The sequence below is a fragment of the Nymphaea colorata genome, chromosome 11 (assembly GCF_008831285.2).
Source record: "Nymphaea colorata isolate Beijing-Zhang1983 chromosome 11, ASM883128v2, whole genome shotgun sequence".
In the NCBI taxonomy this organism is placed as follows: Eukaryota; Viridiplantae; Streptophyta; class Magnoliopsida; order Nymphaeales; family Nymphaeaceae; genus Nymphaea; species Nymphaea colorata.
The window spans coordinates 18,678,176-18,749,302 of record NC_045148.1 but is presented as its reverse complement, the minus strand read 5'-3'; the positions used below and the strand labels follow the sequence as shown (position 1 = coordinate 18,749,302).

The following is a 71,127-nucleotide window of genomic DNA, read 5'->3' as shown; positions in this document are numbered from 1 at the left end:
CTAATAGTACCTTGTAAGAAGAAAAAGTAGTGTATTCTGCCTTATGATATCTTTTGGTAATTCACATTCTTATTTGTAATTAATTGTCCTATGCATCTAACACTAGATTTGAATTCTTATTTTTTTATTAGCTTATTGTATTTACCTTGTCAATAAGTTTAATCACTTTAAATACATCACAAGGCTCAATTTTTTTATATCTTAATTAGATTTTCCAAAGGTTAACAACTTTTTTTTTCTATTTTTAAAGGGTGAGTGGTTCATTCCACCGCCCCTAAAAGTAGCCACTGCTCTCCCCCTCCTACCCCCTTTTTACGGTCCAGAGGTAGAATGTATTGGAACGTGACATTGACTACTCTAAGATTCATACACGAGTCCTTAGTGAAGCTAGACCACATTACCACCCAGTATGCTACCACCCATGACTAATATAAAGCCATTTGAAGATTCAACACATTCTGTATCGAACGGCCAATGTCAAACAATGAAGACTCTTTCCTATCTCAAGGCAACACATTTTGTTGCGAAACAAGGAAATCTGAATCTCTCCACTGGAATATGAAACCTATGTTGCTTCAACTACTACTTAACCATATCATATTATGTAGAGATGAATTGCAAAAAATTCGTATATTATATTTTTTTTCCTCAGACATGTCTCAATGCTCAAAACATGCACATCACTGTGCTAACCCACACCAGCCCTACAAAATATATGCTTATTTTCATATTACTGCCACGAAATATTTGATTGTTTATTTATATGAGTGCCTCTAAAAGGCATTGAACTTTTTGAATTAGTGCCCCTCCAGCCAAAATTTCTGGCTTCACCAGTGCGGTGCTTCAAACAAGCAAACACATAAAGGCATTTGGGTGAAGCGTGGATGACTTGAGGCATACGCCTTATGCCGATGTGTTGCCACAGAGACAACAAAATGCTGGCACATATATTTTTTGTTGTTTGTGGCAAAACAAGAGTGGTGTTTTGTTAATATGTTTACAAACAATTAAGGATGTCAACAGATCGGATTCGAATCAGATATACCTTTAATTATATCTTTTCTTTTGAATATTCACATATATTCGGAATGTAAAACAAAGTAATATATGAATCTGAATCCGAAACCCGATTTTACAATATGAATTCGATCTGAATTCGATTTTTAGATTCATATCTGAATCCGAATTTGAATTTTGAACCAAATTTTGTCAATTTTTAAAATGTAAGAGCATTAGCAGTAGGATATTTGTCTAAAAATAAATTCGATCTGAATCTGTATTCAAATCCAATTGAATATTTATATATATCTGAGTTCAAATATGATCAGATGTCATTTCTTAAGTCTGAATCTGATTCAATTTCTTAATCGAATATTCATTTTTTTCCATATTCGATTTTTTCAAACCAGTTCTGCCAAATATCTGATTCAAATCGAATATATTTACATCCCTAAAAGCCATCTTACGAGGGTGAAGATGAAAATTTGGAATGACTTTGAAGTTTGAACACATCGCAGTGATAGCACCATAGATGTGAAGCAGAGGGATGAGCTATCTCTTGCGAGTGTGACCTGATCCTTCACTTTGCCTGTAGTTGGGAATATTATAAGTAGCATGTACATGTAGTTTACATTCGAAAAATGAAAGGGAGAGACAGACAAAATGTTTCCAAGGGTCATGTTGTTCCTTTCCTTCCAATTCACCATGGAAACCACCCGCGTCGAGAGACTTTGTTGCTCATCTAGGGCATAAAACCCCAAGGTCATTTTCGTCGGCCCCTGGTAATGGCTTGAACCATAGACTATATGCCTCCTACCCTTAATTAACCAAGAGAATCAAATGTACTATCAAATCAAAGAATGAACAGAGGGCAAACATGTATATAAACTAACTGCTCTTGAGAAAAGCAGACGAATCAAAAATTCCAGTCCAAAAGTTAGAACATCATCTCATTGCTGAGGAAGAAGCATGCCAGAAACCTCCCTAGAACAGTGGCGGAGCCATGTATGGGCTGGTCTCAATGTTTGTTTATTTTAACATTAACAAACTTCAAGTATTGGATCTGTTATATACATGAGTGTCTCTCCAGATATGAAAATTTATGAATGAGTGCTCATCTAAAAAAATTTTCTGGCTCGGCCACTGTCCTACTACGGAGCTCTCTTTTATTGACCTTACACAGGTGCATTAGTTTTAGATCAGAAGCAAACTCTTTGTGCAACCTTTTAAGCGTCTCCTTTAAAATCTCCAAGTTTACATCCTTTGCATTTTTATATTAGAAAAATTGAAAACAATGAGATGCCCAACTGCCAATGAGCACTTGACTTTTCAGACATATACAAAGTGCCTTAACTTTTGCAAGAAATTCAAAATAGCCGCTTTTTTAGAAAATATATTAGAATAAAAAATATATACAAAGTTTTTTTATTTAAACTGTTGTCTTTTTTAAATAAAAATGCAAAAGGAGTCGCTAGCGCTAGTCAATTCGCTGTTTAACCATGGTAACACCGCGTTTTATGAATATGCTTCAATCACTGAGGGCAGATTCATGCGACAGTAACAGCTTGTTACTGTTGTCAAATGAGCCATTAAGGAACCGCTAATTGTGAATTTCCTGAAAAGGCTAGGTGCATGTTTGATGTCGTTGAAAACTCGTGGCCCTCATTTGTTGTTTACTCTTTTGTTTGAGCTTATAATTTTTCGTAAAAGAATTTAATAAAAAAAATCCTTTAATCTACTCCACAACTATTTTGAAAAAAGAATATCTTTATAGAAACCAGCAAAACCTAAAACATGTCAAACACCTGTGCCTTGCATCCTCATATAGCACCAAGCATGATCTTGGTGTGTTGGATTGCCGCCCCTAATATACTTCAACTTTTGCATTAATTGCTTACTCCCTTTTTGCAGTACAGAGGTTGACACTTTCAAAAGGGGTCCGTACTTGGATACCACTTTACTAATGAGTCTAAATTTGAGTAGCTCCACTCTTTTTCTATACTTTAAATGTAGACCAAGCCTTTTGTTGTCAATTTTCTAGCTTATGAAGCCCACTTAAGTATTAATTGAACGCCCAAAAAGAATAATCCATCCACTAGGCCTACCCGCTTTTTGCATTGATTTCTTGATGTTTTTCTTGGTTTTTCTTTCTTTAAGTTTAGCTGAAATATATATATATATATATATATATATATAGAAATATTTTATGCTTTTAAAATTTCCTTTGCCCTTAATTAATTTTTTTTATGTGGACTTTTTGTCGCTTTTGTAATTTTGTATGACGATGGAGGGCTGAGCATTATTTCTATCATGTTTTGGAATGGTATGGAACAAAGATATGGTTTGTGTGGGGTTCAAGGAAATCGGAGAACCGGAAAGATAATTCAGATTCACACACAGTCAATTCGATCTTTTGGGTCCAACTGTCATGTCCAAAGCATTTTCGGGGAAGGGATGTGGATTTAATCTTTAAAATAGAATGACATTCATTTGACTCATCGTGTGGATACGATTGAATTTCTCACTTTCATTTCTTATTCGGCGGTTGTATTTGTGGACAACGGTTCTTCTCTTTCTATTTTTTTTTTTATACAATTAGGGAGCGATGATTTTTCTTTGAAGAAAAGCCGTTGCATAATTTTTAAAATTTTGATTAAGGCCATGTGAAAACTTTTATAAATTTAATGATATGATTTATTTTTCAAAATTCAGTGAAGAGCATGGCCCCTACCCGTGCCCTTGACTCTGGTCAAAGTCTACCATTGAAACTTTATCGGAACTGAAAGTAAGATTTTTGGTGGAAAAAATAGTTAGAAAGCCATGTTTTGTTATCTGTTGTACGCTTTTCTTTCAAGTACGGCGAAAGGTGTGAAAACGAAGGGTACCACGATTTTCACTCCAATCAACGAAGAAGCCACATGGAGGTTGGTGTGGGCAACTGTCCACAGTAACCTCACAAAGTCTATTTATTTTTATGTTAATAATTTGATATATTTGATTGTTTTATATATATGTACTTCCGAAAGCATTTAAGTTATTGAATTAGTGTTCCCACCAACCAAATTTCAAGGTCCGCTGGTGGTTCCAACTTTGTTTAGGGTCAATTGATAATGCTTGCCGCCTTTCAAACACACCCATAACTTTGAAAGAAATTAACAAGACAGTGACCAAGATAATTAAAAAAAAAAATTCAGTAAATCTTTTTTTTATACAGTAAACATGTGAGGCATTGTCCAAATGAAATCTTTATGGAAGTTCGGAAAATGACCAATAATAAATACCCGTGTAACCTTAAAGCAAATCACGTCACGGCCGTTGTTTGACTGTTCTAAGTTTCACCACTTCACCAGGAACAACGAAACGAAGATTTTTACTTGCCTTTCAATTTATAGCTATTTGTAAAGTCATGCCACTCTTTACGATTTTGTTTTAAATAAATTGTTGTTAATAAAGTGTAGAAGACATAAAGAGGTTCATCCAAGAACCCCACCATTGGGGCTTCTCATTCATAATAATAGATGGATTTTACTTTTTTAAAACCAAAAACTTTCATCGTTTATTTTTTTCTCTGTTGGTTGCGGGTAGAGGGGCGGGCTAAAACTTTCCCTGTAATTGGAGAAAAAATTTTTGCATGTTATAGTTTATAAATATTTTTATTCGGTCCCTTTTAAAAGTTATGAAAATATAGTTCGATCCCAATAAAAATTTAAAAAAGCGTAGTTGGGCAACATTGTTTTTGTGTCTTTTGTTGTTTCCAATCACACCATCATCGTTGTGCTTGGTTTTTGGAATCATCGAGCCAGCCAAGGTAGGGCTGGCTGGCTTGCTCCCTGGCTCCATCTTAACACTTTTTTTAAAAAAAATTATATGTAAATTTTAAAAATTTTACTTGTTTTATATAAAAATTTGAAAAAATGATACTTGGTGCTAGTTAAAATTTAAAAATTGTTTTATATAAAAGTTTTGAAAAATAATATTTCAATGCTAATTAAAATTTAGAAATTCGGTCACCCTTATCAAAAATTTCTAACTCCTACATTACATCGATTGGCAACAACGACGAGTATGTGAGTTTTTTCCAACAAATTAAAGGGGGGTTTTTGAAATATACAAGTTTGTAGGAATCAGGAAAGAAAAGTTGGTGAGACATCTGCCCCGTGACAGTTATGGCCCCACAACTGATGTCTTGGTTTCAACGCAACTCGCCCATTTATTTTACCGTTGCTCTTGGCCTCCACAGACTCGGAGAACCGTAAGTCATTTTTTACCATCAAATCAATGCCATCAATATCGGTGTTGAAGGGTACCCCAATCAAGTTGGATTCAGGATAATTTATTTTAAATTAATTTATATATATAATTATAATATTTTATTATAATTAATTATATTAATATATATTTTATATTAAAATATATTTTTAAATTTAGCTTTGAGTTTTCTGAGTCGGCCGAACCGACCAGCCCAAGGTTTAATCGTTCGAAGAAAATGTTTAAAAAATCGTTTTTCCAAAAAGTAAAAACGTTTTAAAATCATTAAAAAAATAAAACTGTCTTCAATTTGCTAAAAAATTGGTACGTACGACTCTCGAATTAGTCATAGTTCGATTATTAATTTACAAAATATAATATTTATGTCTATTATTATTTTATAAGCAACCTATTATAATTTTATAAGCAAGGTGCAGATAAGATGAGTACCGACTCATGTCAGGCTGGCGTTGAATGAAACCCTAAATAGAAAAGTGAAGAAGAAAACGAAAACTAAAAGCAACTCTTTAAAATATCAATTAGGAACTCATAAAAAGTTTTTGGCAACGTCATTTTGTTTTATGCCTATGGGTCAATAAAGATACAAGTAACAAATTTTCAATTGACTTTAGGGCTATGAACCGGTGGGGCTGGTCCATATGATTGGACTCAAATCTACCTAAATCCAATTATTAAAAACAAGAGAAAACAAAATTTATTTTCTCTTGATATGAAATAAACTAACAATGATTTAAATAACTAAAAAAAAAAATAGAACATAAATGGATTTGTGTCAACCTACTACATAATTAGCGAAAGGTCAAAGCATTGCATATTAGGCAATTAAGGCTAATATTACCAATTATATTTGTTAATGGAGATTACAATGTCTAGAAAAGAGTAATGAGCAAGAAGGTTAAGAGGCATGCTTGCATTTATTTTTATTTAGTTGCAAAAGCATCACCACTTGACGTGACATTAATCGCCAGTTTATGCAGCTGTCACTTTTTTGCTCCTAAGTCAACCAAGAGGGTTCAAACTACCAATGCTGTAATCTCGGGAGCCTACTCTTATAAGATATGACAGCCCAGTGAAGGTTGTTGTGATTGATGGACAATTAAGGTTGTTGCAGGGATTGAACTATAGTTTTAAAATTCTAATAGGGGTCGAAATTGAATTTTTCAAAATTTTTATATAAGTTGAATTTTTTTTTTTTAAATTTACATGCAAATATTTAAATTTTTAAAAAGCTGAGTGGGCCTCTGCCCCTGATTAGTGGAGTGTCACATCTAATTTCTCCTTGACGATGATGCCAAGCACAAAGAGGTAATTTGCTTTATTGGTTTTCTCTCTTTTGTTATGTGCTAGAGATTCGATTGTTGCCCCCCTTTACTTTTTATTCTTTTATTCTTTTCTAGTTTTTTTTTTCTTTCTAGTGAGTGATATCAAGTGTTGGTTGATATCATCAATATTAGACATATGAGCCTTTACCGAGTCGAGTTGAGCTCCAAGTTGTATTATTAAGTCAAGCTTCAACCCAATTTGTTGATCTCGACTTAAGCACGAGACGAGCTTGAGCTGAGTATTTTAGATGTCGAGCCGAGCTCGAGCTGGCCCAACTCTATCTTGACTCGGCTCATGTTCAGGGCTATAGGCAAGGTTATTACTAGTACTTATAGTGACTAGTACCATAATGATGGGCTTGGTAGGTTGCAGTATTAATGAAGGTTAAAAACTGCCATTGAAGATGGTGAAGGCCATCACCCATTTTTAATTTTGTTTAGAAGAGACATTCAATTGCTTTCCTTAACACAAGATTGTGTATTAGATAAGTCACATGGAATTTGATTCATTGGGTATCATACATTTAAGTCCAATCAACTGATAGTAGTAACAAATGATATGTATGTTTGCCTCAAGGGACATAGCGTAGCTGGTCGGGATAGAGGCATGTATAAGGCAGGTCTTTAGTTTGATTCTCGTGGGTGCTATGTTCCTGTGTCTTAAGGTGGTAGGGCACGACATTCAAGTTGAAGGGTCTCTCGTTCTACCACTGACACCGACGCAGCTCAAGACACCGAAGGCACAGAGAATGGGGGGGCCTTCGGACTTCGCTTCGGGTGGTGGAATTGACCCTCTCGCTCACCCGAACAAAGGATATGTATGCGTACCACTCGATTACATTAGCAGATAATGGCAATAAGAGATATGCATCTTTCCCGTATCATATGCTCTTCACTCTTTCCTCCAACTTAAACTTTTTGCCACTAGCTTAAGCCATTACATATCTTGCATTAATTATAGTTACATATCTGGCAGTTGTTATAGTTGGCAATTATTAACAGTTTTAATTTTACTACCACTAAATATGCTTGTATTTTATTTTTCCTTTTTCATTTAGATGAGACTCCAAATACTTTCACTTTATGGTAGAGAAGGCAGGCAATTGAGGCCAATGAGCCGACAATAGCAACAAATGATATGTATGCATACCATATTAGATTTTGATTACACATGTTGATATTAGCTGATACATTGACATTTATCATTGTTACATACCTGACAAATCATTGTGGCTGGCAAATGTTAACAATATCAATCTTACTAGCAAAAAGGATATGCTCGTATTTGATATTTCCTTTCTCATACTCCATATATTTCCACTTCACGGTAGGAAAAGCACGCAGAACCCAATGCATTAGGTGTCACGCAATTAAGTTCCAATCAGTCAATACTAGCAACAAAAGATACATATGTTTACTATTTCACATGTTGGTCAGCTTAGTTAATATTGGAAACAAGAGATATGTTTGTTGAGGACTTTAGCTATAAAAATGCAGGTTGCCCTTTCCTACTAGCACTTCATCTCTCTCTCTCTCTTTGTGAGGACTTTAACAGGGAGGAACAATGTAACTCATAGGCGCCAATTGTTTATTTGCGCCGATGGTCAGCCATATACCATCCACCAAAATTCTTAAGGTAATATTTCTCTCTCATTCTTACATTCAGCAAGTAATGAGGCATTTGGTAACCCTCAACTAAGGCCATACAACGCGTCAACCCAACTCGAGCTCAATTCAAACTTGCTCTTTAAAACTCAACTTGTTTATAAATGAGTTGAACTTGAGTTCGAATGTATCCTCAAAATGTTGAACGTGTCGAATTCTAGTTGTAAGAACTCGGCTCATTTAAACTCGACTCGACTCAACTACACAACGAATCTTGAATTATAATGAGAAGATAATTAAATGAGTAGCAGCTAAACGAGTTAATCGAATTAAACGAGTTAAAAGAAATGAGACATGCTCAACATAAACCAATTAAATAAATTGAGTTCAAGCTTGACGTTGTATCATCCAGTTGAGCTCAAGCTTGTTTGATTGAACTCGACTCGAGTTACCTGATTTGAGTCAAGCTCGAGCTGGCCCAACTCAAGCTTGACTCGGCTCATATGCAGCCCTACCCCACCGCTGTCAAGAACAACCATATGGGTCCCTAATGACCCCTACAATATCGGGGAGTCCCTAAACCTGATCTCTAAACTACAAAGCTCTACACTACATAAGATTGACTATAATTGATGGCTCTAAATAAGTTTGCCATGAAGTAGCAAAATACTGAGCGGAAAGTAGACAATGTTTTTATTATGCCATTGTGATCCATATAATTGGTTTTAGATCATGCATTAAAGATGCGTTTGAGTTGTTAGTTATCACTATTTAATTATTGTGATTTTTGTATTGGTATCATATTTTCTTTCCAGGCTTTCTTGGTTATGATTTGTTGGTTTTATTGTTATAAATTTCTAGTTGTTGGTTTTTATCCCTAGTTATTGTTGATATTCGAGCAGTTTTAGTTCTTAATAACCATTCATTTGGTGCTATAACTTTTCCTGCATTATATTAGGCTTTTTATCGTTGTTTATACTATAACAATACCCTACAAAATTTATTTACGACTTGACCTAGTCGAGTCGAGTCATTGAGACCACTTGATAACCCAATGACCCGGCCATCAGCTGATCCGAGTACGAGTCACACGTGTCTGCCAACTATTGCAGCGGGCAATTATCGCAATATCAATCTTACCAACAACAATGGAAACCATAAGCCAATGAATTAAGTACAACACAACTAAGGTCAAGTCAATACCCAGTAGCAACAATGCACACGTATGTTTATTGGTACCACATTTTGGTACAAATAGTATGCATTTTTACCATATCATATTTAAGCATAAGTTCACTTACTTCTACTCCACACTCAATATAAGAGACTCTCAAATGCTTTCACATTCTGGGACACAGGGCACATCCGAATCAATGCAATTTCACATGTCAAGCAATTAAGGCCAATAACAGCCGATACTCGGTCGTACATGTTCTCCCAGAACCATTTTCTTTTACTGAGAGTCTCGAAAATTTGGACGGTGTTATTATTGTTGAAAAGATGTGATTGGTTTAGTCATCATGTTTTTTTTTCCATGATTGTCACGTCAACTGCAGGTAATGATTCATGTAAAAGTCACGTCGATACCGTTAAATGAATTAAAAAGACTTAATTTTAAAAGCATTTATTTATACTTTCGAGTGAGTGAGAGGCTTAATCCATGTTGATATCCGAGATTTTTATTTTTATTTTTTTAACTTGTTTGCACGTAAAATCATAATATTTATATAATATATATATATACATATATATAATTTTTTTTTAAAAAAAATAATTTCTTTTTCATTTGCTGGATATTATGCCGTATATCAACTTTTTCTTCATCCCTTTTATTTCATTTTACTTTGATTCTTTTATTTTTGAAATTTTGTCATCAATTTTTATTTTATCTTTTTACTCATCTCTCTTCTTCTCTCTCCCAATAATGCTGAAACAGCAGAAGCAGCAAACAAAGGAAAAAAAGAAGGTGCCCGAGTAATGGCAGCGACTGTGGAGTGTGCCACTTCTGCTTACGGGGATTAAGGACAAACTGGATGGATATAATTACCCTCTAAAGTTTGGATCCGCATTTAACTCTCTCTCTAATGACTCTTATCATGGCAGCAAATCTAGTTGTCCAACAACAAATCCCCCATTTAATCCCCATATCTCCTGCTAATCTCTGGTTTCTGTGTCACCCATCTACCATATTTAGAGAGTGAGACTTATTGCTGCCATGAATGAAGGACCCAGCTGCGGGATCTACTCTTTTTGAGAGAGAGAGAGCAGTGTTGTTAGAATCGCCTGACTTTGCCTTGAGAAAATCGGCAACTGACGTGAGGCAGCCGGTCGTGGGTTTCATTTTTCAACTCCTGCTTTTCAGTCTCGAGATTCAACCGAGTCTTCCCTGTCGTTCGCAGCCGTCAGCAGTTGCTGGTCGTCGATCGGCGCCGGACGACCCATCGCCGGTACGTTGATGCGCCCTCTCTTTGCTGGAAAATCGGGTTTTCCTCCCATGGCTGTGCCTGTGAGTCGTGATCTCTTGTCCACCGATGGAAAATCTCGGTATGATTGTGTTTGTTTTCTCCTCCACCGCTAGAGAATCTGTTTTTTCTCCAGAAACGTTCTCCTTTAAGTTTCGTCTTCCGTAATGCTCGGTGTCGGGTCCACGGCGTCGACTCCACGATGCTGAGGTTTCAACTCTCTGAAAATTCTTATGATCGAGACAAAAACGAAGATGGGTCGTTGCCTTTTCCTTTTGTTTTTTTATTTCGAAGGATGAAAACGAGTTTTATCGAACAAGACTGAAAATGTGTTTTTGGTAAAAATTTTGATATATTTTCCATAATATTGAAACTATTTTTCAGTGCATTTCTGAAACTTTCGTTTTGCTATCTTCTAGAATTTATTTCACATTTTCTTCAAAATTTATCTTCTAGGCACATTTTTCTTTTTTATTGGCATGTTAAAGTCAAGGAATTCCTACAATAGCATTCGGATCACGAAGGGTAGAAAGCTGAAATTTATGAAAAGTAAATATGGCACCTAGGTTTTGGCACAGCTCAAAACTTGATATTGAGCGTTTGCATGAAACGTGGTTTTATCTTTCCTAATGAAGTTAGGTCCTGAAAGAGAAACGTCATTCATAATTGAGTTATAGATCGGTTTCTGAACCAAGTTGGATTTTTCCTCACATAATTTCTGGGACAGTTTTTGGAGTTGGATTACGATTTCAAAACTCCAAAGAGCATTTGAAGATGAATGATTTCTAGAATGCATTTTGAGGCGATCAATTTTGTTTTGTTTTTTTTATCTGAATTTGAAAAAACTGCCATTTTCTGGTGTGGCATACCTTGCTGGTCACCTAATGATTGAATGTGAACTTTTATTATTTTTAAATGTTAAATATTTTGTATTACTCTTTATTTTTTTTCTTTATTATTATTTTTGATATTGTCGATTTTTATTTGGTTTCCTGTATTAAACCATGGTTTTCGATTCGAAAAACGATTAGAGGGAGATTTATTTATTACAGGTGAGCTGGGGTGTTTGACTGGCATTTACGACCGGTAGCTAATGGCGTGCCCAGTGTGAAGAGACATGTGGAAGTCAATGGAACCAAGAGGGGCAGCTGGTGCTGCCTTCTTTCTCTGGAGCTCAGAGGTCTGCAAGAGGCTGTCTCTCTCAGACCTTGGTTTTAATGGGTGTGGTTAACCTATAAAACTATGTTCGAATTGTCCGTTGAGCAAGATGGTGAAGGTTTAAAAGAAAAAAAAAATTACAGCGTCCCACGTCAAAGGGTAGTAGCTACTGTGACTTCAACGCCTCTCTCTCTCTCTCTCTCTCTCTCTCTCTCTCTCTCAGAAGAAGAGGACGACGACTCTGGTGAGTCTTCCTACCTCCGACCATGAAGCCGTCCCAAATTTCTCCTCCTGCATTGCCTCCGAGAGGTATGCGCAGCACGCAATAATTCAGCTTTCTCTCTCTCTGGCAATTGTGTTGGTTTCTGTGATTCCGGAAAAAGACTCTACCTTCCTCCCCCTTCCGCTCCCCCTCTCTCTCTTAGAATGGTCTTTAAGTTTTTCTGTTTGACTGAAATCCACTTCAAAAATTTAGTTGCTTTTGCTGTTACTTCCCACTATTCCTGCAGAAGTTGAGATTTTTCCTTTTCTCCGTTTGTTTGGTAGGAGGAATAGATTACTTGGATCCGCTTTTTTGGATTTTAATTTTGCGGCCTTTTCTTTTTATCTGGTTTCTTGGCAGAGATCTGTTGGTTAGAGGGCTCGACGGTCAAGGCCTGAGTGTGATATCTCGCCTTTTATCTCTCCCCTCCCGGATGCTATTTCACATTGGCCACCGGAAAAGAAGGGAGGGAGAATAATGGTGGTTTTCTGAGAAACCAGGTTGAGGATTTCCAGGTGAGAACTGTAAAGAAAAGGGGTTGGAAGATGAAGGAGAATTGGGAGAAAATTTGTGATCTTGAAAGAAGAAAAAAATAATTTCGAGGATCTACCACTGATATTTGATGCTGGAGAAAGTGAGATCTTGCCTTCAGCGATGGACCTTAGAGAGCTCTTTCCCTGTTCAGAAGAGAATGGGACCAGTGGGTTCCCAGCTGCAAATTTTCAGGGCAGCTGGATTCCAGAAACGCCGCTGAGACCTATCCCGGCAAGGCGGCAGATGGATGAAGGTGATGGCCAACTTCTCTGGCTCAGAAGATTGGGAATTTCTGCTACCCTTCACAATCAGAGAGTCTTTGAGCAGAATGCTGGTTCTGCAGAGCCTTCTTCTTCAGTGTCTACAATAACAAGCCACTGGGACGGAGTTCAAGCTCTCAGTCTTCCAGCCGAGGATGGTGCCAATTGGCAGAGGCAGGTTTATGGAAATGCAGCCGCAGTAGGGCTTGGATGGGGCTCTCATGGAGCCAGTGATGCTTATAGCTTCACTAACTCAGGGTCCATTCCGGGGAATGTCTTGCAGTCTTCATTTCCTGCAGTGTACCACCCTCAAAATAGCAATGGTTGGCACCAGAATGATTTCCAGCATCTGTTTCTCAACGCGCCCCCTTCACCGACCAGTGGTTTGGGCCAGCATACATACGGCCTTGAGACCAGTGGGAGGAGCAATGTCGAGACATCGCAGATAAACCAATGTGGGTTTTCAATCTATGAAATCCCTGTTTCTCTTTCTTCTTAACGTCTACTTCAGTATGAAGTGAATTTTTTCTTTGTTCCTCTGCAGATGGGTTTCCTTTTCCTTACAGAGCAACAACATATAGCATCCAATCACCTCCGTTCAAGGTGGCTCCTAATTCAAGCACAAGCGAAGCATTTTCTGGTCCTGTAGCCCCTGTGACACCGGAGAAGACTATAGAGAAAGAGAAGGTAGTCGACAGCAGCAAAGTGGCACCTGCTGATATATCTAAATACAGTGATCTTTTTACAGATGAGAGGGTTCATCAGGAAAGGCAGAAGGATAGTCCAATACCACCACCAAAGGTTTGCAATGACAACCAAAATGAAAGTGCTGTCATTGAAAGTCTCAAGTCTCATGTTGATTCCCAAGAAAGCGTCACCCATTCACCTGTGAGGGAGAGCATTGAGTATGGGAAGGCTGATGCTGATGGCATAGACCTGAATAAGACACCAAGGCAGAAACCCAAGAGAAAGAAGATAAGACCTAAGGTGGTCAGGGAGGGCAAGCCCAAGAGGACGCCAAAGAAAGTGGAAGTGAAGCAGACGCCAGAGGGAACACCAGTAGAAAGCAAAGGGCGCTTGTCTACAGGTGGAAGGACAAGAAAGCCCCGAACTTCCAACTCCACAGATGCAAGAGAATCTGATAGTTTGCAAATTGATGCTACCAGAATTGCGTCCTGCAAAAGATCACTGAATTTTGATTTTGTTGCTCAAACACTTAACGGTCAAGCCTGCCTGCAGCCAGAAGCCGGTAAATTTGGTCCATTGCATCAACATCCTGTAGAAGAAGAAAAAGTGACTGCAGAGGAGTTCACAGAACCTGCCACTTTTGATCTCAACCATTCCTTGAATCATGTACCAGAATCACAACCTACACAACCCGAGAACCCTTGCACACCTGCTCTAAAGAGAAAAGCCTCATCAATAGGCTGTGTGGATAACATAGCTCAAAAGAAAAACAATACGGTGAATCTAGGGATTAAGGAAAATCATCAAGAGATTTTGTCAACTATGATGCACAATCACATCCCTACAAGCATGACGGGGTACAATCTCTTTCATGTCTACAATGCCGTTCAGATGAATGAAAGAATGACGTCAACCACATCAGAGAACAGCAGATGCTCTGCTAATGTGGAGACTAACCTCCAAGGACCACTAGCGGATGTTGGACCTGAAGCTAGCCACAGGTCGTCCACAGGCCTAATTCAGACACATCTCAAGCATGGAGGTGCTCTTCTGGAGTTCCTTCGGCAGCATATGAGGCAGACTCATGCAAATTTTGACAGTACTAGGAACCAGAACATAGAAATGAGGTCTCATGAGCTCCATCCATATTGGTCATCTACCAGCATCGTCCAAGAGCCTTGTGGTAGAAAAGCAGAAGGATATAGAGTTGTGAACACAAATCATCCGACAGTAAGCAACTGCGAGCAAGCGTTGGTCTCGCAAGATAGTAATAAAGAGGAAAAGCAAAAGGTAACAGAAGCAAACAAATGCATCCATGATGAGAACTCTTCCCCGGGAAGCATGAAGCAGCAAAATGATGCAAAACAGAACCATCATGTTCAAAATGTGTTGGAATGCAATAATGTGTTTGGCCAGGTTGAAGGGAAGAGAGAACAAAGTTTGAAGAAAGAACCCAATCACATCCGTCCACATTGCACTCTTTACTTTTCCAGCGCAACACCAAGCGGTTGCACACTAGAATACAATGATTGCAGGCCCAACGCCTACCCAGAAGACCTGCTAGCAGCAAGCACTCCTGCCGAAAAGCCAAGAAACAAGCGTATAAGGAAACGGTCTTCTCCTGCCATGACGTCTGCACCTTCCATTACTCTGGGTGAACATGAAACTTGCACTCATCATGGTCAAGGTTCCCAAGCAGTATCAACCAGTCATCACATCAGTAAACCTGGGAATTTGGCAATGTTTACAACGCAATTTGTTAATGACTGCCACAGTAGCAGTAACTTGCAAGACAAATTGCTTAAAAGTTCTCCACCACAAGCAATCCCCAGTACAGATCCTTTAGATCAAATTACTCAGAGGTTGAAACGCCTTGATATTAGCAAAAAAGATGCGAACTGGTCAGCAACGGTTCGAGATGCAAGAGATCAGAATGCAATTGTGCCCTACGTTGATGGAACCATGGTCCCCTACGTTGGAAGCTTTGAACCTGTAAGGAGACGGCGTTCACGACCAAAAGTAGACCTGGACTTAGAAACAAATAGAGTATGGAACCTTCTGATGGGAAGTGCAACCAGTGGAGGAATAGATGGAACAGATGCTGAAAAAGCAAAATGGTGGGAGGAAGAAAGGAAAGTGTTTCGTGGACGGGTAGATTCATTTATAGCTCGAATGCATCTCATACAAGGTACTAAATATTATCGCGTTACTTTGCTACTTGGCATATATGTAAGTGCATAACTGATGTAGAACAAGCTTTAGTTCTCAGAGTTGCTTTTAATGCACAGAAACGTGATTTTTAGGAAGTGGAATTCGATCGAGCCTATGCATGGGAACCCCAGTTCCTATGATATGGGAATCCATATTGCCATGATTTTAACATTAACGGTAACATGTCAAGATTTAAAAAAGCAGTATCCTACCCACTTCGCTCAAAAGACAGTTATTTGATATTTCCCCAGCAGATATTTTTACTTTGTCTTAATCTCTGTGTTATTGATAAAAATATTCTAGAAAAATTCTTTATACTTGCACTAAATGTTACCACAACATGATTTTTTATTTATCTTCGTATGTTTTTAGATTGATAATACTTTTCTAAATTTTCCAACATTGCAGTATCGTGTTCTCCTCTCCATATTAAACAAATTCTAGTTTCTGACATGCATATTATGCAGAGTCCTTTAATTTCCCAATCTCAAAATCATTCTGCCAGCATTTCTTGTGAAGTAGGATAATTGTTACTCAAGTGCATCTTTTGAACCAAACAACCAAAAAAAATTTTAGCTATGATAACCAACAGACAAACTCGCTTTTACAGTAGGTGCTAGTTCTAACAAGCTCCTGTAAACTGGACTAAGTTTTGTTAGTTGAGGGAAAGGTACAACGTACAAGTACTGGCTTTATCCCAAAGCCAGTTTAAGGTACAGGACCTTGTGAGTAGTCTGTAATGCATATCCACGTCGCAGATGCTTCAGATTTTGCGTGCTAAGTGAACAATGAAGGTGATTGTATGCTTTTCCAGGTGACAGGCGTTTTTCCCAGTGGAAAGGATCAGTAGTGGACTCAGTTGTTGGCGTCTTTCTGACTCAAAATGTCTCTGATCATCTCTCAAGGTGCACTGGCCACTTCACGAACTTTTCCTGAAAGCCCATGTGATAAATGCTAATCCTTGATCCGCCCATTTTTGCAGCTCTGCCTTCATGGCAATGGCAGCACACTTCCCAAAGAAGGAAGCGACTAACTGTGCAACTCTCGACAGAAAAGATATTACAGTGCCTGCTTGTGTGGAAGACCTTTTCCCCAGAGATTTGCATGACATAAACACATGCATGGATAAACCTCCCTCCATAGAGAATGTTGAACCTGGTTCCACTTCCCTGATGATCCAAGACTCTAAATATAAAGGATCAACTTCTCCGGCGAATGTTGAACCTGATTCCACTTCGTTGATGATCCGAGACTCTAAATGTAAAGGATCAACTTCTCTGGATACAAGCAATAAAAGTGAATCTTGTGGAAGTACTGCACCATACAAAAAAGAAGTGGACACCAACATCATAAATCTTACTAGTGGAAAAGTACTTCAGGGTTCATATAACAATGCAAAGTTTCGTCAATCTGTTTCAGAAAGTAGGGGAAGAACAATAGGACATGAAGATGGGAATTTACAATCTTTCTCTGCAATTTCCTCTCACAACTCAACTGACTTTACTATCCAGGCTACTGACCAGATCTCATCAAGTCCAGAGTCTATTGCTTTTTCTGAGGAGTTTATCAACAAAGGTCAACAAGTTGCTTTTCACCAGCCATCCTTCTCGGAGCTTTTAAGCATGGCTGAATCGCCTATGTTCAAGGATTTGTATTCAACAGGGGGTTTTAACTTGTTGCGTGAAGATAACATTGGTAAAGCATGTGACCATCTGCAGCAAGAAAACTGGAGAACTGATGTTGGCAAGGTAAGCAGATGGTATTATTTCCAATCAATTATTGTCTGCTGTGCGAAATGTAAGCACATCAATTTGCTTCCATGGAATTTTCTGGGGGTTGCATCATGAAGTTGGTCTTTCTTGCACCTAGAGGTCCAAGGTAGACCAGATATACTCTAGCATACTGTATGGAGAAACTAAGTATTCCTGAATGTGGTTGCACTTGAAAGTCCAAGGATAGTGTTTTGAGTCTTGACCATGTGAAAAAAGAATAAGGTCCCAGGAATAATGCATTCTACTGGTCAATATTGTGTCAAACTTGGTGTCCATCAGCCTGTATCAGCTTATACATACTCAATTTTATTTGATTTTGAAATATTTTGTTTTGTTTATTTTTTATTTTTAACAAAGAAAATAAACAAACTCATTCATACCAATTTGATATTAAGCATTAATATTCCCTGTATCTTTTTTTACAGAATTATCCAACCCCCAGTATTTTACGGACAACATTGGCATTAACACCGGAAAATGCTACACTTGATGTCCTTACTGGAGATTGTATTTATGCCTTGCAGGGTGCAAGTTCAGGTTCTTCTGTTGAAACAGGCAATAACCCTGTCGTACATAAAATTGCCAACAGTTTGTTGCCAGAAGCGACATCCTGCATCACAACACTAGGCACCAGAATGCTCCCGCATGGAAGCAAAACAGATTTTCCAGTTGAAAGATGTCATGCTCTGGAGCCAACTAAACCAAATGAATTATGGGAATCAAACTGCATAGCAGAACTTTCAAGTTTGAATTCCTCAAGCAAAGCAAAAGAAGCAGCAGATACGCATTCCTTAGAGCACAAAGTACCAGCGAATAGCCAAAGACCAATGGGTAAACAGGTGGAGGTGAGTTATCAGGGCAAGACCATCGGAAATGGAAACAAGTCTACAACAAAACCTTTGAGATCAAACAAAGGAAAGGGTGAAGCACTCGGGAGAAAGGAGAAATGGGAACCATTACGGCAGCAGGTACTGAAGGAACTTGGTACTCAAGAGAGAAGCCCCAACAGAAATGATTCACTGGACTGGGAAGCAGTGAGGCGGGCTGATGTGAATGAAATAGCTCAAACAATTAAGGAACGAGGAATGAACAACATGCTGGCGAAACGAATACGGGTACTTATTTGTCTTCTTTAGTCAAGCTTAGGTTGTAAAAAAGGAGTTTTTTTTTTGGTTAACAGCTTTAAACGTTGTCTGCATGAAATTCTGTAGCTTTTATAGTTGACCAACTCTTATAGTTTGCTACAACCATAAAGATTAGAGCCTCAGAATACGTGAAACTGCAAGGATATTGAAGAAAGAAATGGAAAAAGAAAGTTTTTTCTTCAATTAATTATAAGTCTTCCATTGAAAAATGCTCAATGCAGGCCCAGAAAGAATCTGAAGTGCCTTTCAGTGCCACAGGGATAACCATCATAAATCCACATTGAGGAGTGCAAGCACCCAAGTCAAGCTGGCATCAGCATGAACTGACAAAAGCTTTTCATTAGAGCAATGATCAATCTACCTAAGCTGATCAACTTCATTTTTTTCTGCTTGACAAATTGTCTGAAAGCCCTCTTTTTGGGCATGTCAAGTCTATTGTACAGGGTATTTGCATCAAAGCTTCAATTTCAAGCTCAAATAGACAGAGTCTTATCTTAAGTTATAGAACAAAAATCTATACAGCAGCAGAATTAGCATCACCAGCACATTTAAATAATCTAAAAGGAGACCACAAATATGTAATGCAGGAACAATACCCAAATGGATGCTGCTTCCTGGACATTAGAATGTTTAGCCTCCAATGATGATGTATAAATCATCTTGAAAAGCTTGAGTTGGCAATAGATGGTAGAACACAACTCCATCTGGAGAAAAAAAAACTTGCCTGAGTTGATAATAGATGAAAGAGAATGCCTCCATGTGGGAGAAAGGAAGCAAACTTACTTTTGTGATAAATGTGTAGGCCTTTCTGGATAGATTGGTTGAAGATCATGGCAGCATAGACCTCGAATGGCTCAGAAATGTTCCTCCTGATAAATCAAAGTAAGCAAGTTAATGTAATTCATCCTTTTCCTGGAATGTGGTAAAGTTTAACTCATTTTCTGCCCTTACATTGCAGGGATTTCTTGCTGAGCATAAATGGCTTAGGACTCAAAAGTGTTGAGTGTGTGCGCCTGCTGACGCTTCACCATCTTGCATTCCCTGTAAAACACAATTCATGTGCTTTAATTGATTATAGGAAATTACAAGTTCTACAGAAATTCATTTGGCATAATTTATTGACTTTGACAAGGTTGACACAAATGTTGGTCGAATAAGCGTGCGACTTGGATGGGTACCACTACAACCACTACCAGAGTCACTTCAGCTGCATCTTTTGGAACTGTAAGAAGCTGTTGTTTGCCTTCATATATTCCTGACAAGTGAACCTTCTTAAAATATTCATTTAACACCCTGGATATCATTTTAACTTATTTTTGACATATGCAAGGTATCCCATCCTGGAAACCATTCAGAAATATCTCTGGCCAAGGCTGTGCAAGCTGGATCAGCGAACATTGTAATTGCCAAACAAAACTGATAGTAATCTCTTATTTATGTCTACATAGAAATAGAAGCATATGCAACTCCTAAATAGCAATTCCATTCACTATGCACCAGTTGCTCCCTGATTTTTATATCTTAATGCAGGTATGAACTCCATTATCAGCTAATAACATTTGGAAAGGTAAGGTTGCATAATCGTGATGTCTGCTTTTTCATCCAACTAGATTGAAAGCCACTGTTTAATGGTCTGACTGGGAGTGCTGATGCAGGTCTTTTGTACAAAAAGCAGACCAAACTGTAATGCTTGCCCTATGAGAGGAGAGTGCAAACATTTTGCAAGTGCATTTGCAAGGTCAGTAACTGTGCAGCACCCTATCAATTATTGTGCAAAATGCAAGTCACTCAATTGCATACCAAATTTACTTGCACCAATTAAAGTCAAGAAGATATACCAAAGATATCCTTTCAAGAACAAGAGACAACTACCACCCTTTAAAAGAAGTTCAAGCAATAACTCAGTATGGTACAATAATTAACCACGCAAAGAAATGCATGCCATGATGGCATAGTTTCCTTCATGGACAAGTGGGTGAATAGGATAACACTTGAAGAAACATTTTCCAAATTTGAAGTTCCAAAGAGTTTTAGTTCCATAAGTAGATGTTGCAATGTAACTATCTTGAACCCCAATCTGGCATGACAAAGACACTGGTATAGTTCACCATCTGCCTGAAACTATTCAGATCTTATTGAATCTAAAATGCCTTACCATAACAAAAACCTATTAATTTTGTTAGTTCCAGTCCCAAACCATTTTTTCTGCAGGATTTCCTTGCGCACATATGACTTGGTTCGCCATCTGAGAAAATCAGTCTGGCCTTTTACATCAAAAGTATCTCCTTGGAAACAAGACCTGAAACTGCGTAACAGGTCTTTGTTCTAATTTCCAAAGAAAAGCTTACAAAGACTCCTAGTTTGTAAATTAATCAAGTCTCCAAAAGTTACATTTACCTCGTAGAGAAGCTCGTGGGCAGAAATGATGCTGAAAAGTGAACAACATGATTAGTCTCAATGGTTTTTGAGAGATTTCTAAATTTATACAGGAAATAGGAAAAAGGAAACTTACAGACAGGCTCTCAAAATAAGCTCCCAGCTATGTCACACAGACTCTTCAAAAAAGGGGCCGCACCTGTGTCGAGATGATGCTGGTGCTGGTGCTGCTCCACACGCACCCCAACCACGTCTTTTCTTGTACAAGTTTCAAAATATTTTCCTTTTTTTTTTCTTCCCCCTGCTCCTTTCTTTCTTTATGTATAGTAATAAAAGTAAAAAGAAAGGACATATTAAGCTAAGAAACAAGCTAAATTATAAATATTATGAATACATACATTTATATATATATATAATAAATATATTATATATATACACCCTCGCCACATTCTCGCACCCAAATTTTTTGGGATACGTCGCACCGGCACTGGCACCCTCACCAGCATCCGCACCCTACACCCATGTGACGTAGCTCCTCAGCTGCTGAATTATTTGTGAAAATATCCATAGTTGGTCCATAAGAGATTGTGCCTTTTATCATTCTTTTCCAACTAAAATTACCTTTTCAGTAATTCTCAACTGCCTGTACATGTGGGTCATTGGCTTTTTATTTTGTATTTTTTTCATACTTGCTCATGCATCACAATCCCATGATGTAAAAAAACCCATTTTAGTACAGAATGTAGGTCACATCCTAGGACACCATGGGAAAAGAGTCTTCTTTCCTACTAGATGATATAAAGAGTCAACTAGCATATATATACACTTTCTCACCATTCTCTAGCATCCTCTGATTTTACTCATATGCTGTGATAAATAGCATTTGAGCTTAATAATTCCATTCCCCAGATAAAGTCTGTTATCTGAGATAGAATTAACCAATCATGCAAATCAAGTGTGTGATATCTGCTTTACATGAACCCGTGTTTTGTGGATCTGTTTCCTTAGTGCAAAGAAGATATGACCTGATTGACAAACTGGCTTGGTGGAAAAAAATTGTTTACTAAAAATACAAATCCAGGACTGCCTAATGTGCTGACGCAAAAAAACAGTCTTTTGGAAAATTATGAAATTGATAGTGCTTTTTCCAGTAAAACTCCACATTCTAACCACTGCAGTTTAGATTACCCTAATTGCACATGATCAATGCCCAAGACATAATTCCACATATCAAAACAGTCCTTTGGAAACCTGGTGTACTGTAAGATCTGTCTTATTGTATGCGTACTGCAATGGCACAGAATTAAAAAGTTTCTGAAAGGTAGGATGATATTGAACGCATAGACACAAGCTGCAAATATTAGCTTCAACTGTGTGTCACGAAGGAGAAATGGCAGTCTTGGAACGCATTCTCAGTTTCCACAAGGATTATGGTGGTGACTATGTTATTGTTTCCCCCATTAAAGATTGGGTAAGGAAAACTAGACAACGACTGGAAGGAAGAAGACTATATTCTACCTGGACTGGGTGTCTTCATCATTTTCACATGCGTATTTTTGTAGAGCAGGGGGATGCGACAGTTGACATAGGACGTTTGATTAAGGAACATGCCAGTCATCCTCATGATTATTTTGCTGACTTGACTATGTATATGCATTGCCTGTAGGATATGTTTGTCCTCATTTTTTGGTGAAGGGTTGGGTCAATCTTTTGTGCTTATAGTTGAGGTAATGAGGTCTGTTTTGGCTTTTCCTTGTATATATCCATTTTGTTGGAATAAAGGTAGGGGGCCTAACCCCCAAGCAAGTTCTTTACTTCAACTGTGTGTTTTTTTCTCTCCAATTAAATATTTATGCATTACAAGCATTCACACAATATTTGTCGACTTTCATACTTGTATTATAGCTATTATGCAGATACTCTAACGACCTTAATATATTTCCAGTGCACGGCTTGCCCTCCCAGCACCAGAGGAAAGAAGTATAGTAAGTGCAGCTATACCTGCAATGGCTGACCGGGAAAGAGACAAGGTTGCCTTCCAGCCACTGCCTTCCCCATTGGAACTATTTCCATCAATTGAGTTTCCACCAAATCAAAAGTATACTAGCATCAATACATGTGAACCAATCATTGAAGAACCAGCAACACCAGAACCAGAATTTGTTGAAAGCTCTGAAAGTGCTATTGAGGACTTTTATTATGATGATCCTGATGAGATTCCCACCATCAAACTCAACCTCGATGAGCTTACATCAAATATAAAAACCTATATGCAAAACAAGAACATGGAACTCCAAGAATCAGATATGTCAAAGGCGTTGGTTGTTTTGACACCTGAGGCTGCTTCGATCCCAACACCCAAGCTGAAGAATGTGAGCAGGCTTCGAACAGAGCACCAAGTGTAAGTTAGACACATTCTTGATTAGATTTAATGACATCATTCTCAGAGTAACTTTCTTTGAACATTCTTATTCTGTTCTATTACAGCTATGAACTTCCAGATGATCATCCACTTATTGAAGGGGTAAGCAGAAGCCACAGTGAATATCAAAATTTGCATCTTATTGTTCATTTTCATTTTTAGAATTCCAGCTCAATTCATCATATTTCTTGCAAAATGCAGTTGGACAAACGAGAACCAGATGATCCATGCTTTTATCTTCTTGCTATATGGACTCCAGGTGATCAAGCTGTGATGACTTTATGTATTTAGAGTGAATGGTGACTTTTCCTTCAAAAACTAAGCCTATCAGTTACAATATATCAGGCGAGACTGCAGAATCAATTGACCTGCCAAGCACATGCTGTGAATTCCAATCTTCAGGGGGGCTGTGTGATAAGGAGACATGCTTTTCATGCAATGCTATTCGTGAGGCAAACTCACAAACAGTGAGAGGCACATTGTTGGTAGGTAGCATCTAATAATAACAGTGACACATCCAGTTGCAGGTCTTGTTTATATACAGGCGTCATGGCAAGTAATGGCTGTTATTCTTGGAAAAGATATTTAGATGCTAACATATTGTGAAAACTTTTCAATCTACAGATTCCATGTAGAACTGCAATGAGAGGAAGTTTTCCACTCAATGGTACCTACTTTCAAGTGAATGAGGTAAAACCTAATCCACCTCCAAAAAGTATCTGGCATATTTAGATATCATACACTAAAGTTGCAACCACATAGAGGCAGCAAATATCATATCATTTCAGGAACGTGGATGAGCATTATAAATACAAGTGTTAACTATTCCTCGAGTGGGAACTAGGAAAAAGAAAAAAGGGTAGACGTGGGTCCTGCAAAGCATGCAACAAGTACAAACAGTTGTCAGGGCATGACCTACGTCTCAACTACAACTTTGGCATTGTTGAAGTTCAGAAGCAGGAATTGTACATGATGCCACTATGTGGCTGCAGCATGTCTGGATGTCTAGTTGCTTGAATTTAGGAATGTCGATGTCTGTGGCTTTATCTATACTTAACACTAGTTTAGTTCTTTAAATGAACATCTCTCAGTTAATTTTTCATGCATTTGGAAACGTAACAGACTTGACAAAATAGAAATTTGCATCATGCAGGTTTTTGCAGACCATGAGTCTAGTTTAAACCCCATTGGTGTGCCAAGGAAACTCATATGGAATCTACCAAGGAGGACTGTCTATTTTGGAACATCAGTAACAACAATTTTTAGAGGTAAGGGTACTAAAACTAATATTGACCTGTTCAGTATAATAGAGTTCGCCTTTCATACCCTAATATAATAATCTAACTTCTTTGCAACATGTTTAAATTGGCAAGGTATGACAACCGAGAGAATTCAGCAGTGCTTCTGGAGAGGTACTACACTTTTCCTGCTTACTGGTCAAGGCATAAATATTTTAGAATCCGTGCAAACAAAAATCTGAAAATAGTGTTGGCCTCCATTAGCTCATATTTTAGCACCAAGATATCAAAAAATAAAAGCAGGTTTCTTCATACAATGGAACCACAATTTGACTTAGAAAAGCAGAAGGAAAATATTATAGATGTCTGTTCAGAACTGGAAAGTAACTGGGCTCATATGAAGAAACATTGTTGTAAGAAAGATTGCTCCTGTGAGAAAGTAGACAACTACAAAAAAGGGGCCTTGATGGTTTATTAAGTTGCCATAAAAAATAAATAAATAAAACGAATGATTTCTTGACCATTATTAAGATTTGAGGATAACCTAAAGTAAATGATAGACAAATATCTCCTGCATTTTTTTGTGTTCTTAAGTCTCACAATAGCAATTTCATCCTGCAGGATTTGTATGTGTAAGAGGATTTGACCAGAAAACTCGGGCACCACGTCCTCTAATGGCCAGGCTACATTTTCCAGCAAGTAAGCAAACCAGAAACAAAAAAGCAACAGCGAAAGATTTGAATGAGTAAATAGCAACAAGGAAATCGGCTGACATATGAACAACCTTTGCCATATTAACAAGCATCTCCGGCGAAGGAAGCTGTCATTTTACAACGAAGTTCATTAAAGGGTTCTCCAAGAGCCCAATTTGTCTTACCCATTCAAGCACCTGCCGTGGAACATTTGATTTGTATATTATTTATTTTTCCATCATACGCTCTGTAACGAGCCATTTATAGTCCAATCAGTGGATGGGTTAGAATGGTTTCTTTTTCTCTTTCGATGATGAGAAAACCTGGCAGGTTAGATACCTCTTTAGGTGAGTTAGCAGGCAGTTAACAATCACATTGGAGTATACCTCAATTGATGACATTGTCAAAGCATCATCATTTGTATAAGCAGAACAATAAATCAAATCACGTTCTAGCATACTGTTCCTTTCTTCAGCCCAAAATCATGTAGTTGTATTAATGCAGGTTCTTGACGTTAATAAAGTGATCCCTCGCTGTACAAGCAGAAGCTGTATTTGCTCAGTCAGTCAGTTGTTTGTTTGCAGCAGCTATGGTGCTTGTTCTTTGGTGGCAATCAAGAATAATCGCCCGAAAACTTGCAGTATAAGGTTTACATAAATATTTTTGGTGCCACTTATCACAATTGTGTATATGGCCAAATCAATTTTCACTTCAAAAACCACAACCTCAATAGACTGCACCAAAAAAAAAAGTTATTGAAGGATACAAACTGATTAATGTCCTCAGCATTTTTTCCTTTTCCGCAACTTTTGACTCTACAACATGATGACAACTTGCATAAATACTAGTTTCTATTGCCATTTTTTAGTAAGTTTATTGAAAGGTGTGAGTATCTCAAGATTTGTGCTAGCTTTTTCACAAATCATTGCATCAGTATATTGGTAGTGATTAGCTCACGCAGACTCTGTCTAGTTGCAGGTGCTTCTCTTGTTGAACAAGGAGGTACCAAGTACCAACACGAAGGGCTTCCTGCTAGTCTACTCTCTTGAGTGTATTAAAGATCCTCTACCCATGAAACTGATAGGACATAACTTCAGCAGGGGTTTGGCATCAAGATCCAACTTTTAACAAACTAATGGTATGATTGGTTGCCGGAATAAAGTTTACTTCATGTAAAAGTTATCCTCGCCATGCAAAGGATAATTAAACAGAAATTGAAGAATTTTTTGACTTTTTTCACTGTCAAACTGTCTGTTGACTTTTAAACTGAAGAAAGAAAGGAGCGGGAGAGGTCCAAGTCCAACTTCTTTCATTCAATTCTCATAGGGGCATTGTCCTAAATGGCTAAACCATGGATCTCAGCTCCTCCCAAGATCAGATCTGATCATGCCCTCTTAGTCTCGTGAAGTCCAACTACTCTACCAACACCTTGACGGGTACAAAGTCATAAACACTTCAAGGAAAAGTTAGATAATATGCAATGGATCTGCTTCTTGGAAGAAAAGCTATATATTTGATTTATCTAGATTTAGGCCAGTCTAGGGGCTTCTTGAAAAGAATTGAAGATCAAAATCCTTTGTGGTACTTGTTTATTTCAACTAATAGCTAAATAGAGTTCTTGGTGAGTGAGAGGCATCCTACCACCATGAGGAGAGTTGAAGTTTTCACTCAACTCACTCTCTCTCTCTCTGAGGTAGATAGCGGGTTTCAAAGGAGCCGAAATACCAATTTTCAAAATTTGTACATAATAAAAATGATTTTTTTTTAAATTTACAAGTTTTTTTTTTAAAAAAAAAAATTGAGTGGGGGGACCAATGCCCCTGTTGGTTTCTTTGGATAGAACTTGCTTTCGGTGCCTTAAAATGTTGACTCCACCATGCTTCAACTTGCACACCAGTTAATACATATAAGAGTTGACACCTTGAGGATTTAAAACATGAACTGACCACTTACCCACCCCCACCCCGATTCTCACTATCGCGCCAACTCCCTGGAAGATAACTAAACGAAACTTGATTAGCCAACTCTTGAGCTGCATCATATCAGGCTAATCTGCAAAGCAAAAACTAATTCTTAGGCACTGGCAGTGCCAATTGTTCAACGTCCTAATAGCTGAATAAAGTGAGGTTTGAAAAACTAATTAGTATAAAATTTATACTTTTAGAAAAAGCCGTCCCAAGCACCAAGTAACCTTTCATGCATGTATGGTCACGTAGGTACGAGGACCGAACCACTTCACGTGCCTTAACTTCGATATAGCTGCAGGCCTTCGCTTTTCCCCGTAAAATTTTGATTATTTACGTTAGTTTTCATTTTTAAAAAGGTTATATTTTCAGGCGTACCATTGTACTAGAATTGTTAAAAAAACTATTTTTTGTGATTTTTTTAATAAAGGCCACCTTTTCCCAAAAACTATTAAATGAGTGCTAGAACTAGAAGAAAACCTTACATATAAAAAATGTTTTTTATTTGTCTGCTCAGTGAACGAAAAATCAAATTTTATGGATTAATTGCATGAAAATTATCTCAACGGAGATCAAATAATAATAACAATAATAATCGTATGAGGAAAACTGTCTTCCTTCATGTTGAATTGCCTCATCAAACAATCAAATAAAAACAAAAACTTACATGTAAATCTATATGAATCGCTCCAAAGAGGTAATTGATTGATTTCTCTCAATTAGTTGGATCGTAGATGTGATGATTTATTTCATGGGTGAAATCGATCTCTAGCTTGATGTTTCTAATGGGAATCATCCAAACATGTATGTTCTGGATCCCATCCTTAATGTTTTGTTGTGTTTTATACATATGATTTGTTTTGCAATAAAAGATAAAGAGTCCATCCCCCAATAATTTCTAATTTGATTAACTTAAGGGCAGTACATCAAAAACCATATGTGAGCTAAGAGATATTTCCCCAAATATTTAGTGAAAATTATCATTTTTTGAGTGTGAAATATTGCTAATATCGCTCCTATTAAAGCAGATAAAAAGCTGATACCGATATTGACAATGTTAACATGTTCCACAAAATTTGCACATTGCAAAGGAAAAGTTAAAGTTGATCATTAAGCTTAACTTCATCTATGGTTATCTATATATTTCAACTTCTTAGAGCATTGATATATTTCAACTTATTAGAGCATTGAGTTCTCTGTTCTATTCGATAGTTGAATTTTTTCAATTTTCATATATATTAATTCTTGCAACTCAATTTTGAAGTATGCAACCATGGAAAAGCAGCAAAAGTTTTATTGCTCATTTTTTAGTAAATATAACTTAATTATTACTTTACTTAATGTTAAGTTGATTTATTTCTGAGTTGTATATGTAATCAAATCATTTTACAATCCTTTCATGTTTCAACGGCAAATTATATATTGTTTTTCTGAAAAACCACAGGAAACCAAATCTAAGTCATCGAGTTGACCCATCGAATCACAAACCAAAAATAGATAAGCAGAGCCCGAGTGACTAGGTTTGAAAAACATTATTTTAAAATAAATAGATATCACCATCACAATTTTTTTTCCCTACAAAAGAGTTATTTTATAAAAATCAGTTGTTTCTTTATAAATACTGGAGAAGTTGTTGGTAAACGTATATTTATAATGTATTTACTTTAGAATTTCCAAACTATAAACAGGTAAATTAAAGCGCCGGTAACTACACTATTTATCGGATCTTTGCAATTTTGTTTGAAAAGAATCTGCAGTCTGCCGATGTTATATGGGGTCCGAAAATTTGGTGGAGGGAAAGGAGAGGGACAGACATTGCCCATAAAGAAAGCTGACTACTGACAATGAGCTAACATAAATTTGAATAAATAAAGAGCAAGCAATCTATTGACACGTTGTTAACATATAAATTTAAATAAATAAAGACGAACCCTTACAACCAATTGGCCTTTCATCATTTAATGCTCCGTCCTTTCAAAATCTAGCATACCAATGCGGCAATGCCGCGTTTGTATCCAATGCATTACAAATTTTAAATAAAAATGCAAATTGTTCAACGGATAGATAAGATTTTATAGATCAGTTATTTGAATTTTTCATGCTTGGAAAACTCATCTTACATTTAAACTTTTAATGTTAATTTTTATGGCTTTAAATTACACACACACACACACACACACACACACATATATATATATATATATATATATATATATATATATATATATATATATATATATATATATATATATATATATATATATATATATATAGACAATCTCCTGAAGGAAGCTTATCAAACACAACTAACTTGTGCTGACAATCGTTGGAATTCCTCAAATCTCCAATACTTACATTTAGGAGCAACTCTTTGGTTAACCAAGAGATTGCAGACTTCGCCTGCAGGGTCCACAGAATTCAAGGAAAATCTGAATATTGATCAGCCCATCTCCTCAAGCTTTTTGGAACCTGATGAACTCCCAAAGCAGCTTTACGCAGTTTACCTTTCCATCTCCCATCACTCACTTGCACAAAAATCTGACATTCCAAGTGGATGGACTCAATACATTTCACAAAAGCCCAATCCTGTAAATGAAACCCAGTTTGCTCTCCCGTCTAACCAGAGCAAACCAGCACTGACCAGGTTGCCTTTCAACCATACCTGCAACACCAAACATTTCATTTTTACAGCAAGCAGCAATATGGATACACCATGCCACCCTCTCATTCTATACCCAATCCCCCCATTTAATGTCAGTCACTAGCCAATTCTCCACCTTCTGCTTGTCCTCCTCCTTCCAATTCCTAGAGCCGTTAAACTCCTTAAAATCCTTCCATATAATCTTTGAATAATTTGTTCCCACCTTAAAGCCATCATATCTACAATGGTTCTGTCTTCCAGATGTACCAAAACAGAAAATGAAAGACATGGTTCCAACAATTTTGTAACGCGCCTGTACCCATTTTCTTCCTCCTCCACCTCACGAGATTAGATTTAACAACCTATGAAGCTAATTCGCCTGAAACTTAAAGATAAAAAATCTCCAAAATTCTTTGGACACTGGACAGCCAAAAAATAGGTGGTAATTTTGCTCTTCTGCTCTGTTACATAGGTAACAACGTGATCCCAACGAGAAGCCTAATTTTTTGAGACGGCTTTCAGTTAGAAGCCTACCAATACACCCCACATATAGGATCAAGATGACCATCGGAAGACCCATCTTTATCTAGATAGCTTGTTGAGCATGTCAAGGGGAGTTTTACTATAAACCTGCTCCCATAGATTCCTTCTATTTATTGGCTGAGTTGACTTACCCTGAAGAACCAGCTGATCTGTCTCAGACCACCGAAATCTGTTGATAGTCTCAAGAAGGCTCATGTTCACCAATCTCTTAATATGCACAAGATACGATGATCCCAGTACCTCCGCAACTGAGTTCATAAGATGGTGTTCAATTAGGCTAAAGTTTCTATTTCTGAACCTTCTCTTTCTGCCTCAACCCCTGGGATTTAAAAATGGGGGTCCTGATCACTTGATCAGCTTCCGAGGGCCGCACCTCTTCCTCCTTGTCCTCTTTATTAAGCATTCAGAATCTACTCTTATCTGAACCAAAGGTTCCTTTTTCACTTGAGTCATTCCTTGGCCACCTTCTTGAAATCTTAACTTGTTATCAGTCATCTTTTAACGTCGCTAGATCGGTCTCCTTATCCTTCTGAGCATTACAATTAGAAGGAAGGTGGCTAGTTGACCCACATAGGCCACAAAATTTTACTTGTGTCTCATACTCAAGTATTTGACAAAGAACCTTCCCGCCATCAACCTCCATTTCCACCTGTGAAGGAGGCGAGAACCCTAGAGGGATTTCAACAAGCATCTGAGCATAACCAAAACGGCTTAAATCCTCTTGTATAAGCATCAACGCCCACAAAAGATGCACCGATCAAAGAAGCTATATCATTAAACATCCTAACATTCCATAATTTTGCAGGAAATTTAGGGGAAGACGAATCCACAACCTTGCTTTTAGCATCAAGCTTCATAGCTTGTCCAGGTTTCCACCGATTGGCAACCAACGATCTCCCACCTACACGCCATTTCCCAGGTTGGAGAACAAAATTTAATTCCTCTTCAGAACTGATCCTGATTAGAAAACTTCCCTTTCCCACAACCGCAAACCGAACACTAGCAATTGAAGGCCATAATTTCTTCAAGGAAGAAAAATCCAAGGGTAATTGAACTTACCTCTCCCAATCTCACCCATGAGAGTAGCAATAGCAGAAAATGCAAACGGCCTCAACATCTTCTTGTACGCCTTCCTTAGAATGAAGAGACGCTTGCGACCATCCACCTCTCGAATTGGTAGCTCAAGAATTTCTGGGTCTGGAAGACCATCATCTTTCTCTACTATCGAAGCCCAAGAGCGTTTCACCGCCTCTACTGTCTGCTGCACTCTTACAACATCTTGGAGGATCGTCTTATAGACCTCATTGTCATCAACATCCTCAACCATTTCACATCTCTTGACCAGGAGACTTCCTCCCCCACCAAAGAGGGCATCCCTTCTTGAATCCGGTTCTTAGGAAAACCCTCTTCATGAAATTCCATCTCCCATGAGCCCTCTTCAACCTCCTCCATTGAGTCACCAGTAGCCATGGATTGACAATCGCCTATCACACCACCCAGCCACACAGCGATTGTTTCATAATCTAGTTTGTAAGTCAAATTTTTGAGACACGCAAATCTAAATCCTTCTCAAACCTTACTACACAATTTAGCAAATTCTAAACCTTATAAACTGGAGTAAGTCATATCTTTTGGACCTGCAGTGTGTTAGGGCTTGAATTTACTTAAACACCCTCAATGGTTGAAAATTTCAAGGAAGTCTTCCCCTTTAAGGGCAAAATTGAAAAGAATGAAAAAATAATTTTTTTTGCTTATTGACTAACATGGTCATTTATTTTCAAATTTAATAAAACTACCCCTCTCACAAAAGGCAAAAGAAGGTTATATGTTAAAGAGGTGTGGGAACTGTATCTCAAAAAATTTAAGTGTGGTGGTGTGGTGAAGGTATTATTATTGGTATTATTATTTTTAATTTATTACATATATAACAAAATAAACATATACATATTATTATTAAAATTTAATTATTAATATATATAACATACTTAAATAATTGTATTACATAATAAAATATCAGATATTATATAAGTAATTTAGTAATATGATATTTTAACTCAGCTCGGGTGTGAGTCGAAGCTGCACCCATGTCCGGTGCGCACCCAACTCGATGCGATTCAAGTGCGACAGTAAAATAAAAGAGTCCGAATGACTTAGTATGTTATGACCCCTAAAGAGATACTATAAATTAAGAAAACCACCAAAATGCCTTCACTTGTTAAACAAAAACCCTTTCTTCTATCGGGCAAACAACCAAATCTAGAAAAATTTGATTCTATATTATTAGCAAAGTATCTCTCTGCCTGCCAAAAGGGAGGGAACTTGCCTTGTTAACGGCAATAACTGAAAAGCTTCGTCATATTTACCTTATATTTAAAAAATATTTTTGGGGGCTAAAAAAATTGAAATCACCTGATTGTATATTGGTGTGAAATGTATTCAACTAATTTGATCACACTTTTAGTTTTAACCATCTTTACACATTATTTTACAGTCGATGTAATTTGTTCATTTAAAACGGTGTGAATTTTAAAAATAACAAGTTTTTAATATGTATGCAAAATTTAAAAAGATCTTTGAAAGCAACCATTCGAAGTTTTTTGCTCTAAAAAATTATTTTACACGTTCAAGATTCATGATTTTTATGTTCATTTATATGTTCTTAAACATGCATGTCATGCATGCTTACTTTTTTAAGCAAAAGTCCTCGTAAAATGAATAGTTCCAAAATGGGACTGCCTTTAATACACTTTTTTTTTTTTTTTGGAAAAAATGGTTACGCTGACGAGGCTCGCATGTTTAAGATCGTTTAAATGGAAATGATTTTTTGGACATCTAAACGAGTTAAAAAAATGGGATAAGTGACATTAGAACTTTTAAAAATTATATACGTACCTAGAAACTATTAACACAAAAAATCACATCTATTATGATACATTGTGAAAAATTAAGTGAAAATTGTTATAAGTAAATGACAAGATCTTGTTACGCATTTGAAAATAATATTTGTTTACAAACTCAAAATATCTAAAAAGACATTTCTGTAAACGGATAAAAAAAGTAAACGAAATGTTAAAAATGAAGAAGAAGACAGCGTATGATTTGTATATACATATATATAACAATGAGAGGAAAGGGAAAGAGGTTCAAATTCTAATTGGAGACGATGTGTCACTGATTGCGGGAGATTTGTCTACAGTCGGCTAGTGATTAACTGTCAACCAAAGCACCAAGCGTGGGAAAGGGAGGAAGAGAGAGGATCTAAATATAGGAAGAGGTAAATGTACCAGCTGGGGCTCATTCATCTCAGCGTCTCATCACCATCCTCACCGCTGCTGCTGCTGCTCTCATTCTCTCTCTCTCCCTCTCATCTTCTTAGTTGTCTGTTTTGGCGTTTACAATCTTTTAGCTCTGAGAAAGCGAGAGGGTGAGAGCGAGAGCGCCACCACTGGTCCACTGGGCTCAGTTTCAACAGGTCATCACCTTCCCCCATTGCTCTCTCTCTCTCTCTCCCCACATTTCACTCTCACTCCCACTCTGTCTTACTCCTGGTAGGACCTAATTCTCAGGTATCAGATCTACCCACCAGAAGACCACCATGGCCCTCTGATAGCCGGATACGGGTGTCGTGGCCTGGGGGGCACAAGAAGAAGAGAGCAAGAATGGCGTCTTCCGCTCCTCCTCCTCCTCCCCCTCCTCCTCCTTCTGCTGCTCCTCCTCCTTCTAAGAGGGGTCGTCCCGGTCCATGGCCTCCTTCTGCCGACGACGCGACGACCAGCAGCACCACTACTGGCGGAACAATGAGCTCTTCCTGGGCGAAGAGAGCTGGGTTCAAGACTCGCTTCTCGGGCGAGACCACCTTCAGCACCGGCGACTCCGGCCATATCATTGGCACACGATCGCTGGAGAACGAGGTCCAGCCCGATCTGGAATCCGGTCCTCAGCGTCCGGTCCCCACATCTACCGCGAATGGTACTCTGGAGAGGGAGAAAATGCAGCCCTCCACCGCCGGATCCGTCCCCAAGAAGAGGCGGGATTCGGACGCCTCGCTACCCAAGAGCGCCCCTCTCAACGGCCAGCAGCAGCAGGTCCGCTCGGATCCCGCTTCCAGACCTACTCGGGAGGACGAGGTCGATACCGTTCCTCATTCGCACGACGACGATGGGTTTCTTCCCCGGCACTCCCACATGAAGTACGAGCTCAGGGACACTCCTGGACTCGGTAAATCTCGAGCTTTGCTTCTGTTTTCTTCTTCTGCTTGAATCTGGGACTCAGAATCGCCTTCGGGTTTTCCTTTCTTCCTTTTCCAGTACCACTTGTGCTGTATGGAGTACAACATTACGTTTCTATGGTGGGTTCACTGATCCTGATTCCCCTCGTGATCGTCCCGGCAATGGGAGGCAACAGTGTGAGTGTTTCCTGTGCTATTGTTGGTCAGGCTATGCGTTGAAGGCTTCCATTTTGCTCCGCCGTTTGGCCCTATTCGTGGTTTAACGATGTTGGTCTATGGTGGGAACAGGATGATACTGCAGCAGTGGTGTCAACCGTGCTGTTCCTTTCTGGAGTGACGACACTTCTGCACACGCATTTTGGGTCGAGGTTGCCGTTGATTCAAGGCCCATCCTTCGTATACCTCGCTCCAGCTCTGGCGATAATCAACTCAGCAGATATCCAGGGAAGAAATGGAAATGTAAGTGCTGTTGTTCCTTCTTGTTACCATTTTTTAGCTTTGTGCTCGTTTTCAATTCGGGGTAGTCTTTCTACTGACAACCATCAACAACTAGAAAATTTTCCATGTTTAATAACGTTCAGATCAGATAATCCTGTGGCGCTTATTTTTTTTTCTTTTCTCTGTGAAAATTGTTTACTGATCCAAGGTTCCAGAATTAAGAAAAAGGTTCGTTCACCTATTGCATGAATGAAGTTAATTTTAACTATATCGGATATTTGAGGACTTGTAAGCAGAAAATGCCAGTTGAGGGGTTTGATTGACTTTGGTTCTGCAAGTTAACTGCATATTTGGTCATATTGTCTAATTTTTACATAGAAGTCTAGGCCAGCAATACTGCTTGTGCTTCGAATGTGAATGTGTTGGCTGCTGACAGAGCGCCCTTGTTGTGACTGTATGTGTTTGATATTCCTTTATCCAGTTTTACTGTTTCATGCTTTGAAATCCTAAGGGGCCGTTTGATGGCTGGAAATATGGAAACGGAAAAAAAATTCCAGAAATAAATTTCTGGAATTGAGGAATAAGAAATAAAATTCCATATTTCCAAAACCAGCTTGTGTTTGTTAAGTTGGAAATATTTTTTTGGAAAGAAATTTCTTCGTTTGATGGATGGAAATGGTGGAAATGGTGAGGAAGAAGGAAGGAGAGAGGAGGAAGAAGGGAGCGAGAGAGGAAGAAGGAGGAAGAAGGGAAGGGAAGTGAAGGAGGAGAACTATAGAACCGTTACAGGTATCCAAGTCTTTCCTCTCCTGGATATTTGAGTTGATAAAGGGTTACCAGGTAGAGCAATAAAAGCATCAGATTGCCGTGCCATTTCTGCCTTGCATTCGTGCATGTCAGTAACTTTGTTTACATCAACAACAGGATTGCCACATATTCACAATTGTTGACAATTCCCACCAAATGGACTTTGTTGTCAAATCTCTCTCTGTAAACAAGCTCAAGACACCTCCACATTTTTTTTTCTGGAAACGAGTAAGGCAAAAGATTAAAACGAATATGGAAATAAAAAACATGCTCTTCAACATAAATAAAGCCGCAAGTTTTGTCTAATACCTCCAGTGGCATCAGCGCTGTGGGGATCACTCTGTAGTTAATAACAGAGAAGAGGGAACATAAGAGAAGGGGAAGAAGAGAAGAAAGAGCAAGAAGAAGAAGAAGAAGAAGAAGAAGAAGTAGAAGAAGAGAACAACATAATTTGTAGGCAACATTTGCAACAGAGGAAGAAAGCAGAGAACATCATTTGTAGTGCAAAATTTGTGAAATCCAGGCATTCTCAAAGCCCATCAATCCTGCACTTCCTCCACCATAAACCGATCACATCCAAATCAACAAACAAAATTCAGGCATTTTCAAAGAAATTAGATAAAAAAAACTATGTTGATCATAGAACACGAATAGCTGACCACCGAATCCAGAAAATCCAAAAATCCCCAATTTTCACGACAAACAGCCTGTTCGCAAAGAGAAACCCTAGAAATATCTACCGGATCGACATAGTTTTAATCTCTTTCTAAAGAAGGAAGTGCAGGATTGGGGATTTCCTTCTTTAGAAAGAAATCAATCCTGCACTTCGTCGGGGGAATAAACGATCGACTGTCGACCGATCCACGCCAATTCACGCAAAGAAGAGAACTATAGGAGAAAGAGACAGAGGCAAAACATGAACGAAATACCTTGCTTGGATGCCCTAGCCTCCGAAAAAGGGAGGTGATTTTCTCTACTTGCTCTTCATCATCTTCTTCGCCTCCACATTCGTCATTGCTTTCCACCCAACGAAGTGGCTGTCAGATTAGCCCCTTTATTCTTCTTATTTGTTTTCCATTTTTGGACCCTCCTTGTTCCTGGTCTACCATCCATCACTTCAGCATAGATGTCCTCCGGCGAGAAGCATGTCCTGGCCATGACCGACCCACAGAGGGCGAGAGGCTTTCGTGCGCAGGAGGGAGCGATGAGTGTGCCCTAACGGGCAAAAAAAAATTTCCAGAAATATGTTTCCACCTCTCGCGGTGGAAACATTTTTCCAAAAAAAAATTTCCGATTTCGGTTTTAACGGTAACAAAAAAAATTCTGCGTTTGATAAACCGGAAATATTTTGAAATTTTGAAATTTTTTTCCTACGCTGCAGTAGATTTCTCGCCCATCAAACGGGCCCTAAAGAATTCCTAGTCACATTGGTTAACTGGAGATTCACTTATATTGAAAGTGGTAACGTCAGACTGTTGGGGTTTATAGAGAAAAAAGAAGTACCTTTAGCTGATTGTATTTGTTTGCTTGTCTAGATCGAGGTGAATGTGGGCTTGATTCTAAAGGAGAAAACTTATTTATAATCGTAATCTTGAGGAAGTGGTGGATGGCAATGGATCACAAATTTATTTTGGTAGACATCAACATTAGCTAAGACTCATTGTTTTTTTATTAAAGAAAAAGAATGGTCAGAAAATTTTGATGTTACAACTTTTTAGGGGTTCCTTTTTTATTTTTATCTGATTTGATGAATGACATTTAGTACATTCATTATCAAATTATTCTCATCATTTTAACTCAAATAACATAACTAAGTCTGGGGCTCTGGATCTACCAACGAGATAAACTCAAGCAAATGTTTTGCGTCTATCATTGTATCCTTATCTCACTTTGTTGAATAGCAGTTCTGTCTTTGCTTGCCATAGCCCTAGCCTTTCTATGTGTTTTTCATTTTCTCATATAGGTTTACAACAATTCTGTCTTTGCTGCTTTGGAGAACAACAGCTGTTTGTGTGTAATAGTTCCGGATGCAGCCTGTTGCATTTTGTTTCTTCTACTCAAACCACTCAAATTTGTATGACAAAAATGAACCCCTTATTTTGGCTTCAGCATTTGTGTGCTGTGCCAATATTTGGTACATTATTGCTGGTGAGGGATACAATGACTTTTGAAAGAGTTAGCTCATCTTCAGAATTGGAATCTTAAGTGAATAAGCCATGAAACTATAAATTCTGCTTCCTTGCTGTCATTCTTACTGGAGAATAATGAATTGATGATAAATCCAGCTGGCTGGCCATTCTATCATGTCCAATCTGTTGCTTCTTTCCTTTTGGGGAATTATCTTTTTCAGAGTGGAAAAAATAGCTGCCAGCTGATCATTGGACAAGTATTTGGAGGATTTCAAAATGATTTGGTTTGTTTAAGATATCATTCATGAAAACTTGTGAATATGTCCATTTTATCACCGTTTTCTATGCTTTTCTATAGAATTATAAACTAAGCTGTCTTTTGTTGCTTGAAATGTCCATGTGGTCTGTTTTAAAGTCCTTTTAATCCTTGATTACTAATCTATGATTGTTTTCCTTCAATAACAAAAGGTTCTGCATACTTTACCCTATATCAAATCAATCAAGGGTTGGGAGTGGGGAAATGGTTGTGAATTTATTGGATTGCTAGTTTTTGGAAGTTTCTTATACCTTAAGCTTTTTTCTCTAGTAAGTATGTTTTTCAATTGCATTCATTGCATCATTTGAAACGTTGCAACCACTCTAGCAGTGTATGCATTGCCATTCTACTTTTCTTTTTCAACTTTTTACTTGAGGAAACTGCATCAAGACAGTAAGACTGATCACTTCGGCAGCAGCTTAAAGAATAAAGCCACAAATCAAATACCACCCCCATGGTCCATGTGTCCTTTGGCATGCACGGGGAGTGGTTCCCATGAGCTTTAAATTGTAACTACTTTCGTGACAACGAAAGCCTCACATGCTACACCAAATCTCTTTGGGGCCATTGTGATCTACTTAGTTTGCAAGGGCCTCATTATCATTTTTTTTCTTATTGTTTTCTTTATGAATGCAATGTTAACAAGTCGACATTTTATATTTTGTTTCATATTTCCATATAAAACACTTAAAGTATTATTATCCTATTGGACCGCCAATCTCTCTCCAATAAGGAGGGATTCTCTCCAATAAGGAGGGAAGGGGATTACCTGCCCTCTAATATCTCCATTAAGATAGTGGCAGTCCAGGTGTCCAGTGGGTTGCCTTATGCTGTAATGGGAGGCATGAACAACATTACACCTGCTGGTGGATGATTCAGGTTCTTTGTTTGTTGGATTAGTGATTTTCATATGCTGCTGCATTTTGTAGTATATACTCACCATTGCATGGATTAATGCATGGAGGATAAACTGTAGCTACTAATTGTTGCAGAGCTTCAAGCATGCAATGAAGGAGTTACAGGGAGCTATACTAATATCTTCTGCATTTCAAATGATAGTGGGATACAGTGGTCTAATGTCAGTCTTTTTGAGGTTAGTTTTCTGACGTGCTGTTGCATTCTAAAAGAAATTATTTCACTGTTTATACTTCATTGGAGATTGATGCTGATGCTTAATGTTGTTCTTTTAGTTTTTGGGTGTGCAAATTTTCATATGCAATTTTACAGACACGTGCAATATATGAGAACGGGCAGTGAGTAACACTAAGGAGATCTAGCCAGCAGACAAATAAAAAGCCTAGTCAATGTGGCAGATTAAAAAAATGGTTCCACAAAATTTAGCAAAATAAATGATGAAACTTTACATGTTGCACCAAAAATGCCAAAACAAATTATCAATGACATCCAATGTTCCAAGAAGTAATCATTTCAGCTGTTTTTGCTTTCAGAACATCAGTAACTAGAACATAAAGACTCATCAGGTTTGAGGCACTATCTAGCACAGTGAACATGGCAAAAGATAGTGAAATTGCAATTCCTTTCACAATTTATATGCCCATGTATGTGTGTGTTTTTGTTGGATATCTTTCTTGGGAACCCAAGTGAAGAAAGAATTAAAGAAATATGGTTAAGAACTATGTCACATAGGTACGGGTACGGGTGCCGGTACGAGCAATTTTTAAAAAACTTGGGTGCGGGGGTACGGCCGTACACTCACATGCACATATACATATATATGTCAAAAAATTTCAAAGAGAATAACATATTCACACACACACACACACACACACACATATATATATATATATATAAATTACAAACAGAAATGTTACAACTTATATGAAAAGCACCTAGCAAGAAATCAACACATTTCAGAAAACAAGACACGAGTTGTATCCAAAAACTAAGAGCAAATTTACTGCTCAACTGAGGCCGAAGAAAATCACACGTGTATAGAAGCAGAAGCACAAACAAAAGAACAAGAAACAAGAGACGAACAAAAAAGAGGGCAGGAAAAAAGGGAACAGAAAAAAGAGACGAACAAAAAAAACAAGCAAATACCGTCGCCGTTCCCCACCTATTGTCGTCGGAGAACGTCCGCCTGCCGTTGCGGGTCGCTGGTGAGTGAAGATGAAGAAGAAACGGCAGACGAACAAAAAAGAAGAAAAAACAAGCAAATACTGTCGTCGGAGATCGTCCGCCGTCGCTGCCTGCAGTTGCCGGTCGCCGTGCATGGTCGCCGGCCACCGTTCGTGGTCGCTGGTCGCCGTGCGTGAGTGAAGACGAAGAAGAAAACAGACGAACAAAATTTTGGGCTTAAGGGTTTCGACTTTTGAAGAATTTCATGTTAAAATGGTTTAAAACTTAAAAAGGTAAAAAACTCGTTAAGAATAAAATCAGACAGATTTGGACTCGGTCAACTTTGACCAAGTCCGAAAAAGGTCGAAATTGACCTTCGGTGCGTTGACCGCACCCGGTACGGTCAACGCCGCACCCCTGCCGTACCCAGGGCCGTACCCGTACCGGTACCGGTGTCGTACCGGTACCGCGCGGGTACTCCTCCTAAGGAGGAGTACCCATGTGACATAGGTTAAGAACATGACTTTTAAAATTAAACTTGCTACCAAAGAACAGCCAACAGTACTTCAAAATGTAAACAACAATATGTGAATATTCATTTAAAGTAGAATTTTTGAATATAATGTTAATAAAAGGAATTTTTTTTAATATAATGTTAATAAAAGGAAAAGTAATTTGAATTTGGAACATAATGTTGGTGATAATATATTCTAAGAAAAAAACAGGTGAATATGGAATAAACAGTCAATCCGTTTAAAAAATGGATAAGTTGATAAAGTGAATGTGACAATGTTGGCCATACTAGATACTGGTTTATTTGTGTCCATGAAAAATCCCCATTGTGTTTGAGAATGGTGTTATGTTGATGCAGTAGACTCATTGCTAAGGAAGTGTTTGTAAACATAGTCAGATACAAGATACAAAGCATGTCAATTATCACACAAATGGGGAGCTTTTTATCAATAAGGGGGTATTTGATAGCATGAAAGAAACTTCACAGGTCTTTTTCTAATGCATAGAGTAGGGAGAAGATTTTGACAAAAAGCTGGACTCGCCAGGGCAGATTTCTTTTTCTGCAGTTTTTTCTTTCGTAATGTAGCATGGGTAAATTGTTTTTTCGAAAAAAGTTAATCTGTGCTTAATTTGAGGATCTACAATTGGGTCCATGCAGTCATTATACTGTGAAAATTTTCAGACCTGTCAACCACCCCAATCATCGGCATGATCTGTAGGATATTTAGATAACATTGACTGATTTGATAGGTCACTCTAGTTGGGTTTGAAATGTATATCAGCTCGTGCATGTCATCAGTACAGGCCCCTCTGTTTCTTTGACTGCTTAGGGATGTCCTGGGGTAGATGAGGTTCCAAACTTTGTCTACGTAACATGGAAACACAAGTAAACTTGTTAAATGCTTAATTAATTATCAAAGGTTGTAACTGCAAAATGTAACAACCAAAACATTTAGTCCCGTAGTAAAGATTGTGAGGAATCTTCAAGAGTTTATAAAAGGGGTTATTACATAAATGGTTGTCCTGGTTCTTGGCCTTTTTGAGGCTGGAGCCGAAACTGCTAGAGGGCGGCTTGGGATCCGCTGAACCAGATGCCCGAGCCTAAAAGTAAGTCAGGTTGTTTCAGTGGTATCAGAGCTGGTTCAACACTCGGACCTAGGGTCCCACACGCGCGGACGAGTGTGCCTTAAGGGGGGGGGGGGGGTGGATTGTAACGCCCAAAAAATTTAGTCCCCTATAGAAGATTGTGAGTGATCGTCAAGAGCTTATAAAAGGGGTTATTGAATAGATGGTCGTCCTGGTTCCTAGTCATTTTTGGGTTGAAGCTGAAATTGCTAGGGGGCGGGTTGAGATCTGCTGAACCAGGGGCTCGAGCCCAGAAGTGGGTCAGGTTGTTATAGTGGTATCAGAGTCGGTTCAACGCTCGGACCTAGGGTCCCACACGTGTGGACGCATATGCTTTAAAGGGGAGTGAATTGTAACACCCAAAAAATTTAGTCTCGTATTGAAGATTGTAAAGAATCTTCAAGGCTTTATAAAGGGGGTTATTACATAAATGGTTGTCCTGGTTCCTGACCTTTTTGAGGTTAGAGTCGAAACTGCTAGAGGGCGGGTTGGGATCCATCGAACCAGGGGCCCAAGCTTAAGAGTGAGTCGGGTTGTTACACAAAATGTACTTACTAGGGCTATGCATGTTTGGAGGGTACGTCAAACATGATTTTTCTATAAATAAGCTCCTATTGTCCCTCTGCCATTCTATGTGCATGTTTTATGTATTTATGCATGTGTATATCAGTCATAGATCATGATTATAAATTTCACGATAAAGCACCAAAAACTAGTAAAAGCAAAAACAAGAAAAGAAAAATTCATTATAATATTTTGAGCATATTACCAAAATGAGAACATAACAATATTTCAATGATACTTTTTCCAAACAGTTGCTTTTAATATATTTTAATCTTCTTTCGGTTCCTTTTAAAGTATGCAGATGGGTCAGATCTGGAACAGTTAAATACATAAAATACCGGAACAAACTAGGCCTTGTGCAATGGAAAATGACAAAACCTCAAAGACCAACCCAGTTTCAGCCCTACTGTCTGCATATCTTTCATCCAACTGCCACTTTTCTTGCTTGTTCACATCTTTCCTTAGTAGCCCATAGCAGTTAAGGATGATATTACTGTAGGCCTTTGGAGGATTCCAGCACATGTGGGCTCCATAGAAAAGGCTATGGGTGCGTAGACTTTGCTCATGGACACCAAGTTGTTTCCATGTGAATGAAGAATTGGTAACTGTGTAGATCTACATCAAGGAATATCTTATCTTAGCATGTATATCCTATGTCAAGACAACGTGATGACTGATGCATGGCCATATTGTTACATTGGGTGGATAAAAGTCATTAGTGCACCCTTCCTTTTGTGCAGTCTTTATGCGTTTACTTTTTTTCTCTTAAAAATTATCACACCGTTCATTGTATTTCAATTTCAACTCAGTTTTGTTATAACATTCTCATCATCCAAAGTTTCCATTTGGATGATACCCATGTTTTTTTTCTTTTAAATGAAAAGTTTTATTGCATGTAGCTTCATATATACAAATGTAGTGCACATGTACAGACACAGACAAAATGTTCTGACGATCCGTGGCCTTGTTTCTTTCTCATAGTTGCAGAAATTGCAATATCAGTCATATTGAACAGATCCAGGTTGTGTCCCACTCTGTATCTATGTGAATGAGATCTAGAGCATTCAAGGATTTTGACACAAATGCAAAGTTGTCACATAACCATAAATTACTTGGGATTTAGTTTTATCCAACATAAGTGCATAAAGCACCAGCAAAAATGTCACAAAATTCTAATTGTGATTGTTGAAACCTCCTACGAAAATTGAGGTGCTAGAAGCCTGTTTACCACATGCTAAAAGCCTAAAACTCAGTAGTTCTTCAGTCTTCAGTTCTCATTTCTCAACCTATACCAGAAAAGCAAAGGGTCCTGCTTCTCAAAATGCTAGATTGAATGGGAGTATCAAGTGTAGCAATTTGTCTTCCAAGGGCTACAAGAAATCAGAGAAATAATCATTTGCACATCTGGGCCAAGCAACTGCATAGTCAGTCAACAAGTAGTGTCAAAATTTGGAGACTTAGCATGTACAAGTGGGCTGCATTGCTAATGACAGAAAAGACAAACACTGAGTGGTTGGAAGGGAATGTTGAAGTGTGTCAAGCTGAATTTCGATCAATTCCCACCCTGCCATTCTGTTACCTGAGCCTTCCTATGGTATTGTCTTTGACTCTTATAAGGCCTGGTAGTCGCCTAGTTGGGTTTCACCCTTGTCTTCACACAATATGACATGTTATTGTTATAATAGATTCTGGTAGATATTTTTGTAATTCATCCACTTCTCTTCATTTTTTTCAGTTCTGACTAAAATTAGCAGTTATTTATTATGTGTCATATTCCATTCAGGTTAATCAATCCAGTTGTTGTAACCCCAACGGTGGCAGCTGTTGGTCTCTCCTTTTTCAGTTATGGATTCACTCAAGTTGGTAGCTGCCTGGAAATTGGTCTGCCTCAGATATTACTGCTCATCGTATTTGCTCTTGTGAGATAAGCACTTTAATACTATTTGTTCTTGTCATATTTGGAGTTCAAATTGTGTTTGTATCTTTTGTTTCTGCAATACACACTGCAGATCCTGGACAGTAACTTGTGCATTCATTTGATGCAGTATCTTCGAAAGATTTCCATATTTGGGCATCGAATATTTCAAATATATGCAGTAAGTACTGTTTAACTGTAGTTGTGTCTACTGAAGTCCATTGGAATAAACAAATAGGAGAAGCTTTTTCCATTATTCCTTTGCACAATGAAGAATCATGTGGCTAATTTCAGCTATGGTATGCAGGTCTCCTTGGGTCTCGCAATTGCATGGGCCTATGCTTTTCTTCTTACAGAAGCTGGAGTTTACAGTTATAAAGGTTGTGATGTAAACACACCTATATCAAACATAGCATCAGCTGCCTGCAGAAAGCATGTACCAAGGATGAAGAATTGCCGTGTTGATACTTCACATGCACTCAAAACTTCTCCATGGTTTAGATTTCCATATCCTTTGCAGTGGGGTACTCCCGTCTTTCATTGGAAAATGGCCCTTGTCATGTGTGCGGTATCCATAATTGCATCAGTTGATTCAGTAAGTTTTCTGCCCCTTGATAATAGATAGCACTGCTGTTAGGCCACCTATGTGTTTACCCTTATATATGTAATTGAGATGATTTATTGCTCATGATTGCTAGCAGGATAATGGTTTTATCTTCAACAACAATCCACTTTGTTGCAATTGGTGTCTGTCTTGGGCAGAAGTTTGTCATTAAAATGCTAACTTGTGACCCTTTCCCTGCTGATTGGACAATGTTTTTCAATTGTTATATGCTTTAAGGTAAACAGATTTTTGATCAGAACAAATGTTCTCTTCTAGGTATTGGAAATTGTGCATGTTTTCAGAAGAGTTGCACCATGAAGCATTCACACTTATGTAATTGACTTTTTGTGGCAATGCTTTCCCTTGAAATTAGTGTTTATTGGCATGAATGCAGTTGACTTGGATTAATGTCCAATCTTCTGTCTCCACATTTGGTTTGGTCAGAATATATATTGCCTATGAAATTCTTATTTTCTGATGTTGGTAATTTTCATTTAAATGTGTTGTACAAATCAAATGATCTTCACACTCTGTATGTGGTTAGCAATCTCTATTCTAATTTATTGTTTCTCTAACACCAAATGTATTTGATCTTTGAGTGTAGGTTGGATCATATCATGCATCCTCTTTGTTGGTGGCATCAAAACCTCCAAATCCTGGTGTTGTAAGCCGGGGTATTGGTCTAGAAGGCTTTTCAAGTGTCCTAGCTGGCCTTTGGGGCACTGGAACTGGGTCAACAACCCTAACTGAGAATGTACACACTATTGCTGTCACTAGGGTGGGCAGTCGACGATCAGTTGAATTAGGAGCTTGCATTTTGATCGTCATATCTCTCATTGGTACACTAATTTAGATACCGTTCTTTACAAAACTATATTTGAGGACCAATAAATCAACCAAATGCTTGTACACTGATGGAAACTTTATCTGTTGCCTGCAGGTAAAGTTGGAGGATTCATTGCTTCAATTCCTCTTGTGATGGTTGCTGCTCTCCTGTGCTTTATGTGGTCCATGCTGACAGCACTAGGGCTATCAAATTTACGTTATAGTGAGGCAGGAAGCTCTAGAAATGTGATTATAGTTGGGCTTTCCTTGTTCCTCTCTTTGTCAATACCAGCCTACTTCCAGCAATATGGAACCATACCAAATGCTAATCGTTCTGTACCAAGTTATTTTCAGCCTTACATTGTTGCATCTCATGGGCCCATCCAAACAAAGAATGATGGTGTATGTTTCCGATGGTTCTCTTTGTTTGTTTATTTTTCTTGTTTTCATCTTACTTTGTTGGTAATGGAAAGAGGTTTCTGAATTTCCTATTCGTTTTTAGCATCTATTGGTATATGGAACTATTAACCAAGTATCATGCACACAATTCCTTTTCTTGTTTAAGAACGTGGACAACCTTATTGTCTGTACAGCATGCTTACACAATAATGCACTAATGCAGCTCCAAGTGACTTCACTCTTAGGCATGCATAGTATGAAGCAATCTACTCACATAGAAACTGAGCTGCTAGGTGAAATGGTCACAGTTCATAATTTTAAAAAATATATATCGTATCTGCATGTATGTATGAATATTTTGAATATCCATGGTTTGCAATTTTAGCGACAATCAAGTGCCTAACTGTTGCTCTGTGTGCCTTACCAGGTGAACTATGTGTTAAACACATTGTTTTCATTTCACATGATCATTGCATTTTTGATAGCTGTGATCCTAGACAATACTGTTCCTGGTAGCCGCCAAGAACGTGGTGTTTATGTGTGGTCCCGAGCAAAAACAGCAAGAAGAGAGATAGATATGGCCAAAGACTATGAGTTGCCCTTCAGATGCGGTCGAATTTTCAGATGGGTTAAATGGGTGGGCCTATGAGGTAAACTAAGCTGTTAATTATATTTTGTGTCATGACTAAAAGGCCGTTTGATCTAGCTAGCAATCAAAGGTGATAAGACTTGCGATGGGGTGATTTAGCTGGAGTTCTCTGTTGAATTGTTGGTTCTAACTTTTGGTTTGTTTAATTTTCCGGAGTTCTCTGTTGGATTGTTGGTTTTGACTTTGGTGTGTTTAATTTTCTGTAAGGTTGTTCTTTGTTAAACACCAGATCTCTTATATCCTGCTGATATTATTGATTCTCTGATGTTCCTAGTAGGTGGGTGACTCAGTTTGATTTGATTTTCTTTTCTTTGTCTTGCAGAGTCGAGAGGAGTTGGAGTTTTCTCCAGTCGCTCGATGGAGGCAGATGATTGAACAGATAAAGAAAGGAATTGGTGGGTGTATTATACATGTACGAGTATGAGGTCTCCACGATGAAACAAAAGAGCCAGATGGAAAAGAAACACTGTAATTTTAAGAGTTTTTTTGGCTTTCTTTCTTGAAATTACACAGGCATTATGTGAAGGCTAAGAATTCATGAGCGGTTTTTTGTTTAGAGTTTTGTAAATGTATGTGAGTTTCCTGTATGAAAATATGTTGTTGGGAGGTTTCTTTTTGTGAGCATGTATTAAAATTTCGGTGTCCTTGTCCTTTTTCTGAAGTTGGAAGTAACTCAAGTTTGAGCTACCGTTATGGCGTCATTCTCTAGACCAGATTAGGAACTTAACCTTGCTGCACGTACTGTGAAGCTTGCCAGAATGAGTGGGTTCAGGTAGCAATCCAAGTCCTCTGTCGTAGGCGAAGGGACAGAGTAACTATCTCAGATCAACTGGTGTTGCATAAGATGCAATAGTGACCACAGATGGATGCTATTGATAACTTAATGAACGTCGCTTATGATACACTAGCAAATATGACCAATGTTAATGGCGTTTCAATTTGAGCATACTGGTAAATTGCTTCACACTTCAAAAAGAAACCTCATGGACGTCCGAAGAACGCTCGATTAAAGGAATGAGTTGCAAGGTGGATCATGAGCCCGTCATATCGAAAGATGGTGGAAGGGTGGGTTCTCTAGTGAACTCTGAATTTAGTACTGGCTGGAAACCCAGGACTGAAGATGAACATGATAGATGTTCATCAAATGATATAAGTTGGTCTTACTGGTGGAACGATTTTAAAAGTGTGTAAAGATGGGGAAAAAGAGGTCTTTCGATTTCTCAGGATAAAATGCAAAAAAAAGGAAGCATGATCCTTGTTGAGCAGAAGTTTTACGGAAATATGGAACATGATGTTATAATTTGAGTCCAATCTCCTGAGAATAAGAAACAGTAGGCAAAGTCTTAAGCTTCTCTTTTTGGCCTTGTGGAAGAAAAATTACATGCATTAAGACGCGAAGGATTCTGATGAAACGTCCACGAGGGGGTTGGTGCAAAACAGTAGGTAAGTGCGGGATTTGAGGAGCCGACCTCGCTGAGACCCTACACAATCGTACTACTAATCCCTTAATTGTATATTATTTCATGCCATGCAAGAACATAAGAATACAAAGAAAATGCGAGATCCACTATTCCATGTTCAAACTTCAAACTCCCCTAGATTTGTGGTGAAATTGGAGACAGACTGCAAGGAGAACTCAATAGAACAGCATTTTGAGTTTTTGATTTCATGAGAATCCGTTTCAAGCTGGAGAGGCTAAAAAAGGGGAACGATCAAGTGGAACAGGACCTGCTACCTTGCTGTATGAATGTGATTGACCAGGGCTGGGAGAAGGCAGGAGTTCTTTCCGCTAACGAAGACTGGAAAGAACAGTCTTAGTCTCGAAGGTAGGAGAAGATGAGCGTTTGCAGGCTGAAAGTCGGTCATGGAGAGATCTAAGTTGATCACTGATCGGCCTATTTCTGTGGAGGTTGGTAATTGAGATGAATCTTCTTCTGTTCTTTGCTGTACAAATGTCTTTTTCTCCCAACTCCAAGCAGGTTTTCATTGGAAGCCATAAGTGAGAGGTGAATGAATGTATTTCTGAAAGTCAGGGGAAATGGGTGACAGGATTCTTTGTTTAGTTTTAATTTTCAAATGAATTATGATTAGTTTTGAGATGATAGATACCAACAATGATCATGTGCTTTTTGAAGTATGTAACTGTTTTCATTGGAGTTCGACCAGTTTGCAGTCCTGCCGGCGAACAGGTTGGAAGAGATTCATGTCTGAGACTGAGAGAGAGGCTGTCAATAAGTCGAAAAAGAAGCTGAGAAACGCAGTTCCAAGATGAAACAGAGGACTATCAGGCTGCCCAAAACCTGCTTGGCACCATATATATATATAAAATATAGATTTCCCTTTTGAAGCTTTATATAGCAAAACTTTCATTTTCAAGCCTACTTTTTTGTTTGTAATTGTAAAAAAGAGACATTATTTTGTGATTTTCTTAATATGAGCCTTGCTTATCATGAAAAAGTTAAATTCGGTTAACATAATTAAGAAACATTTAGGCATTATTCTATACCACTCATTGTAGTTTGAACATTTTGCCCAAAACGAAAGTAAGATTTGGAATCCCACAAAAAAAAAGAAAGAAAAAAAAAGATCTTTTATAAAAAGACAAAACTACCCTTCTGGTCACCTAAACCAGCCTAAATAAGCGGATGGATGGATTTAAAAGAAATGACTTTTTGTCCTTTTATAAAAGATCTGTTTTTTTTTTTTTTTCATTCTTTCTTTTTGTGGGGTTCCAAATCTTACTTTTGTTTCATAAAGGGGAAAGGGGATCTTCCAGTTCATCACAAAGGGTATTTTTGTCATTTTCATCTTCTAACATAGGTCTAATGTTAGAAGCTTTACATATAACCCACTTAGCCTCTCATTCTATTTTTACTTATAACCCACATAGCTTTTTTCATTTCATTTCATTTATTTTGATTGGTGAAAAACCTGTGGAAGCCAAAAATTTAGGTTTCAAAGTTCTTCCATTTCTTTTAAACAAAATGAGGTTTTTGCAAAAGAAAAAAGTTGCATGTAAAATAAGTAAACTCAAACCCCACGTAACTCACGTTTTTGTGGTGCGAAACAAACGATGCACTTTTTTTAATTTCCGGACCAGCCAACACTGCTATGACTTTTGTAAGTTTGATTCTTTGGATCATAATCAAGGAAAACGTGTTTCTTTTTTTGGAAAAAAAAATGTGATAAATTAAATGTCAATTTAAAACTAAAAAAACATGTTTAAAAAAAAAGTAAAAAAAAAACTTTTTTAGCACATTTTTTTCATTTTTTAATGCCAAATAGTTTTGTTTTCTATTTTTTTGTTGTTGCAAATTTACTTATCTTTTGGTGTTTGTGTTATTAGGTTCTCACTTCTTTTATTTCTCTTATTTTTATTTTTTTTATTTTAAAAAAAATTACCGTATTTTCTCGTTTTGTTTCAAACTCGTCTTATTGTACCAGAGAAAAACCTCACCGTTTAAAACTTCGAAACGTTATTTGCGACTATACTTTTGACAAGTCATGAAAGTAACCCAACCTGAAGCTTGGAGTTTATATATTTCATGGGAGATGAGTTTCTATTTTTATAAATTTATTCAACTGATTAAAAATCACGGGTATGTCTATTTGAATTCATTTTTCTTTCCTTTCCTCATTACTTTGGGCATTTTCCTAGCTGATGCCACTCACAAAAACTTTCCAAATAATCTCTTAAGTTGAAAGATTTTGTGCTTTGACATATAATAGAGGATATGCAAGAAATTCTTTTTGGTTTTTCAGAGTGGCAGATGCTCCCAATTTACTGGTTAGCCAATAAATTTGTTTTTTAGTCGTCATCCTGCCTTTGAACAGTTGATCTTGCACATTCTTCTATTTCTTTCTCTTGTATTCTAACAGTAGTTGAAAAATATCACGGAATGATTTTAAATATCAATAAAACTAACTCATTCCAATACAATACCGTATATTACATTTATTGAGGACAGTCAAGAATGCTAATAGAAATTGCCAAACATATGGTGTATCTCTCTAAAGATACTTTAGTTTTTCGGTCATAATAACATAACTTAAGATTATAATGACTTAAGATAATGGTACTTAATGGTGTAAAGCTTAATTATTTTTCACAATACGTAAGGTAATTTCTTCTGTATCACCTCTACCTTGAAGGGGAAATTTTTCCATCCTTTTAGGTAAGATCAAATGGAGCTTTGCAGCTGCCTTAGTGGTTGCAGTAAAATCATGAAGGATAATCATTACGAATGAAAAAAAAAAAAATATTTACCACGTTAAATTCTTTCTTTGCATCAAACAAGGTTAAATTTACTACGTTAAATTTTTCATGTACATCAACTTTCTGTGCATCAAACATTACTTCAGATTGAAAAAAAAAAAATTATAACGTTAAATTTTACCCAACAATCAAACGGGCCCAGAGAGAAATTTTAACCTTTAAATATTTTCAAAAAATTTTATCAACATAAATTTACCACGCCTTTGCATCAAACAGACCCTTACATAAAATATATAAAATATTTAGTTGATCAGTTTCCAATTGTCACCGTCAACAAGGAAAAGAAAGAGTCACATGAAAGTGACACAAATAATTGAAAAAATATTATTAAAAGTTCAAAATGAGGCCAGACATCTTTTGGTCATACAAGACTCCCCGTCGCAGGCGGCTACTTACTTTTACCCTCCACCTTTTTTTTTTTTTTGGGTTTTAAAATATATGGGAAAATTTGTCACATTCTCGAGGGCGCGACAAGAAGGAGAAAGTGGAAAGGTGAAAAGTCCCGAGACATTTAAACTCGAACAATTTTAGCCGCTTGTCAGAGAGGCCTGCGAAACGTGCTGGATCTTAGACAATAAAATAATTATTTTTCGAAGAAACGAGATCTGATCCATGTGCACCCCCAATGAAGTTGTGTCTCTGGGTTTGTAATGCACACAACAAATACAGGGGTAGAAAATATTTTTGATTTTTTATAAATAAATAATTTAAACTTTTTTAAACAAAATCTTTTTCTTTTTTTTATTTTGATAAGAGTATTTTGGTCATTACACGATGACAAAGTTCACCTAACTACGACATACGTTTTCTTTTCTCTTTTCGTTTTTGAATGTGAATTCTAACATAAAGTATAAAAAATTAACACATATATCATGAAATAGACAAAACAAAAGAATTATGGGTAGGTCTTCATTAAAAAAAAAAAAAAAACCCCAACAACGACAGGCTTGTTTTGACAAGCTAAGAGTCAATCTTGCATTGTAAGACATGTTCGTGGGCGGCCACATCTGGCAACTACCTTCCCTTCTTTTTTTCTTTGTCACAAATACATGTTGGAGGCGGCCAATCTTGACGCAACATATGTTATAGTATGTAATATAATATGTACATTATTTAAATTTCACTTTTTAAGTATGTTACATTTTGGAAAATAGATATTAAATTGCTAAATTATAGGATAAAAGAAAAACAAAAAATTATATGTATAAGATCTAATGGGATGATGTCCTAGTTTTGTGGCTTTTAAAATCCAATCTATATTAGATTTTTATTTATGTTTTTCGTATATATTTATACATTTGACTTTCATTTATATAGTTGAATTTGTGAAAAAAAACTTTAAAAGTTTATGAAACATTCGAGAGGGAGACGGGGACAGCGTGAAAGCATATGGTCAAAAGGCAATGCCCAAGGCAAAAGGGTAAAAAGTGGAGATGCGGGGTATCGATCCCCGTACCTCTCGCATGCTAAGCGAGCGCTCTACCATCTGAGCTACATCCCCCCGTCGTTCCTGACAGTGAGAGAACGAAAAGGCTCTTCATGGCGCGTCGGACGTCATTTCCGTTTTCATCCCAGATTTTTAACTTTGTTCTCAAAAACATGCCTTCTACTTTTGAAAAGTCTGAAGCAGGCCTTGTTATTGGTGCAGGCTTTTCGTTTATCATCATGTGCTGAAATGGTTCAACCGTCAACTTCTTTTATGCACGCCCATCAAACACCAGAAAAGATTTTCTTCTAAAACCAGAATTCCAAAATCAAACATTTTGGAATATCCCACAATCATAATTTTGAAATCGTAATTCCAGAATTACCGTTTCCCAACAAACGGGTCCCTACCTACTAATTTTGTTTATGACGATGGTGTAGTTTTTAAATTTTTGTTTCCCTACTTCTTTAATTAGCAATAACAATGGTATGCTTGATATATTAGGTTATCTTTCATTAAGCCGTGTTTGTTTTACTGTAGATCTGAGATCTGGAGATCTATACTTTTGAACAATGCAACGTGAATTTAAAATCCAAGCCAACATGTTTTTTTTTATGCACCCTCAAATCTTAACCTTACATTACATCTTTCTTCAATATTAAAAAAGGTTTTAAAAGCTGAAATTCTTTTTCAATTAATTTCTCGTGGGCTGATACGTGGACCAGGTGCCGGCTTATTTTTGAAAAGACTTGAACGGCCGGATCTTGGCCGGTACCGGCGACTCGTAGACACCGATAGTTAACGGCAGCGCCACCTACCACTGACACTGCCATTAAAAAAACCTTTTTTTTTTTTTTTGTGGGAGAAAAAGTCTTAATAGGCAAGTAGCATATCCCAATTACCCACTTCCACCGCCCGTGTTTGACTCCTTTGAGTACGTACAATATCGTAATTTTACTTACAGTTTGAGAGATATAAATGCTTCTCTAAACCTAACCATTTCCCTTCAGCTTGGTCCTTCAAGCAAGGGAGGAGTACCAAGCTTCTAACCTAACTCCCACTCTCTCTCTCTCTCTCCCTCCATTGCCACCACCATCGTCATCTTTCTGATTCCTTCTCTCTGAAAAAAGGTAAAAGAAAAAAGAAAGGGAAATGCAGTCGGTTTCGTTTAGCAGCACCATTTCTCCGGTGTTCTGGCAGGCGGCCACCAGGCAGCAGCAGAATCCGGGCGCAGACGTGTTGTTCGCTCAGACGAGGGGTTCTACTCCTATCCACTGCATCTACAGGCCGCTGGATCAGGGCGGCAGCACCGGCGGCGGAGCACTCTTTTCCGGCGGTGGTGGGATGGTGGGACCGAGCCGACCCGATTGGCAGAGCTCCTGCGCCATTCTGGCCAGCAAGGTGGTGTCGCAGCAGCAGGAGGGGGAGAAGACTGCGGCTCTCGACCTCGCTACCATCAACGGGCACGAGTCCCTCGACATCGTACCCGTCGGCCCGAAGCTGCCGAAGCCGCTCACCATGGCCGATCTCTCCCCTTCGCCGCTGCACGGTTCCGAGCTGCGCGTAGCTTACCAGGGAGTGCCGGGGGCTTACAGCGAGGCGGCGGCTGGGAAGGCGTATCCCAACTGCGACGCCATCCCCTGCGACCAGTTCGAGATCGCCTTCCAGGCCGTCGAACTCTGGCTCGCCGACCGCGCCGTCCTCCCCGTCGAGAACTCCCTCGGCGGTAGCATCCACCGCAACTACGACCTCCTCCTCCGCCATCGCCTCCACATCGTCGGCGAGGTGCAGCTCCCCGTCCACCACTGCCTCCTTGCCCTCCCCGGCGTCCGCAAGGAGTACCTCACCCGCGTCATCAGCCACCCGCAGGCTCTCTCCCAGTGCGAGCACACCCTCACGAAGCTCGGCCTCAACATCCACCGCGAGGCCTTCGACGACACCGCGGGCGCCGCCGAGTTCGTCGCCGCCGGCGGCCTCCGCGACACCGCCGCCATCGCCTCCTCCCGCGCCGCGGAGTTGTACGGCCTCAATGTGCTGGCGGACGGCATCCAGGACGACTCCAGCAACGTGACTCGGTTCGTGATGCTGGCGCGCGAGCCCATCATCCCCAGGAACGACCGGCCGTTCAAGACGAGCATCGTCTTCGCCCACGACAAGGGCACCTCCGTCCTCTTCAAGGTGCTCGCCGCCTTCGCCTTCCGCAACATCAACCTCACCAAGATCGAGTCCCGCCCCCACCGCATCCGCCCCATCCGCCTCGTCGACGAGGATGCCGCCGGCGCCGGCACCGCCAAGCACTTTGAGTACATGTTCTACGTCGACTTTGAGGCGTCCATGGCGGACGTCCGTGCGCAGAACGCCCTCGCCGAGGTCCAGGAGTTCACCAGCTTCCTCAGAGTTCTCGGCAGCTACCCCATGGACATGTCCCCTTGGTGCCCCTCCCGCAATGACGATGCTTCACCACCATCATGATCACCCCCCATGTCGCCTCTGCACATAATCGACAAATCCATCGGCTCTAGATCGAACACTAGATCTAGCAAAAGATCGATCGCTACAAAAAATAGCCATCGATCATCGTCATGAACAGATACATACGTATATGTGAAGCCGTATATATTTCATGTGCATACAGATTCGTTTCGTTGAGTCGTTCATGTCAGTCAAAATTTGTTGTGCTTCTTATCATGCATACCACGAGAGTCCTGTTTTTCCTGTTCTTCTCAGTTATGCCAATAATACCTTCTGGCTCTCTCTTGCAAGTTTTTCTCTTGATATTTCTTATACACGTTACGGTACAATAAACAATATAAACTGTATATGAAAGCTTCGATCTCTCCTTTTCGTTCTTGCTAGTTGTTTTGATTAAATCTGATCAATGGGAGTTGATGCATATGGCCAATTTGATAAAGCACCAAAAAGTAATTCTCAAAGCGCCAAAATTTGTCATTTTTCCCCCTAATCTCTTCCTCAAAGTGTGAGTTCTCCCTTTCAAATTGAAACCAATCTTCACGAAAATGAAAACCGCGACGACGTCTATATGGCCAAATCTGAACAAATTAATAAGAACACGCATCAAGTAGCTCGAGATTCGACGACCACTAAATTTCCTGCTTCTCTTTATCTATTATTAATCAATTTTCTTCCTCACGCCAATTATGTCGTTTGTCTTCATCAGTTAGCAATGATACAAGGTACTGTTCCTTTGAGCTTGAGGACGACTAATTTAATGAGAGAGAAAGATTAAACTATAGGGGAGGGGACTGCTGTTAGTGTCATTTTGATTGGTAGGCAAGAGCCTGATGTAGTTGGGGTGGTGAGTTTGGTGTGGGAGAAGGGCAGCGGAGGAGCCACAGAGGGAAGGGAGAAAGTATTAATGGTGGGTGGGGATGTGACCTCCTTCTCTTTAAAATTAGAGGCATCTGTGCAGATATACGTCAGCGGCTGATGTAGATATATATATATTGCAGCCGCAGAAATGGGGTAGCTGGGGCATGGCGAAAAGTTGTATCTGCATGCTACCAGAATTTCAAAATTTTGGGATTCTTTAAGTAATTAAATTTCTACTGCATGAGTGTCGTCTACATGATAATTTTTATAAGTATTGATCTTCCAATTCTTGGAATCTGACATGGCCGGAAAGATGTCAGTTTTTGGTGATCTGGAGATCAGTATGTCTTTTTGTGCCAAAGAAACTAACATGTTTCTCTTATCAAATGAACCGTGTTGATTTAAAATAGAAACTTTCAAATATTTGGTGGGTCGTCTTAGTTGATCCTTGTATTGGCCGTCGCCGGAATATTCCCGCCAGATAGGATAATCCGGCTCCGGGATCATGGAAGTCAACTTGGAAGAAACGGTGACGCAGGTGCTGCCGTTTATGAGCATGAAGATATTTTCATGAAATAAATTATGGGAGAGGCCTTAGCTGAATTTCAGTAATTTGCAGAGAGAATTTGTTTGTAAATTATTTCTATCAAAAGAAAAAAGTGAAGGGCTCCATAAATACGATGGGAGCTAGCGACTCGTCAACGCGGGCCACCAAACTCTGGCCTGTATATGAGATTTTAAGAACGGGAACCAAAATTGTTGTTTTAAGGAAGGAGTCATTTTCAATAGAACTTCCAAGAAGCTTCCATTAGGACTGTCTTTTAGTCATGGCAATCTCAATTAAGAAGGTCAGTCATGGCGCAGGAACCAGAGCAGAAACCTGGGCCTGTGGGCCTGGTTAAGCACCGTGGAGGCCCATCCCCACATGCTCCTGTCAGCTGGAATGCAGCCAACAGTGCTCTGCAGGAGGATTGGATCCGCCACAGATACTTGAAAGCCGCCGTTGGAGCTGGTGGTCTGGCAGTTATCTTCATCTTGATTCAAACTAGATCTGGAGAAGAAGATTGGGAAATGCTATATGTCAGAGGTACACTTTTCCATTTCTCCTCAATCTGCGGTCTTTCTGCGTTCCCATATTTGGCAAGGCTGCAATTGACAGTAAGCAACCTGCAATTGAAGCTTTCCATTTGCTTATTGCCGTCCCTAACTCATTCGTGCAAAAGAATGTTGAGATCTAGACGGGGATTAGGATCCGTAATTGGTTCCCACTGTTTGAGATCGATTTTTCTTTATTGTAGATAGCCTATTTTTGGTCAAGAAAGGCAGAGGAATTGAGTAGGAGTGCAGGACCTTTTTTTGTTGTTTCCCTACGTTCATAATTTAATAAGAAAGTAAAAGAAAGAACTGTGTGCAGTAGTAGTAGAATCAGTGTAAAAAATCTATGAACGAAACGAATTTAGCATACATTCTTTTACTTTCTTACCACAAAGAAAATAAACGGCCCTAGGAAGTGCATCATAGGTGAATAGAAGATGCTAGTGGCCAGAAGGAATCTATCTTACTGTATAAAAGACGGTTCAAAAGAGGAAGCCACGGTCTCTTTTAATTTCCCGTCTCGTCCACTGCCCATAACTAAAACCTCCTTTTTTCATATTTATCTTACCGTCACTAGTGCTGATCACTCTGTAAAAACTGGACTGGCCTTTAAACTTCAGAGTCCTTTAATGCATGGGTGCCAACGGCAGGGAGGCAGAGGAGATGGCCATGGTTGAGGGAGAACCCCATTGCTAGCAGCGATAGAAGTAGCCCTTACACAGTCACATTGTATGGTGGCCCCTGTTAAAATGCATATATATATTAATGATCCATTATCGCAATCTCTCACGATCCATGCTCTTTCCACCGCCCTTCACTCTCAATTCAGTCAATCTATATATGGATTTGGAGAAGCTTACGACTAACCTCGTCGGCTCAAGCTTCCTTTGACATAGAGAGTCTGAAATGATAAATTGAGGACAAGAAAATGAACTTCTCTTGCTAATGTTGAAATCTTTCCAAATGTGTTTGATTTGTTGTTCCAATGTTGAAATTGAATGCTATGGTTCTGTTTGATCGAGATGAATGCGGAGCACACAAAACACACCAATCGTGGTAAGAAGCGAATTGCTGGAAAAAAGACGGAGAATAAAGGAACGCCGTCACTATTTCTCGATTGTATCATATGTGCAAGTTACTCGAGATGATATAGACTTCCTGCTTAGCTTTTCCCAACAACATTAGAGCAGGACGTCCTGCTGCTTTGAGAACAGCAAATCGAACGCACTTTAATAATTCTCAACTAAAATTTGATGCTGGCAGTCTCAGTTGTGTTAGATTTCATCAATGGTCTTGTTCTTTCCCAACTCTTTTATTTGCACTTCTCGATTCCTTCTACCTACATTCTAATATGTTACTCTTTTCAGTTACTAATCCTTCAGCTTCCAAGATTAATTAAACTTGCTCTATCATTCACCTTACTCCAATGCATCTTTCATGGTGAGTCATGAATGACTATCATATGAGCGACCGCTTGGGCATGCACCATCTTGATGGTAGGTGGAACCGCAAGAAGAACAAAAAGTCAAGAAATTATATTATCAGAACCCATTTTGTGATTAAAACTATAATATATTCTCAAGAAGAAGAGGAACGGAGAGTGCACAGTCGTTGGAACTTCAAAAAACCTGGGCACATAAAGCTTGTGTAAAGCGCTTACTTTGTAGACAGATCTAAATCAACCAACTGAGCTCTCAACGTGTTTGGCGGTGCCCGTACTGGAACCATCTTGATAATTTCCAACTTCCGTCGCATGCGAGGACTCTCAACGATTTCATAATCAGCAGCCTATCTTTCAGTTCCCACCCTCCCTGATGCATGGCGCGTGCCACATCAATGCCGTGGCACCAAGGGATACCTGTAGGCTCTAAGTTAAGGATTGAAAAATGACAAATGTACAAGAGCAATCAAGCACCAACGCGTAAATAAAGGCACTTCATGGAACCGTGTGAACAACTGCCCACACAAGCCTGCATTTGGCTCCCGCCACTGCAGGAAAGTCATGCTGAAAGATTATTTCTGACGAACAGCCATAGCCATAATAGCCATACTAGAGAAACAACGTCATTAAAGCTCTTAATTCAATGGGGAAAATTAATTTCCCTACGTAAATTATGTATGATGGTTCATAAGTAGAGATGGTATTACAGGGTGTATCACACCCCAACCTTTTGACCCTCAAATAATTTTTTTTTCTAAACATAAAGCATTGAGGTGCGATTACACAACAATTCAAAAAAAGATGGAGCTACGTCATTTGAAACAATGGGGCAAACTTTCATTTATATAACAATTTCAATTCATACAAAATCGCACTTATGTGTATGACAAAAATGCCTCAAACCACAATGATGCCTAACAAAAATAAGACATCAAAAAGTCCAAACCATGACGCGCCGGCACTACCAAAGACCCAAAACCTCCCCAGTAAGATGTGAGTGAAGCCATATGATCAACCTGCTGTCCCGGGTCCGCCAAAACCTGAAAAAGAAACAATTGAATGTTTAACCTTCGCAGTATGACAACAAGCCAGGAAAATCCCAAACCCTCTTAGGTAGGGCTCAAATATGAGAACAATCATAAAAACAATCTATCATCATGTCGTGTTAGGGCATAAACACATCATTTGCCAAGAAAACTCCTAACATAGACCACGACATGAAAAGGCCACAGTAACACAATTTCAATCACATGCAAGACATGCTTAAACATTTCATTTCAGTCATAGCATTCACATGCCTATCAATCACATATATTCGTTCACACACATTTCATTCACATACATTTATTTTCATTACCTTTAGTGAATTGACAGTTCCTGTAGGTGCAAACACAGACACGTGCACACCATGGGCGGCCCATAGCCAAGAGACAACCCCCGTGGTGGCCCATAACTGTATGGATCTATTCATCCGCTGCAGCGGTAGAGCACTCATCCATGGATGTGTGAATTCCAATGAGAGATACTCAGTCTTCCCTAGGACACCCAGATTGAGAAGGCGGGAGCCCAACGCTCCAATTACATCACACAACAGTACCCTGGGGCCTTGCACCGCCTGCTCTATGCAACCCAATGGGACGAGAGAGTGAAAAAGGGAAAGACGTTGAAGCAGTCGAGGGAGAAAAGGGAAAGACGAGAGAAGGGGCGTCGGGCTCCTCTTCACGTGGAGCTCGGGTCCGGGTTTGGACCCTGATCCGACCCGACCTGCCTAGAAGTCCATAACATTACAGGGTCCCTCTTGAATTCTGCTTCTTGCTGGTTTTGAATTATGAAGATCCGTGAGGATTGAGAGAGAGAGAGAGAAAACAAAGGAACGAGAGAAGGAAGAAAAGTTCAGAAAATGAATCACTTGTATATTTGCTATTGATTATACAAGGTATTTATAGAGTACAAGAGAGATGACATTATAACAAATAAGGCAAGAAATAAAATCGTAGAATCAGATCCCAAATTAATAGTGATTGATACAATTTTATTTCTTGCTGAAATCATTTCGTAATTCAAGCTCTTTCCTGTTTCAAGATCTTTCCTTAACAGCCTCCTGCAAACTGAACAGCAGCTCCACGACGTTGAGGTTGTTTCTAAAATCTATGAACATCATTCCTCCTAGAGCTTTCGTCATTCCATCCGCTAATTGCTCTTTAGTACGAATGAGATTCACTTGGATTTCTCCTTTATTGACATGATTTCTAACGAAATGAAAATCAATTTCAACATGCTTGCTGCGAGCATGAAACAGAGGATTTGAGGCTATGTAGGGTTTGAGGATCACACCATAAAGTTGGTGCATTTGATAATGGAAACCGTAGCTCTTTCAGGAGAGATTTTAACCATAGTATTTTTGCAGCAGCACATGCTAGAGACTTGTACTCAGCTTCAGTGCTGGACCGAGCAACTGTTCTTTGTTTTCTAAAAGCCCATGAGACAACATTATTACCTAGGAGAGCAACAAAACCTCTGGTCGACTTTCGATCTTCTGGACTGTTAGCCCAGTCTACATCGGTAAAAATACTCAACTGCAAAGATGATGAACGAGTCAAGCGAATGGCATAATGACTGGTTCCTTTTAAATACCGAAGTATTCTTTTGACCATCGTCCAATGACAGTCTTTGGAGAGTGCATGAATTGACAAGCGCGATTTACAGCAAATGCAATATCTGGACGTGTGAGAGTAACATATTGTAATGCGCCTATTATACTTCGATACATTGTGGGATCCCAAAATAAATCCACAGTGGCTGTAACAGATTTAGTGACCACCATGGGGGATGTTGTGGGTTTGGCACTGTTCATTTGAGCTTTGTGAAGAATGTCAGTAATGTAACGACGTTGACTCAGATATATCTCCCCAGGCCTTCGCTTGACTTCAATACCTAGGAAATAGGTAAGGGGACCAAGATCCTTTACCAAGAATGCAGAGCCAAGCTGTTTAATAATATGAGAAACGAGAGACGACACGGATCTGGTGATGATCAAGTCATCGACGTACACAAGAAGAAAAATGTGATCGTTGTCGCGGGAGTAAATAAACAAAGATGCATCAGACTGAGAAGCAACAAAGCCAATGTCGCGAAGGAAGCAACTCAAGCGATGATACCACGCAAGTGGAGCCTGCTTGAGCCCATACAAAGCTTTGTCTAGCTTGCATACATGATGAGGATAGGTGACATCTTGAAACTCCTCTGGTTGAGCCATATTGACATCTTCAGAAAGATACCCATTAAGAAAAACATTATCAAAATCAAGTTGTCGTAAGGACTAGTCAAAATGAATGGCTAAACAGAGTAGTACTCTGACAGTAGTTGGTTTGACAGTGGGACTGAAAGTTTCTTGATAGTCAATACCAGTTGTTTGAAGAAAACCCCAGGCGACAAGGCGCGCCTTGTGCCGTGCGATATCAGGATGACGCTTGATTTTATACACCCATTTGGAACTGATAATGTTGAAGTCAGGTTGTGGCGGAACAAGATGTCATGTTTTGTTTTTTTGCAATGCTGAAAATTCTAATTGCATAGCTTGGCGCCAACATGTGGAACAAATAGCCTCTTTAAACATTCTTGGTTCCTCTTGTTCATAGATGGCAGAAAAAGCTTTGGGTTTTAACGAGCCAGTCATGGAACAAGTGATCATTGAGTGAGAATGACGCAGAGCCTCTTGAGTGGCTGCGGCGTCAGTAACTATGATCGACGAAGGAGCAGCCAGTGAGGATGACGCCAAGGTCAGGGTGGGTGTAAGATCCTCGGTAGGCTCCCCTGATGTGGGTTGAGCAGGCTCATGTACGGGCAAGCTGATACGCTCAGAAGAAGAAACCATAGCAGACGATGAAGATCCAATCATTGGTGGTGATAGAACTGTATATGATGAGGACGATGCTCGCTGTATTGGAGCAATATGACTATTTGAAGGAGAGCTGGTCGTGTGTGGCAGCCAATGAGATACAATATCTTCTGAAATATTCGGATGTTGATCAGACTTGCTTGGATGAGTTTCATCAAAAATAACATGCCGAGATATAAAAATACGGCGATGGCTCTTGTCATAACATAAATATCCCTTATGATAACTAGCATAACCCAGAAAGATGCATGGAGTAGTCTTGGGCTGAAACTTGGAATCATTTATGGGTGTCAATAATGGATAACATGTGGTTCCAAAAACTCGAACATGTGTATACTCTGGATCTTTTTGAAAGAGCATATAAAAGGGTGATTTTCGCTGCAATTTTAGTGTTGGTAATATATTGATAATATAAATAGCAGTTCGAAAAGAGTCAACCCATAAATTATATGATAAATCGGCATCATAGAGCATGCTTAATCCCGTTTCAACAACATGACGATTTTTTCATTCAACGATGCCATTTTGTTCGGGAGTGTAAGGACAAGAAAACTGATGAAATATCCCATGTGCTTCACAAAACAAGGCTAAGTCAGAGTTGACAAATTCTTTCCCATTATCGGATTGAACAAAACATATGTAAGCATTTAATTGCTTCTCAACCAAGGTTTTGAAATTCTTGAAACATAGAACAACTTCAGACTTAGCTTTAAGAGAAAACAACCATGAAAATCTAGAATAGTTGTCAACAATAAGAAGAAAAAACTTAAAGCCTTCGCGAGAGAGAATAGGGGCAGGTCCCCATACATCCATATGAAGCATTTCAAGAGGGCGTGATGCTTGAAAATCAGAAATTGGAAAGGGTTGTTTATGTGCCTTTACCATAAGACAAGACTGACAAACTCCTTTCATAATAGGAGAATTTATTGAAATGAACCGACTAGAGTTTAGAAAGCTAACAATCTTCTTGTTTGCATGACCAAGCCACCGATGCCATAGATCAAATGACGCTGAAAGTTTATTGACGCCTGCTGGCAACCAGCAACTAAACGCTGCCCCCTTGGTTGAAAATGGCTCTATGTTCGATCAGACAACTTTGATGGGATAGAGCCTGTTACGCATCTTTGGTCCTTGAAGAAGAACCTTGCCCGTCTGACTATCCTTAATAATAAAATCATGTGGTGAGAATTGAAAAATACAATCATTTTTAGACGTAAATTTTCCTATTGATAAGAGATTATGAACTATTTTAGGAACATGCAGGGCATTAGTAAGATTGAATGAAGTCTCTGCAGAGTTAACTAGTAAATTGTCTGTATGCTTAATAGAAAAGCTTGAACCATTACCAATCATGATATTGTCCCTTCCATCATATGGTGTTTTGTTTTGCATCATCTCATCACTATTGACAATATGATTGGTCACTCCTGAGTTGGTGTAATCACCCCAAATTTTTCTGAAGGACTATGATGTTTTATCCAAGTGCGAAATTCAAATTTAGGCACAAGATTTCCAAAATACAACTTTTAGATCCAAATTAAATCCAAAATATTTCTCTCAGATCCAAATTAAATCCAAAATACTACTTTTAGATCCAAAACCCAAGTTTAGATCCAAATCAATCATTTAAGACTAATTTGCCCTTCCTTTTGACCAAAAACCTCCTTTTAGAGGGTGATTTTAGTCTTTTTGGGCAAATAAGACCGATTTGCCCATCCTTTTGACCAAAAACCTCCTTTTGGAGGGTGATTTTAGTCTTTTTGGGCAAACAAGAACGATTTGCCCCTCCTTTTGACCAAAAACCTTCTTTTAGAGGGTGATTTTAGTCTTTTTTAAACAAGACCGATTTGCCCCTCCTTTTGACCAAAAAACCTCCTTTTAGAGGGTGATTTTAGTCTTTTTTTTAAACAAGACCGATTTGCCCCTCCTTTTGACAAAAAAACATCCTTTTAGAGGGTGATTTTAGTCTTTTTTGTAAACAAGACCAATTTGCCCCTCCTTTTGACCAAAAACCATCCTTTTAGAGGGTAATTTTAGTCTTTTTGGGTGGACAAGACCCATTTGCCCTTCCTTTTAGCAAAAAAAATCTCCTTTTGGAGGGTGATTTTAGTCTTTTTAGGTCAAAAAATTCAAATTTTGGGTTTTGGCTCCAAAATCCTCTATAAATACCCCCCATATCCTCCCTCTTGGGCAAGATTGGTCATTGGGAGAAACTCTAGTGTATTCTCACTTGAAGACTTAGAGTTTCTCTTGAGCTCTCTCTCTCTCTCCCTCTTCCTCTTTTCATTTCCTTCTCCAACTTAGAGCAAGCACTTTTGGAGCTTCAATCAAAAGGGGATCTTCAAGTGAAGGTGTTCATCTTCCTTAAGTCATTTCCCATTAGAGGTATGTAATGTTCATCCCTCTGATTTCTCTCTTCTTTCATTAATGTTCTTATTATTATGTTATTTCTTTTTCTTAAACATAGTCTTGTTGTTGTTTTCATTTTCTCTTCTCATCTTCATCTCCCCATGGCCAAAGGAGATAGCACTCAACCTCTTTTTAGAGACAAGAGGCTATGCTCAAATGCACCGGGAGCATGAGAAGATGAGATGATATTTTATTTTATGATTAAATCATGCTCTTTCAAGTATTCTTGTTGTTCTTGTTCTTTCTCTATATTAATATTTTCTTGCTCTTTCTTCTCTTCAATATATTCTTGTTGTTGTTATTTTTTTCCTTAATGAATATATTTTTATTGTTATTGTTATTTCATTTCTTTAATATAGTCTTGTCATTGTTATTTTATTTTTTTCTCTTCTTCCTCTTCCCATGACCAAAGGAGATAGCCCTCAATCTCTTTTTAGAGACAAGAGGCTATGCTCAAGTGCATTGGGAGCGTGAAAAGATGAGAGGATCTTTCATTTCATGATTGAATCATGTTTTCTCTTTTATTAAATATAACATTGTTTCTCTTTCTACATTTTCTCCTCATCTTCATCTCCCCACGGCTAAAAAAGGTAGCTCTCAATCTCTTTTTAGAGGCTATGCTCAAGTACACCGGGAACATGGAATGATGAGATGATCTTTCATTTTAATCATGTTCTTTCTTTTAATGAATACATTCTTATTGTTCTTCTGTTTCCTCTTATTTTCCTCCCTTCATCATTTCTCCATGGCCAAAAGAGATAGCTCTCAATCTCTATTTTAGAGTCAAGAGGCTATACTCAAGTGCACCGGAAACATGAGAAGATGAGGTGGTATATCAATTCATAGTTACATCATGTCTTCCCTCCTAATTGAACTTTGCTTTTTCCATCATCCTCTTTCTTTCTTTCCTTCATTGAAAGTTATCTATATATTATGCATGCATAGTTGCTTGGTTCTTTACTTACATGTGAATGCATGTCGGGAATAAGAGTGTAGTTTGGGGACTCTTTATTTTCATATTAATCTTTGAGGTTGGGACTTGTCCAACCCGGGATAAACCCTCACGAAAATGTACATGTTAATATGCATTTCCATATCATTTTGCGCTAGTTTCCTTCTTAATCATCACATTAGGAACCCTAACGAGTGCCTCTTTATGTTGCTTGTTTTCTTCTATACCCAACGGTGGAAGAAATATATCCCTTACAACAAACCAAATAATAACATTCTATGCTTATATAAATCATATTTTCCAAAACATTTTTAAAAAGAACCTTCTAACATGGCCTTAGGGACTTAGCTTAGACTCTTGCATGAGTCCAAGCTCCCCTCCGGCCCACATTAAATTTGAAGTTGTTAATTTTAAGTTGTTCCTTGATTTTTCTAATCTTGTGAAGGTATGGATGTATACACATGTTATATACATTTATGCCAACATGATGACCCCCATCTTTCTCTCTCTATGCTTTCATTTTCTATTTTATAAATTTTCATATGTGCATGAATACGTATGTACATGACGCAAAATACTTCTTCAGGAGGAACAAGTACGGATACAAACAGAACGACGAATGGTGAGGCAAGGGGAGTAACTCACCAACAGTTTATGAGCTTGCACCCTCCGAAGTTTCATGGGAAAGGCAGTGCGGACGATGCTGAACAGTGGATAATAGAAACTGAGGAGATCTTTACCACCCTCGAAGTGCCTGACAACAAGAAGGTTCGATATGGAACTTTTATGCTAAAAGGAGATGCTAAGGAATGGTGGCGGACGCAACGTGAGGTGAAGTTCGCAAATCACGAAGCGACCTGGGGAGAATTCAAGGAAGCCTTCACACATGCCTACATCCCAACCTTCACACGGGAGAAACGCATGCAAGAATTCTTGGAGCTTCAGCAAGGGAGTTTGAGTCTGCACGAATACGTCGTCAAATTCAGACATCTGGAAAAATATTGCCCCCATGTATATACTGCTGATGCGGACCGAGCAAACAAGTTCGTCAGAGGACTTAAAGACGGGTTGCAGAACCAAGTAATTAGTAGTCGTCCAAGAGATCTAGACGACGCTATCGACATGGCCACATGTCTTGAGGAAGGCTGGAACAGGATGCATGGGACAGATAGAAAAAGTGAATCTCTGCGATCCAAGTCGAGGCCAGACATACGCAGTGACAAGGTGAACCAAGGGGATAGATTCAAGAGACAGAGGCCATCAACATCTAGGCAGGACGATGAATGTCCCACATGTCATCGCCAACACCCGGGCAAACCATGTTACAGAGAGGTCGGGGCATGTCTCTATTGTGGAAGGCGAGGACATTTTATTCGTGAGTGCCCGAAGAAGAAAGAGGCAGAACAGGGGCGAGGTGCAGCAAACCAACCAGTAGAGAAGAAGGTACCTGGGAGAGTTTACGCGACCACGGTTGAAGATTTGAGATCCACTGATGTGAATGAAGGTACCCTTCTTGTACAACCTCATTGGTCTCATATTCTGTTTGACTCTGGTGCATCGCATTCTTTCGTTTCTAAGAGCTTTGTTGAAATTTTAAAGTTAGAAAGAAAGAATATGTTTGATCAAATGTTAGTCGCTACGCCCATGAAAAACAAAGACACATGCAAAACAAGACATGAGAAAGAGTTATCCCCAGTTCTTTTAATATGGTACGTTTAAATTTCGAGGACGAAATTTCTTTTTAGGGGGAAAGGATGTAAGACCCACGATTTTTATTAAGTTTCCTTAATTATGGGAACGTTATTATGAGCAGGAAATCATAAACGGTAGGTTTAAATGACTGCAAAAATGAAATGGAAACTGCCAATTAAATGAAAAAGAGAGAAACTATGGAAAGAAATGAAAAAAAAAAACGAAAAGAAATTCGTATGACAGTTACAAGGGTTGTGAAGGGGGCTCTTTAGATCTGATTTACAATAATTAACCCTTTCTTTACTGCCTTCATAGAAGAGAAAACTCAACAATTGAGAATTTGAGAGAAAGAAAGGGAAAAGAAAAACTGACGGGTTATTCATTCCCTTGGGAGAGGTTGAAAAATAATCATCCCTTATTGCTACAGCCATCGACTAGAGAGTCCAGCAACAAGAGGATTCGAGAGAAAGAGAGAGAGAGACATCCTCATTCTTGTTTTCTTTCTCGTTGAGGTTGAAGTAGGTGGTCGCTGGAAAAGAATCAGAAGATCAAGAAAAGGGATTGCGAAAGAGGAACAAGAAGGTTGTGACAGACTTTGACAGGTATGGGAAATTTCAGTTATGAATGCAGCATGAAGCCTGTATATTTTGAGTTCTTATACATACATATGCAATGTGGATTTATGAATGTATACGCCTAGACATGAACATATGCATGAGGCGTTGTATGATGTTAATGTTACACAATGTTCTTCGATTCGTCTCCGATTTTCTTGGACCTTTGTATTTTTATGCATAAATATGAATCTATGCATGAGTTAGTGTATGTTGGGATGGAAATATAGTATTATAAGTTATGGTTCTTTTCAAAGAAATCGAAGCATGCGAGGTATGAAGGGTGAGGTATGTTAGTCTTCGTTGGGTTATTGAACCTTCTCCGATGACTCGTATCATGCTGTTTTCCCCTTCTTCTTATATTTCGCTTATTTCACTTGTGAGAAAACGAGACTAAGCCAACATTAAACAAAGTATGTATAGTTGTAATAAGGATGCGTTAAAGAATCTGAACCAACAACAGAAAAGGAGAAGCAGACTCTGCTCAGTGTCGTCGACAGAGAGCAACGCCTGCTCTGATCGACATAAGGAAAACAAGGAATGTTGCAGAGGTGATTTGGGGGAAATTGGAGAACACGACCTTGACGTGGCAGGTTTCCTCATGTCGTTCCCCATTGTAGTCGGTTTCTCCCTGTCGCCTGGAAGAGCAGGGTCCTCCTTGCTGCCGGTTCATTCTCGTCGCAAGGAAGGAGGAGCAGAGAGAGACATGCCTGGTTTGGGGAGGTCGTCTCCCTCACGGTGGCAGGGCTGAAAAACGAGAGCAGCAGAGGAGGAGGTGGTGGTTGAGAGCATCGGACGGCGGTGGGAAACCAGAGCGTTGGAGCTTGCGGGAGGAGGACAGATCTCTCCCCATGGTCCCGCTTTTCGCTGGTTTTGAGTGAGGAAGAACGGTGGAAGCCACCGTCGGTTGAACGAAAGGAAGGAGGCTCGTGAGGAGAGAGAAAACGAAGCGGTGAAATGAAAGAAAAACGAGCGTGGTTTATTTTTATATCAAGTTGGAAAAATTTGAAGACGGGTCCACTAATTAGCAAAATATTCAGATAAGCTGTTACACATTTTATAACTTCCATGCCACAACATTTTTGCTAAAAACCTCTTCAAAAAGAGGCTTGCGAAAGTGTTTTTCAAAAGGAAACGGATATTTAATATGAAATTTCGTTTCGGTACCCTTTAAGTTTTTATAAATTGCCAAATGGTAGTTTTATAAATTACACATGAAAAGTTATGTGTTATTGCTCGTTGATGCTCGTAATGGTGTTTAAAATTTCAGAAAGATGGTCCTGAAATCAATTTCGAAAAGTTGAAGAGGAAAGTCACGTTGTAAGAATTTAAAGTATAAATTCTCTTACTTTTGAATGGTTATTTTATTTGAGAAATTTTGGCGTGATAGTCTGTATGTTGTTTCTATGTTTGGAGGCCATTATCAAAAAAATGGTTTATTGTTTCTGTCTGGGAAACCGAGCCTAAGGGCGGTTTCTGTGAGAGGTACTAGACGATGTCTAGCATTGGCAAACCCTCACTTTTGAAATTCGAAGGCGAAACGTGGACTTTGTGCGATGGTTTATGCGAGTGCGAGCTTTCTGTTTTGCCCAGTGTTTGGTTTCGTCCCGGGAGGTAGTGGTCACACTCCTCTGGCTGTACTGGAGGGCCCACAGGGTATTGGGCGGCACAAGGGCCCGGGGTACTGCTGCTGTGTTGGGAGAGACATCTCCTGGTCCCTCAAACCGGGTTCCTAGAGGGGCCATGCTGCTGCAGCGGCGATCTGAGATATCTCAGGAGGCTTCACTTCAGGTACCCTCGATCCGTTGGATCGCCTGGTGAAGATATGTTCTGTTCTGCCCGTGAGTGCCCACGGGGATTTCTGTTGCTCGGCACGATGACCATGACATTGTCAGAGAACCACGGTTGGAAGCCTACGAAATTTTGGAGGTTGTGCACACCTCGTTCTGTCATTGATGATGTGATGTAACTCTGATATGTGCTAAGTTTTGGAAAACTTATGGTTGTAGTTCATAAGGCCTTTTTTGGAATTGTTTACGAAATTAAATATTATTTTGGGCCATGTTCCATTCATGGCTGGATTTTCTCATACTCAGAGGAATTCTGACCCTTCTTTCTATCTACAGGTAGTCCTTGATAGCTTTTGCTTTGGAGCGACGACCTCAGTCTTGTGATGGACGGGCATTGGCATTCTGGACACTGCGTCGGTTTTGGGGATTTGTGGTTATTTTTGTTTGGGTCCAAGTATTTTATTATTGAAATAAAACAGTGTCTTATGTTCTGGTCATGACTCAATATTGCTTCCGCTATCATAGAAATGAAAGAAAATTTTTGGTGTCAAAAATTGGGTCGTGACAACTTTGGTATCAGAGCACAGTGTCTAGAGTCCATGTTCAATGCCAATGTCGATCACAAGCAGAGGAAGTGTTATCCAAACCTGTTAAAGAAGGGTGTTTAGATTTCGACGTGAATATTGAGTTTCATATTTTTGTGGTAGTTCTAATGAATTGCTTTACGTATTCATATTTGTTTCCTCTGTGCGGTGTAGTTCAATGGCACGCACTAGAGGAGGGAGTGTTAGTGGAGGAAGGAGAACTCCTCGCAACAACGGGAACCGAAACACAGAGGCTCATCCTACTAGACCTAGGACGCCTGGTAGAAACATCCAACAACAACAGACATTCATCATGAACACTTTGCAGATGATGACAGGATTGATGTATGGCATGACGCAAAATACTTCTTCAGGAGGAACAAGTACGGATACAAACAGAACGACGAATGGTGAGGCAAGGGGAGTAACTCACCAACAGTTTATGAGCTTGCACCCTCCGAAGTTTC

General features: G+C 38.9%; 5 protein-coding genes and 1 non-coding gene across 8 annotated transcripts; 4 read left to right on the top strand and 2 right to left on the bottom strand.

Moving 5' to 3' along the window:
• Positions 1-10,419: 10,419 nt before the first annotated feature.
• LOC116264792 (uncharacterized) lies at positions 10,420-25,871 on the top strand. Of its 2 annotated transcripts, none has more exons than XM_050080479.1 (20): positions 10,420-10,642; positions 12,438-13,326; positions 13,416-15,746; positions 16,584-16,674; positions 16,752-17,517; positions 18,066-18,656; positions 19,489-19,568; positions 19,645-19,729; positions 19,819-19,910; positions 20,017-20,085; positions 20,217-20,253; positions 20,342-20,424; positions 23,008-23,463; positions 23,550-23,586; positions 23,686-23,743; positions 23,830-23,969; positions 24,109-24,174; positions 24,638-24,752; positions 24,858-24,896; positions 25,344-25,871. In XM_050080479.1, the coding sequence occupies exons 2-20, from the start codon at positions 12,732-12,734 to the stop codon at positions 25,469-25,471; spliced, it is 5,859 nt and encodes a 1,952-aa protein (XP_049936436.1). In that variant the 5' UTR covers positions 10,420-10,642; positions 12,438-12,731; the 3' UTR covers positions 25,472-25,871. The 2 variants fall into 2 exon arrangements, with proteins under 2 accessions (XP_049936436.1, XP_031501045.1); XM_031645185.2 differs by lacking the exon at positions 10,420-10,642 and adding an exon at positions 11,944-12,124.
• A 3,795-nt stretch (positions 25,872-29,666) lies between these two features.
• Positions 29,667-32,125, bottom strand: LOC116263850 (uncharacterized). The gene is made up of 2 exons (XM_031643645.2): positions 31,622-32,125; positions 29,667-31,463 (listed from the first exon to the last, which is right to left on the bottom strand). The coding sequence occupies exons 1-2, from the start codon at positions 31,887-31,889 to the stop codon at positions 31,243-31,245; spliced, it is 489 nt and encodes a 162-aa protein (XP_031499505.1). The 5' UTR covers positions 31,890-32,125; the 3' UTR covers positions 29,667-31,242.
• A 1,697-nt stretch (positions 32,126-33,822) lies between these two features.
• On the top strand, positions 33,823-47,810 carry LOC116264507 (nucleobase-ascorbate transporter 12). Of its 2 annotated transcripts, none has more exons than XM_031644776.2 (12): positions 33,823-34,034; positions 34,129-34,780; positions 34,870-34,967; positions 35,079-35,249; positions 39,473-39,573; positions 44,545-44,680; positions 44,807-44,857; positions 44,984-45,271; positions 45,885-46,119; positions 46,221-46,507; positions 46,932-47,154; positions 47,476-47,810. In XM_031644776.2, exons 2-11 carry the CDS (start codon positions 34,222-34,224, stop codon positions 47,151-47,153), a joined length of 2,148 nt encoding a protein of 715 aa, XP_031500636.1. In that variant the 5' UTR covers positions 33,823-34,034; positions 34,129-34,221; the 3' UTR covers position 47,154; positions 47,476-47,810. The 2 variants fall into 2 exon arrangements, with proteins under 2 accessions (XP_031500636.1, XP_031500637.1); XM_031644777.2 differs by having other exon boundaries at positions 34,115-34,780.
• Positions 47,811-52,857: 5,047 nt separating this feature from the next.
• TRNAA-AGC (transfer RNA alanine (anticodon AGC)) lies at positions 52,858-52,930 on the bottom strand. The gene has a single exon. It is a non-coding gene; the product is annotated as a tRNA-Ala (tRNA).
• A 929-nt stretch (positions 52,931-53,859) lies between these two features.
• LOC116263527 (arogenate dehydratase 1) lies at positions 53,860-55,617 on the top strand. The gene has a single exon (XM_031643266.2). It carries the CDS (start codon positions 54,008-54,010, stop codon positions 55,325-55,327), a length of 1,320 nt encoding a protein of 439 aa, XP_031499126.1. The 5' UTR covers positions 53,860-54,007; the 3' UTR covers positions 55,328-55,617.
• A 1,357-nt stretch (positions 55,618-56,974) lies between these two features.
• On the top strand, positions 56,975-58,480 carry LOC116263628 (uncharacterized). Its single transcript, XM_031643361.2, has 2 exons — positions 56,975-57,272; positions 57,901-58,480. The coding sequence occupies exons 1-2, from the start codon at positions 57,041-57,043 to the stop codon at positions 58,026-58,028; spliced, it is 360 nt and encodes a 119-aa protein (XP_031499221.1). The 5' UTR covers positions 56,975-57,040; the 3' UTR covers positions 58,029-58,480.
• Positions 58,481-71,127: the final 12,647 nt, after the last annotated feature.

Coding starts and splice junctions, on each gene's coding strand:
- LOC116264792 (XM_050080479.1), top strand. CDS start 12,732: ATGGACCTTAGAGAGCTCTTTCCCTGTTCAGAAGAGAATGGGACCAGT. Junction 23,464..23,549: donor CTTCGAACAGAGCACCAAGT/GTAAGTTAGACA, acceptor GTTCTATTACAG/CTATGAACTTCCAGATGATC. Junction 24,897..25,343: donor TCAGCAGTGCTTCTGGAGAG/GTACTACACTTT, acceptor TTCATCCTGCAG/GATTTGTATGTGTAAGAGGA.
- LOC116263850 (XM_031643645.2), bottom strand. CDS start 31,889: ATGGTTGAGGATGTTGATGACAATGAGGTCTATAAGACGATCCTCCAA. Junction 31,464..31,621: donor CATGGGTGAGATTGGGAGAG/GTAAGTTCAATT, acceptor AATGGCGTGTAG/GTGGGAGATCGTTGGTTGCC.
- LOC116264507 (XM_031644776.2), top strand. CDS start 34,222: ATGGCGTCTTCCGCTCCTCCTCCTCCTCCCCCTCCTCCTCCTTCTGCT. Junction 34,781..34,869: donor CAGGGACACTCCTGGACTCG/GTAAATCTCGAG, acceptor TTCCTTTTCCAG/TACCACTTGTGCTGTATGGA. Junction 35,250..39,472: donor TCCAGGGAAGAAATGGAAAT/GTAAGTGCTGTT, acceptor TAATTGTTGCAG/AGCTTCAAGCATGCAATGAA.
- LOC116263527 (XM_031643266.2), top strand. CDS start 54,008: ATGCAGTCGGTTTCGTTTAGCAGCACCATTTCTCCGGTGTTCTGGCAG.
- LOC116263628 (XM_031643361.2), top strand. CDS start 57,041: ATGGCGCAGGAACCAGAGCAGAAACCTGGGCCTGTGGGCCTGGTTAAG. Junction 57,273..57,900: donor GGAAATGCTATATGTCAGAG/GTACACTTTTCC, acceptor TTTAAACTTCAG/AGTCCTTTAATGCATGGGTG.